The sequence below is a fragment of the Urocitellus parryii genome, chromosome 5 (assembly GCF_045843805.1).
Source record: "Urocitellus parryii isolate mUroPar1 chromosome 5, mUroPar1.hap1, whole genome shotgun sequence".
NCBI classification, from domain to species: Eukaryota; Metazoa; Chordata; class Mammalia; order Rodentia; family Sciuridae; genus Urocitellus; species Urocitellus parryii.
Genome location: NC_135535.1, coordinates 178484476 through 178548710, shown reverse-complemented (window position 1 = coordinate 178548710; position 64235 = coordinate 178484476). Strand labels below are relative to the sequence as shown.

The 64235-nt window shown below is 36.2% G+C and overlaps 1 protein-coding gene and 1 pseudogene across 2 annotated transcripts; both read right to left on the bottom strand.

Moving 5' to 3' along the window:
• Window positions 1–10818: 10818 nt before the first annotated feature.
• Window positions 10819–49812, bottom strand: LOC144254839 (cytochrome P450 2C18). 2 transcript variants are annotated; one of them, XM_077798417.1, is made up of 9 exons: window positions 49635–49812; window positions 48302–48464; window positions 47984–48133; window positions 41791–41951; window positions 39001–39177; window positions 32488–32629; window positions 25482–25690; window positions 13175–13316; window positions 10819–11348 (listed from the first exon to the last, which is right to left on the bottom strand). In XM_077798417.1, exons 1-9 carry the CDS (start codon window positions 49800–49802, stop codon window positions 11167–11169), a joined length of 1494 nt encoding a protein of 497 aa, XP_077654543.1. In that variant the 5' UTR covers window positions 49803–49812; the 3' UTR covers window positions 10819–11166. The 2 variants fall into 2 exon arrangements, with proteins under 2 accessions (XP_077654543.1, XP_077654544.1); XM_077798418.1 differs by having other exon boundaries at window positions 25482–25669.
• Window positions 43599–44389, bottom strand: LOC144254840 (small ribosomal subunit protein uS2 pseudogene; annotated as a pseudogene).
• Window positions 49813–64235: the final 14423 nt, after the last annotated feature.

Below are 64235 nucleotides of genomic sequence, written 5' to 3'. Positions count from 1 at the left end.
AGGATTTATCAGTCATGTTTACAGGGATTCTGACGATTTACAGAGGATTATCACACCTGTCATATCCCTTTTGATTCTCTCAACTTCCTTTGCCTAAGATAAATTATCCTCACTGTGGAGCTGAAGAGTTGGGCCTTGGAGATGCATTGCCTTGGCCAAGGATACAGAGACTGCAGGAGGGAGAGCTGAGGCTGGATCCCACCTTCCTGACTCTTGCACCCTTCCCTCCACACCAGACATTCACTTCCACTGGATTTACTAACATCCACATGTACTTTGATTCAATATTTCATGATTCAGTCTCAGACTTTCAAAATAAACATTAATTTAGTTAATTATTACACTACAAGTTTATTAAAATGACACATCACATTTATTAATCAATTCAACACAGGGCTTAGAGAATCCTTCACGCAGGGCAAAGAGAAACACTAATTTGCTGCCCGACTCTCATAGTTCTAAACTCTAACAGAACCACAATAACTCTATTTAGAGCCATCGTTTCATTCCTTGGGACGGCCCTCTCCACTGAGCCTGCCCTATGGGCTGGGACTTTGAACCTCCAGAACTGTGGAGGGAAAAAACAAAAACCTCTTTTTCATAATAGACTCTGTCAGGTATTTCTTTACAGTGATGAAAAAATAATGTGGAAATAATAGGCATGGTCTTCAGTGGGTTCTGTAACATCTTCAAAGCAATAAACACACCCATTGCACTGATATTGACTCTAAACCAGATTTTCAAATAAAGGAATGAGGAGTATTTAGAGAAATGGCTAATTGCAGAATACAGACAGGAAACTCACAAAGGAGTCTCAGTGACTAAATACTAAATACTAATTTAGTTAACAATTATATAATTAATTTTATTCCATAAAAGTTATTTTTCCCATGATATTGTTATGGACACTTGGATTATTTCCAGTGTAGGGCTATTTTGAATAGTGCTAAAATAAACATTTCTGTTTATGTCCTTTGGATATCCCAATGGAGTGCATTTGTGTTCAATACATATCTATGAGTGGAATTGCTGAATATGCATATACTCACTCTAAGTAATATTGACAGATGATTGAACCAATTTTTAATTACACTCTGAGAGTGCCAGTTGCTACAAGTTATTGACAGTACCTAGAATAATCTGTCTTTATTTCATTTTAACTATTCTGGTAGATTATATCATCGTATTTTATTTAAGTTTTAATTTGAATTTCCATAAAGCTTAATGCTACTGGATGTTCCTTTCATTTATAAAACTCTAGATTATATATATATATATATATATATATATATATATATATATACATACATACACATATATATACACATATATATACATAGAGAGAGATTATATATATATACACACAAAGAGACACACACAATTATATATATAATATAAAATAAATATATAATTTGTATACACATACACAAATATGCCTACAACTGGATTCATTTTTTAATAATCACAACAGTAGAGAAGTTGTTACTATATACAGGGAACTTTTTGCTTGAACCATTTGAAAATAAATTAATAGCTGGGCACAGTGGCACATGTCTGTAATCCCAGCAGCTCAGTAGGCTGAAGCAGAAGGATTGCAACTTCAAAGCCAGCCTCAGCAAAAGTGAGGTCCTATAGAAACTCAGTGAGACTCTGTCTCTAAATAAAATATAAAATAGGGCTGGGGATGTGGCTCAGTGGTCAAGTGCCCCTGAGTTCAATCCCAAGTGTTCAAAAAAAATGGGTAAATTAACACCATGTTCCCAAGGACCAGCAATCCAGAAATATTTTAGTGTATATTTTCTTTTAAAAAAAGGTTTTTCTCCTGTACAATTATACTCAAAGTATTAAAATCAGGAATTAAGTATTGATATATTGGGACTTTCTAATCCTTATTCCTAATGGTGTTTAATCAATCAGTCCCAAAGATATCCATTATATTCCATCAAAAACTTAGTAGAGAATCCAGAATCATGTTATAACTATTTGTGACATCTTTTTAGTAGACTCTATGACACTTCTTCAATCTTTCCTTCACTTACATGACCTTGACACTCTTTAAGAGCATAGACTTCATGTTTATAAAATGCCCCTCAATTTGAATTTATTAATCAGTTTTCTACTAATTAAATTCATCTTAAGTATTTCTGGAAGAAAGGTCACAGTATGACATTTTACTCCCTTCCTAGGTGATAAACAATTGTATCTGTTTCATTAGGAATGTTTATTTGATTAGTAGGTTCAGATATTTCTGGCAGAATTCTCCACTTTACTCCTCTCAATTTTGTTCTTTGGAAGTATGCTGTCTAGGGATTCTTTGAAATTATTTAAATATCCCACATCAAATTTTCAAGTTGGTCATTTCTCTGTATCAATAAGGAATCAATGATTCAATTGTGTCAGTGGGTTATAATCCATTATTATTAGTAGTAGTAGTATTAGTATTATTAGTAGTATTATTATTATCTATTTGGGTGCTCAACTTGTCTCCTAATGACTATATTTTGTGCCTTCTTCCATGTCACCAATAATCCTTAAACAATTCCTTACTTTGGGATGCAGCAACATACCCTAGGCTCATTTGTATGTTCCCTGCCCCTACTTTGCAAGTATTTTCTTTATTTTAAAATCTGATTTGGAGTTAATAACAGTGTATTGGGTGTGTTTATTGCTTATGAAGATGTTACAAGATCCAGCGCTTCTCAGGAAACAGAGGTAGAAAATATGTGCATTGAGAATACAGCAAATCTCTTGTGGAGAGAGAAAATGAAAAGGTGGAATTCTATTCAAAGAAGAAACAAACATTGGCCATTATCAGTAAAGGCAAATCATGGCTTGCTATAAGATTGGAGATCAATATATCTTGTATACAGAGATATGATAAATTGTGGTATAAAAGTGTATTAAGAATTGTAATGCAAATAATAATAATAATAGAGCTCATGTAAAAATAAATAAATAAATAAGATTTGAAAAGTTCAGATGAAAATGACTCCATGAGCTAAGAAATGAAGAGCAAGAGACCCACAGAAAGGGTATCAAAGTTCTAGGAAAAAGTGCTCAAAAGGGTCATTTTCTCATCTCAATGGCAAATTCTGTCCCAGGAACTAAAAGCTCATGATTGCTGGTTGAGAGCTTGAGAGGCTAAAAGAAATTTCATATGAGGACAGAATGTGGCAGACATGAGACAAAGAACTACCCAACTGGTCCAGGGCTTTTTTTTTGTTATTGTTGGAAGGCTTTTAATACCAACTTCATTTTCATTATCTGATATCAACCTTTTATATTTTCTATATCTTCATGGTTCATATGTCTCTGAGAATTTGTCGATATCTTAAAGATATTGTCTAGCTTATTAGAGTATTAATTTTTGAAATAGTTTTTAATGGTCCTCAGGATTTCAGAAGTATCTGTGATGTTATGTATCATTTTTCATCTCTGGTTTCATTAATTTGAGTCTTTGTTTGTTTGTTTGCTTTAAGTTTGGCTAAGAATCTTATCTATCTTTACAAAAAATAACTTTTGCCTAGTGCAGTGGAGTATGCCTATAATCTCAGCAGCTGGGGGGGGTGGGGGCTGAGACAGGAGGATCAGGAGTTCAAAGCCAGACTCAGCAACAGTAGAGCACTAAGCACCTCAGTGAGACCCTGTCTCTAAATAAAATACAAAATAGGGCTAGGGATGTGGCTCAGTGGTTGAGTACCCCTAAGTTCAATGCCAGTCCCCCCCAAAAAAATCTTGTTTCATAGGTGCTCTGTATCTTTTTTATTCTCAATTTCATTAATTTCAATTCTGATCTTAATTATTTCCTTTCTTCTACTGAGTTGGGTATTAGTTTGTACTTTTTCTAGGGGCTTGAAGTATAACATTAAATTATTTATTCAGTATCTTTCTATTTTTTTAATGTAGGAACTCAGTGCTCAGTTTCTCTTAGAACTGCTTTTATACTGTCCCAAAGATTTTCATAATGACTCTATTTTCATTTGTTTCTAAGAATATTTTTATTACTCCCCTTATTTCTTCTATGATCCATTACTCATTCAAAAGTATATTATTAAATTTCCAGGTATTAGTGTGGTTTCTGTTTTTTAATGTTGATTTCTAATTTCACTTGATTATGATCTGACAGGATGCACAGAATTATTTTTTATTTGCTATGATTAGCTTTTATGTACTAAAATATGATGTATTTAGAAAAAGTTCCATGTGCCACTGAAAAGGTGAATTCAGTTGTTGATGGATGAAATATTCTATAGACATCTGATTTGATTAATACTATTTTAATAATATTTTTTAGTTCTGAAGAGTATTAGTTTATATCTGCATGACCTATCTAATGGTGAGAGAAGTGTGCTAAAATCACTCACTATTATTGTATTGCAGTTTTTTTGATTCTTTATATTGAGAAGAGTTTGTTCTATATAATTAGGTACTTTGTAGTTTGGGGCATAAATACTGACAATCATTATATCTTAATGATTATTAACCAATATGAAGTGACTTTTTTTTCTATTTTGATTAATTTTGGTTTGGTGTATACTTTGTCTGATATCAGAGTAGCTACCCCTGTTTGCTTTCATTGTCCATTTGCATGGTATACATTTTTCCATCCTTGACCTTCAGTCTGTAGATGTCTTTACCTGTACAAAGAGTCTCTCATAAACAGCATATGGTTGAGTCATATTTTTAACCAAATCTGCCAATCTATGTCTTTTGGTTGGAGAGTTTATACCATTTATTCCGTGTTATTTTACAGACAGGATTTTTATTTCCTGTCTTTTTATATATTTCCAATTCTTCATTCAGACTTCATTCACCTTTAATTAACTATTCTTCTAGTACAATTTATCCCTTTGCTGGCTTTATTTTTTTTTCAATTCTTCTGCATGAAACAGTTCATTGAGTATGTTTTTTAGTGCAGACTTATGACAAAGGCCAACATCACACTGAATAGAGAGAAATTGAAAACATTTCCTCCAAAAAGAATAACATGACAAAGATGTCCATTCTCACCCCTCCTATTCAACATAGTTCTAGAAACTCTAGCCACAGCAATCAGGCAAAAGAATGAAATTAAAGGGATACAAATAGGAAAAGACAAAGTCAAATTATCTCTGTTCACTCACAACATGATCCTATATTTAGAAGACTCAAGAAACACCACCATAAAACTTTTAGAGCTGATAAACAATTTAGTAAGGCTGCAGATCCATCCATAATAACCTCAAAAAAATAAAATAATACATAGAATTAATCTAACCAAGGAAGTTGTTTTAGTTAGTTTCTTTGCTCCTGTGACCAAAATACATGACAAGAACAATTTTAGGGAGAAAAAGTCTATCCAGGAACTCATGGTTTCAGAAGTCTCAGTCAATAGACACCTGGCTTCATTCCTCTGGGCCTGGGATAAGGCTGAAAATCATGGCAGAAGTATGTGGTGAAGGAAGGTACCAGGAAGCAGAGAGGAAGCTCTACTCAATAAGGACAAAGTATAAACCCCAAAGACAGACTCCAAATGATCCACCTCCTCCATCCAACCCTATTTACCTATGGTTACCATCCAGTTAATCCCTGTCAATTGATTAACACACTGATTAGGTTAAAGCTCTCATAATTCAATCATCTCACCTCTAAATCCTTTTGCATTGACTCACACATGAGCTTTTGAGAGACATATCATATCTAAACCATAACAGAGGTGAAATACCTCTACAAAAAAACTATAGAATATCAAAGAAATAAATTGAAAAAGATACAAGAAGATGGAAAGACCTCTCATGTTATTGGATACAGAATTAATGTCAAAATGGCCATACTATAAAAAGCATTGTACAGATTCAATGTAATCCTTATTAAAATGTCAATGACATTCTTCACAGAACTAGAAAAAAATGTTCTAAAATTCATTTGGAATAATAGAAGACCCAGACCTATAATAGAATAATAGAAGACACAGCAATCCTGAACAAGAAGAGTGATGCTAGAGTCATCACAATACTGGATTTCAAATTATACTACAGATCTATAGTAACAAAAACAGCATGGTATTGGCACCAAAACAGACATGAAGATCAGTGGAATAAAAGACACAGAAACAAACATACATAGATACAGTCATGTGTACACGACAGAGGTGCTAAAAACATACATTGGAGAAAAGTTAGCCTTTTTAGCAAACAGTGCTAGTAAAACTGGATATCCATATGTAGAATAATAAAACTAGACCTCTATCTCTAACCTGCACAAAAAATTGACTTAAAGTGGATCAAAGACCTAGGAATTATACCATAAACTCTGCAAGTGCCAGAAGAAAATATAGCCCCAATACTCCAACGTATTGGCACAGACACTGACATCCTTAACCAGACTTCTAATGCAAAAGAAATAAAACCAAGAATCAATAAGTGGTACAACATCTAATTAAAAAGCTTCTTCAACCAAAGAAATTAAGAGCATGAAGACAGAGCCTACACAATGGGAGATTTTTGCCGGTTGCTCCTCAGATAAGGGATTGCTATCCAGAATATATAAAGAACTTTAAAAACTTAATACCAAAAGGAAAAAAAGCTGAATAGAGACATCTCAAAAAAAAAGAAATACAAATGGCCAATAAATATAGAAAAACTGTTCACAATTTTTAACCATAAGGGAAATGCTAGTCAAAACTACACTGAGCTTTCATGTCACTCCAGTCAGAAGGGCAACAATCAAGAATAAGAACATAAGTAAATGTGGGCAAAGTTGTGGGGAAAAGGTACATTTATACATTGCTGGTGGGAATGTAACTAGTACAACTACTCTGGAAAGCAGTATGGAGATTCTTTATAATAGTACCATTTGACCCATCTATCCCACCACTCAGTATATATCCAAAGGACTTAAAATCAGCGTATACAGTGACATAACCACATCAATGTTTATAGCAGTGCAAGTCACCATTACCAGGTTATGGAATAAGCCAAATATCTGCCAAAAGACAAATGGATTAAGAAAATGTTGTATATGTACACAATGGAGTTTTACTCAGCCATAAAGAAGAATGAAATAATGGCATTTGCTAACAAATGGATGGAAATGGAGAACATCATGATAAGTGAAATAAGCTAGAGTCTTATTTCTAGAAATAAGCTAGATAAAGGCAGGGCAGAGAACACCAGCAAAATAGAAAAGAGATCAGTGGAGTAAAGAAAGGGGGTTGAAGGGAAAGGAAGAAGGATAGGAGAAGGGAGGAACAACAGAATGAAACTGACCAAACTATCCTATGTACACATGAATATACCACAGTTAATTTCACCTTTATGTACATCCATAATGCACCAATTTAAAATATATATAAATATATAGATAGATAGATAGATAGATAACCTATAGAATAGAGGAAACAGATTGGGGGAAGAGAGGGAAAGGGGAAATACTGGAGACTGAATTGGAGCAAATTAAATTCCATGCTTGCATACTTAGGTCAAAATGAAACCCAATATTATGTTTAACTATCATGGACCAATAAATTTAAAAAAAAATAAAACACCCAAATGTGAGTAAGCTATAGCTTCAAATTATGAATAATTGGGCACTTGGCATGGAGCATCTACTCCTGATTCCTGTATGCAGGATGTTCTTCCTAAGACAAAAGGACACTTCACCTCTTTTTTGAGATCCTCCAAAATGTCCTTCATTGGGAAAAACAGATTATTCCCCAATCTGTTTTCCCGGGGCCCAAAGAGTGTATTTTCAAAAAATTTTTTAAATAGGAGAAGGTTTTCTCCTTTTCCCCAGAGTTCAATCTGAGTCCTTGCTCTTTTAGAAACAATATCTACAAAGCACAGGGTCCTGGAGTAGATCCTGAGGATGAAAGCTCTGTGAGGAACCTGGTCTATAGCTGTGGTCCCATTGAGTTCCCCACTTGTTGAGAGCCACAGCCGAAGGGGCCCCAGCAAACTTCCAGCTGCCAGCAAACTTCCAGCTGCCAGCTGATGATTGGCTCACAGCGGCCCCAGCAACTTCTAGCTGCCAACTGATTGGCTCCTCTGCGGTGATGCTCATTGGGCCGTTTCCCTGCCCTTTCAGACCACGGAGCTGCTCATTGGGGGACTTTTTTGGCTCCGCCCACGTGACCCAGCCAATCAGCCTCAAGAGCAGGAGGAGTTGGGGAGGTTGACAGGCTTGTGGGAAGCCGGTGGTGGCAGTTGGGCTCTGAAGGTTTTTCCTAAGGAGCTGTTTTGCTTGGCGTGTGTGGTTCTAAAAATAAAGTTCGTTTGTTTGACAAGTGGCTCCTGAATTGTGCCCAGCCAGACTGCGGCACCCACTTTTCACTGTCAAAGGATTTGCCAAGGTACTGGGTCAGAACTTTGAAACCAGAATAAACCATCTTCTCACACTACTCCCAGTGACTCATTGAGGAGGTAGGAGTTGGAAGGAAATAAGCCCTTTCATTTAAGTTCAATGATGCTGTGGGAAGCTAATCCCTCTGGTCAGGGTGCAGCAGCTTCATCAGTCCCACCTTTCTATGGATAACACATTTCAATTTGGAAAATTAGTTCCAAGAACATAGTCTGTTATAGTTAAAGCTTCATCCCGGGGTTTCATAAACTGACTTCCAGACCACTCACGTATAATCAAATCAAGCCTTTATTGAAGTACTCTGGTAGCTACTGACCAGAACATAAAGCTGTTCCCCTGATCAGTCCCAAACAATTGCAAGGGCGCTCCTTATAAACTTGAAAACCACAAAAGGGACATTTGGGGTTCTAGCCAATGCAAGCAAGCCAGGTTACAGAAGCAGGAGAATGCAGTCAGGTGGAGGGATGCTCAGCCAATCACAATTATCCCAGTCATCCAAGTTACAGAAACAGAGACCCATTACCCTAGCTACAAAAACAATGTTCCATTAGTTAGTTCTGTGTTCTTAAAGGTTTCTATAGCAAAAAGGAAAAGAACATCTTGCCCTGGTCATGACCCTTCTAGTTGGCATGGTTGTTTTACAAAACGGAGTTACAAAACGAAATGGAGTCATTTTGGCTTGACTATCATAGTCCATGGAAATTCCTGGAGAGTCACCTAAACCAACCAAATTTCAGAAGAGATACCCATGAAAAGGAACTACAAAGAGTGAGATCTCTGAGTACAGACTAGCACTTGCTCAGGGAGTGATTTCACCTGTGTTTCCACCCCCACACCCTCAGTGCTGCAGATGCAACCCAGGGCCTTGTGCACACTAGGCAGTCCTTCTCTTGAGTCTTTTGCATCTTGATTACATTATAGTTTTTAGGATAGCTTTATTAAATAAACACAATTTAATATATCTTCATTCTTTCTTATATTTTACTTCATTTTTATTAACACATGCAAATTGCACATGTTAAAGGGCTCATTGTGATATTTTTACACATGAATAGAATGCACTAATGAAATCCAACCTCCCTATATGCACCCTCCCCTGTCTACCCTTCCCAACCTCTACCCACATTCCATTGTACCATCTACATAATATTAAGTAGTAAATGTTTTAGGGTAGTAAATCATTTTTAATTGTGGCAATATAAAATTTACTATTTTTACCCTTGTTATTATACAAGTTAGTGGCATTAAATAGATTCATCTTATTATGCAACCACTATCACTGCCTTCAAAACTCTGTTCATCTTGCAACACTGAACTTTGTATCATTAAACAATAACTCCTCATTCTCAACTTTCCCCTGTCCTTGAAAACCACCCACATAATAACCCATACAGACTTTTCTGTTCTACGCATTTGCCTGTTTCTGACAACTCATATTTACATTCCCAGTATTGGTCCTTCTGTTTCTGGATTATTTCACAAAATAATGTCTTCCAATTTCATCCATGTCATAGTATGTGTCAGAATTTTCTCTCTTCTTAAGCCTGAATAATATTCCATTCACGTGTATACCAAACTTTATCTTTTTCTTCCTCAATGGACATGTGGGATGTTTCTACATTTTAACTATTGTAAATAATTCTGATATGAATATGGAGATATAAATTTCTCTTTGATAACCTGTTCTCATTTCTTTTGGGTTTATTCAGAAGTGGAATGTCCTGATTCCAAGATAATACAATTTTGTGAAGATAATGTCATGATACTTTTTTGTAAGTAGCAAATTTTAATTCATCAAGCCAGCTCACTATTCCCTAGATATGATATTTCCTATGAGCCACCCAGGCAACAGAGTCATTGGAAGTATCAAAACACTCTTTCATGGTCTGGGGTATAATTCAGCTGACAGAGCTCTTGCCTAGCATTAGGGAAGCCCTGAATTTAATTTCTAGCATCACACACACAAAAAAAAAATACAAACAAAACAACAACAAAGTTTCTTCCTCCTCCATTAAGTATTCTGGACCACTGTGGTAAAGAAAAGCAAGAGATACTTCAAGGAAATAATAAATGTCAACAACTTTTTAAGACACCCATATTTGGGTGTGGACTGGTGAAGAGATTTGTGGTATAAACATGGGTTATAAATTTTTTTAATAAACTGCAATTATTTCACATGAGGATGTAACCAGAAGTACAATCATTGGATCACATGATCATTCAATTTTAATTTGTTTAGGAACCACTCACTGTACTCTGTTTCACAGTGGCTGCATCATTTTTCATTCTCCACATATGCACAGGCCTTCCTACTTCTATATATTCTCACCAACACTCCTGTTTCCTTATTCTTGTTCAGTCTCCTTCCCTCCCTCTTGTAACAGCTATATTCTCATGTATGCAAAGTGGTTATCTCAGTGTGGTTTTGACCTATTGTTTTTCATTCTGAATTTTGCACAACAATAAATTTCTGAGAACAGATCCAGCAACAACAGTACTTTTTATTCAGAACATGCAGGGAATTCATGGCTCCGAATTGTCACAGACTAGTTATTGTGCAGTTTTACCATGATAACATGTTAGTAACTGAGTATTAGAACCTGTGGTGGTCGATGCAAGAGTTACAGAGTACAGGGAATAGCAGACTTATTTATGCAGTGATCCAGAAAACACTTCTTAATGAAGGCTGCATGTTCACTGGATCAGGAGGGGATGGGGATGTGAGGCAGAGCTGAGAGGAGGTATCCTTGAGAGTGAGAAGGGGAACGATGCCTCCAAGAAGGAGAAGTGGCAGGTGATGATGGCATAGCAGCAGCCAGTAGCCCTTCTTCAGACAGGAATGAAGCAGAGCTGGTACAAAGGTGGCACACGGCCAAACGCATTGGCAATGGGGGTGGTGTCAATGTCCTTGGGGTCAATCACAGGTTTCAGCTTAAAATTCTGTAAAATGGTGGTCAGGAACAAAAACAGCTCCATGCGGGCCAGGCCCTCTCCCACACACATACGTTTTCCTAAAGATGACAAACACAGAGTTTTCCCTCCTTAAACATTAGGTTCTGAAATGTTTTAAAGAATATGCAGTAACTATACAATGAATGATTATTTATGTATATGGATCAAAGACAGAATGGTTAGAGACAGATGCACAGAAGATTAGTCACAGTCGATACCCACTTGTATCTTATTTTATCAGGCACCCTGTGCTAGACAGGTTTTTGCTCTTATACTTCCTTCATGACCTATGTCCTTGTCATATCCTCTTTACAATGCATGCTTAGAAGGTGGTAGACTCTCACCCTCTATAAGTTTTCTCATAATAGTCATGCTTCCACTGAAGCATGGCTCACTTCAAATCCTATTTTCTCTTATTTTGTTTTATCCAGCTAAATATGAGTGACTTAAAAGAAGGGCTCCATCCTTAACATCTGGATATGGGCAGTGCCAGGCCCAACAGAGACATCAAAATCCATAGTAAAAAAATGAAGGTGATTCCATGTCTAGAGTCTTGGCACACACAATTTAACGATGAGACAGAATTCTAAATGCATGATCATGAGAAGAGGAAGAGGATGGTGCTCTGGAATCACTGCAGACTCTCCTTCCACATTCCCAAGGTTTTGTTCAGCCTTCATTTACCTGGTATGCTCTGACCCCCTAGATCTATAGAAAACATTCTCTCCTGGACTCCATTACTTCTGTAAGGTGCCCTGCCTTCTCTTCTTCCCTTGCTCCTCACCTCCTGTAAGCCAGCTCAACCCTCTTTCCCTTGTATCGCCTTCTATCCTAGCTGGCGACTTGTGCTGGGTTCACAAATCTGACTATTCCAATAACTTAAGAAAACAGCAAAGGAAGCACGGAAACACAAAAAGAAGTACCTTTTCAAAATCTGAGGTGACTCTCTGACCTTAAGGGTCCGTGGAAAGAGTCACTGGAATTCTTTATTCTTACATAGGAGACATACAAGGGGAGATTCCATGGAACATTCTATCCCAAAAAGGGCAAGAGGTAGGATTACAAAGGAAGAGGTGAGTGTAACTCAATCCCACCTGGTAGTGCCTACTCCTGGAGCCACACCTTATTATCTGAGCAGAGGTAAAGCCCAAGATATTGTGGGGCACAATAATTGTTTAGTATCTCTTGTTCAGGACTTAAGGGCGTATATTTCCAGAGTGGCTCCCGACAACCTTGTTAGAATGTTTTTGGATATAAAAAAGCAGAATGAGGGCTGGAATTGTGGCTCAGTGATAGAGCCCTTGCCTAGCATGTGTGAGGCACTGGGTTCGATTCTCAGCTCCACATACAAACAAATAAATAAATAAGTTCATCAACAACTAATAAAAATACTAAAAAAAAAAAAAGCAGAATGAAAGCAACTTCACCCTCTGCCTCCCAGAAACCTGTGTTTCCCTCTCTCACAGCACAGGTTTCAATGATTACAATGATCTGTTTGTTCATCTGCTTCCTAACTCAGGAGTGAGACTCTTAAGAGCCCATTATGTATGCTAGGCTACTTGGCATCTAAGAGTGATACTCTTAGAAGTTTCAGCTGAGTAGATTGTTGATAAAGCCAGAGGCACAATTCAACCAAACTATGCCATAGCTTTATCCATTGGAAAAACTGGGTCAGATATTCCACAAAGTACCACCAAAGGGACCCAGTAGTGAAGATGCATCACTAATAAGGGAAAGTGCAAGGGTATTGGAGTGGAGCTCCAATTTGATAATGTACAATGAGGAAATATACCAGGTCCAAAGGAGGCACCCATGTAAGTTGCATCTGATCCTAAAAAAGTTATTTTGTTCCCTAAAGTTACAACTGGAAATGAATTTTTATTACCTGATGAGAAAGGCATAAAGTAGTTACTTTTCTTAAAGTTGCCACTCTCATCCAGAAAGTGACCAGGGTCGAACACCTCTGGATTAGGGAATTCCTTATTGTCGTGCAGCACGGAAGTCAGTGATGTTATTATTCTTGTTCCCTGGAAACAACATACAGATAAAATTAGTAATAAAGAAGTTGAATGGAGGGCTGGGGTTGTGGCTCAGTGGTAGAGCGCTTGCCTAGCACATGTGAGGCACTGGGTTTGATTCTCAGCACTGCATATAAATAAATAAATAAAATAAAGTTCCATCAACAATTTAAAAAAATTAAGTCAAATGGAAAGAAATAATGGAATTCATCTGATCTATATTTGAGGAAATCCAGGTCCAAGGAAAAGAAGTGACAATTCCAGAAAGACAAATCAAGCAAGAGTTTAAGGCCACAAGCAGTAAAAGCATCCTCTGTGAGCAGTTGTAGGGCTGAGTACTTGGGAATATGGATGCTAGACCTTCTGAATTCTACTTAGCACCAAGCTGGGACCTTGGTGTCTGTCCCCACCTGTTGCTCTATTTCATCAATTCAGTTTTTGCATATCTCACATGTGGTTTACGGTTTACAGTAGAATTTTGGGCTCACTCTTGAAAAGTCAGGAGTATTTAGAATTATTTATTTAAATAAATAAATAATTGTGGATTTTTTAGAGATCTGGTCTGATTTAAAATGACTATTGGTGAGATATTAACAAGTACACTAACACCTATTGAGCACTTATCATTGGAATGTAATATGTTTATTTTGATTTCAAACATGGAGGAACTCTTCACAGATGAATCCTATCTTAAAAACACAGCTGGGGTGAAAATTAGAAAAGTCATCATTTTGCAACAATTCAGGTAGGATCATCAAGTCAGGCACGGATCATCAATTAATGTTAAAACTGTTGGTTGAGGGCTGGGGCTGTGGCTCACTGGTTGAGCACTTGCCTCTCATATGTGAGACACTGGGTTCAGTCCTCAGCACCTCATACATATATACATACATACATACATAAATATATGTGTCCATCTACAACTAAAATAGAATAACATGGATGAATGGATGGGGGAAAATGTGGCATTTATAAACAATGGAATATTACTCAGCACTAAAAAATAATAAAATCACGGCATTTGCAGGGAAAAGGATGGCATTAGAGCAGGTTATGCTAAGTGAAGTTAGCCAATCCCCCCAAAAAAACAAATGTCAAATATCTTCTCTGATATAAGGGGGGTGAATCAAAATGGGGTAGAGAGGAAGAGCATGGGAAGAAAATTACCTCTAGATAGGGAAGAGGAGTGGGAGGGAAAGGGAGGGAGAAGGGGAATTTCAGGGATGGTGGAAGGAGACCCTCATCATTGCACAAAATACATCTATGAAGATGTGAATTTTGTGTCAACATATCTTGTATACAGAGATATAATAAATTGTTGTATAAAAGTGTATTAAGAATTGTAATGCAAAATAATAATAAGAAGAAGAAGAAGAAGAGAAAAAATAAATAATTTTTTAAAAATAGAAATAAAAAATTGTTGGTTGAGTTATTTGTAAACAGGTTATTCATAATGTCTTAAATAAGAAGAACCTTCTGAACTTATTTTTTATTTTTACTTTTAAAATCAGAACCTCAGCAATAAAGAGATCTGGCAGACATCTCCATGTTAAGTATGAATCTTAGTAGCACCAATAATGGGACAAACTGAAATCATGTGCCATCAGCCACAATCTGATGCAGTGGGACATCCATGATATCACCCATATAATGTTCTTTTCCAAAACACAAACCTGGTTTCTAATATCCAAGAAAACAACCACACAAAATCAAGCTGAGGAACATTTTACATGACCATGGATTGAACTCTTCAAAAAGTGTCAGAGTATGCAGCTGCATTGTTAGTGGCACTACAAATTAGTACAACCACTCTGGAAAGCAATGTGGAAATTCCTCAAAAAACTAAGAGTAAATCTACCAATAGACTCATTTTCTCCTTGGCATTTATCCTAAAAAAAAAAAAAAAAACAACCCTAAAATCAGCATAATATAGCAATACATTCACTTCGATGTTTATAGCAACACAATTCACATTAGCCAAATCAGGGAATTAGCCCAGATGCCTGTCAATATATGAATAAATCAAGATGATAATTAAATTCACCATTTCTGTACATTGTGATCAAACTGTAAACATCTTAATAGCAAATATTTGTTTTTAGGGTTTATATTGTTTATATTAGGATCTGTTAACATTGCCCTTAACCTCAAAGGAGAGGTATTAGAACCTTACAAGGGCACTATAAGCCTATAGGGTAAACACCATAATGCCTCAGATCCACAGTGCTAGAAAGGAAGACACATAAGCAACATGAAAGTCAAGGGAAGAAAGTGCCCCAAACAAATCAAGATACCACATTATTAGAATCCATGGCCAACACAGCAGAAAAAATTACAGAGAAGGTGTTCAGGATGTACATAATTAAATGTCCTGTGAATTAAAGGATGATATAAGAGAGCAAATGCAGGCAGCAAAAAATCACTCTGACAAAGAGCTACATAAACAAATACAGAAAACAAAAGATTACTTCAATAAGGAGATAAAGGTTCTTAAAAAAAACAGAAATCCTTGAAATGAAATAATAAACTAAATTAAATTTTCAATTGAAATCATCACCAACAGAGTAGACAACTTGGAAGACAGGACCTCAGACAATGAAGATAAAATATATAATCTTGAAAATAATGTTGACCACACAGTGAAAACAGTAAGAAACCATGAGCAGAACATTCAAGAAATATGGGATAACATAAAAAGACCAAATTTAAGAGTTACTGGGATAGAGGAAGGCACAGAGTTCTAAACCAAAGGAATGAGCAATCTATTCAATGAAATATCAGAAAATTTTCCAAACATGAAGAATGAATTGGAAAATCAAAGTCAAGAGGCTTATAGAACGCCAAATGTACAAAATTACCATAGACCCATACCAAGGCACATTATAAAGAAAATGCCCAACATACAGAATAAGGAGAGAATATTAAAAGCCATGAGAGAAAGGAAACAGAGTACATATAGAGGAAAACCAATTAGATTATATGAAGATTTTTCAACCCAGACCCTGAAAGCTAGAAGATTCTGGAACAACCTGTATCAAGCTCTGAAAGAAAATGGATGCCAACCAAGAATCTTATATCCAGCAAAAATAAGCTTTAGATTTGATGATAAAATGAAAACCTTCCATGATAAACAAAAGTTGAAAGAATTTACAACACGAAAGCCTGCACTACAGAATATCCTCAGCAAAATATTCCATGAAGAGGAATTGAAAAACAAAAATAAATATCAGCAAAAGGAAATATTATACTAAAGGAAAAACTAATCAAAAAAGAAACTAAGTCAAGTTAAATACCTAAAATAAACAAAAATGGCTGGGAATATAAACTATGTCTCAATAATAACCCTGAATGTTAATGGCCTAAACTCACCAATCCAAAGACATAGACTGGCATATTGGATTTAAAAAAAAAAAAAAAGACCCAACAATATGCTGCCTCCAAGAGACTCATCTCATAGGAAAAGACACCCACAGACTGAATGTGAAAGGTTGAAAAAAATCATACTACTCACATGGACTGTGGAAGCAAGCAGGAGTTTCTATCCTCATATCAAATAAAGTAGACTTCAAGCCAAAGTTAATCAAAAGGGGTATAAAAATGGATATTTCATACTGCTTAAGGGAACCATTCATCAACAAAACATAATAAATTCATGTGCCCCAAACAATGGAGCGTCTGTGTTCATCAAACCAACTCTTCTCAAGTTCAAGAGTCAAATAGACAACAACACAATAATTATAGATGACTTTTAACACTCCTCTTTCACCACTGGATAGATCATCCAAACAAAAGCTGAACAAAGAAACTATAAAACTCAATAATACAATCAATAACTTAGACTTAACTGACATATATAGAATAATTCATCCTTCAATGAACAAATACACTTTATTTTCAGTAGCATATGCATCCTTCTTTAAAATAGACCATAAATTAAGCCACAAAGCAACTCTTAACAAAAATTTAAAAAATAGAGATACTACCCTGCAATCTATCAGATCAAAATGGAATGAAATTAGAAATCAATGATAAGATAAAAATAGAAGCTACTCCATCTTCTGGAGACTAAATAATATGCAACTGAATAAACAATGGGTTCCAAAAGACATTAAGGAGGAGATTTAAAAATTCTTAGAGATGAATGAGAATACAAACATATTGAAATCTCTGGGACACTATGAAGGCAGTATTAAGAGTAAAGTTCATTGCATAGAGTTCATTCCTTAAAAGAAGAAAAAGTCAACAAATAAATGACTTACCAGTACATCTCGAAGCCCTAGAAAAAGAAGAACAAATCAACACCAAAAGTGATAGAAGACAGGAAATATTAAAATCAGGGCTAAAATCAATGAAATTGAAACAAAAGAAATAATTGAAAGAATTGACCAAACAAAAAGTTGGTTCTTTGAAAAAACAAATTGACAAACCCTTAGCCATGCTAATAAAGAGAAGGAGAGAGAAAACTGAGAAAACTCAAATTACTAACATACATGATGAAAAAGGAAATTTCACAATCAGGGGTTTCCATCCTCATATCAAATAAAGTAGACTTCAAGCCAAAGACACTACAGAAATCACAACAGACACTACAGAAATACCAGAGATAATTAGAAATTATTTTTGAAAACTTGTACTCCAATAAAATATAAAATATCAAAGGCATTGAAAAATTTCTAGACTCACATGATTTGCCCAAATTGAATCAGGATGATATACACAATTTAAACAGATCAATTTCAATCAATGAAATAAAAGACACCATCAGAAGCCTACCAACCAAGAAAAGCCCAGGACCACATGGATACACAGCTGAGTTCTACAAGACCTTTAAAGAAGAACTAATACCAATACTCTTCCATTTATTTCAGGAAATAGAAAAAGAGGGAGCTCTTCCAAACTCATTCCATGAGGCCAATATCACCCTAATTCCAAAACCAGGCAAAGACACATCAAAGAAAACTTCAGACCAATATCTCTAATGAATAGAAATGCAAAAATTCTCAGTAAAATTCTGGCAAATTGAATAAAAAATACATATCGAAAAGATAGTTGGGGCTGGGGTTGGGGCTCAGTGGTAGAGTGCTCGCCTACTATGCATGAGGCACTGGGTTTGATCCTTAGCACCACATAAATATAAAATAAAGATATTGTGTTGACTTAAAACTTAAAAATAAATATTTAAAAAAAGATAGTACACCACAATCAAGTGGGATTCATCCCAGGGATGCAAGGTTGGTTCAACATACAGAAATCAATAAATGTAATTTATCACATCAATAGACTTAAAGATAAGAATCATATGATCATTTCATAGACACAGAAAAAAAGCATTCAACAAAATACAGCTCTGCTTCATGTTCAAAACACTAGAGAAACTAGGGATAACAGGAACCTATCTCAACATTGTAAAGGCTATCTATGCTAAGCCCTGGGTTAACATCATTCTAAATGGAGAAAAATTGAAAGCATTCCCTCAAAAAACTGGAACAAGACAGGGATGCCCTCTTTCACCACTTCTATTTAACCTAGTTCTTGAAACACTGGCCAGACTGATTAGACAGATGAAATAAATTAATGGGATACAGATAGGAAAAAACTCAAATTGTCACTATTTGCAGGTGTTATGATTCTATACATATAAGACCCAAAAAGTTCCACCAGAAAACTTCTAGAACCAGTAAATGAATTCAGCAAAGTAGCAGAATACAAAACCAACAGCCATAAATGAAAGGCACTTCTGTATATCAGTGACAAGTTCTCTGAAAGGAAAACTACCCCATTTACAATAGCTTCAAAAAAATAAAAAACTTGGGAATCAACCTAATGAAAGAAGTGAAAGACCTCTACAATGAAAACTACAGAATGCTAAAGAAAGAAATTAAAGAAGACCTTAGAAGATGGAAAGATCTCCCTTGTTCTTGGATAGGCAGAATTAATATTGTCTAAATGACCATACTACCAAAAGCATTATACAGATTTAATGCAATTCCAATCAAAATTTCAATGATATTCCTCATAGAAATAGAAAAAAAACAGTGATGAAATTCATCTAGAAAAATGAGAGACCCAGAATAGCTAAAGCAGAATGAAGAAGAATGAAGAAGAAGGCATCACTATACCAGACCTTAAACTATATTTTAGAGCAAAAGTAACAAAAACAGCATGTATTGGCACAAAAATAGATTGGTAGACCAATGGTACAGAATAAAGGACACAGAGACTAACCCACATAATTACACTTATGTTATATTAGACAAAGGTGCCAAAAACATACATTGGAGAAAGATAGCCTCTTCAACAAATGGTGCTGGGAAAACTGGAAATCCATATGCAACAAAATGAAATTAAATCCCTATCTCTCACTATGAACAAACTCAACTCAAAGTGAATCAAGGACATAGGAATTAAACCAGAGACCCTGCATCTATCTAATAGAAGAAAAAGTAGGCCCCAATATCCATCATGTCATATTAAGCCCCTACTTCCTTAATAAGACTCCTACAGTGCAAGAATTAAAATCAAGAATTAATAAATGGGATGGATTCAAACTAAAAAGCTTCTTCTCAACAAAAGAAACAATCAGATGACTAGAGAGCCTACAGCTTGGGAGCAAATTTTTACTACTTACACATCAGATAGAGTGCTAATCTCTAGGGTATATAAAAAACTCAAAAAGTTAAATTCGAAAAAAAAAACCAAATAACCCAATCAATAAATGGGCCAAGGAACTGAACAGACACTTCTCAGAAGGTGATACACAATCAATCAACAAATATATGAAAAAAATGTTCAACATCTCTAGCAATTAGAGAAATGCAAAGTAAAACTACTCTATGATTTTATCTCACTCCAGTCAGAATGACTGCTAATAAGAATATAAACAACAATAAGTGTTGGCGAGAATGTCGGGAAAAGGCACACTATATTGTGGGACTGCAAAATGGTGCATTTTGTTGGTGGGACTGCAAAATGGTGCAGCCAATATGGAAAGCAGTATTGAGATTCCCTGGAAAACTGGGAATAGAACCACCTTTTTTAAAAGTATTTATTTTTTAGTTGTAATTGAACAAAATACTTTTATTTCACTTATTTATTTTTATGTGGTGCTGAGGATCGAACCTAGGGTCTCACACATGCAAGGCGAGCATTCTACCACTGAGCCATAACCCCAATTCTAGAGCCACCTTTTGACCCAGCTATCCCACTCCTTGGTCTACACCCAAAAGACTTAAAAACAGCATATTACAGGGACCCAGCCACAATAATTTTTATAGCAGCACAGTTCACAAGAGCTAAACTGTGGAACCAACCTAGATGCCCTTCAGTAGATGAATGGATAAAGAAACTGTGGTACATATATACAAAGGAATTTTACTCAGCAATAAAAGAGAATAAAATCATTGCATTTGCAGGTAAAAAGATGGAGCTGGAGAAGATAATGCTAAGTGAAGTTAGCCAATCCCCCTCAAAAAAATGCCAAATGTTTTCTCTGATATAAGGAGGCTGATTCATAGTGGGGTTGGAAGAGAGAGCATGAGAGGATTAGACAAACTGTAGATAGAGCAAAGAGGTGGGAGGGGAAGGGAGGGAGCACGGGGGTAGAAGACAATGGAATGAGATGGACATCATTACCCTAAATACATGTGTGAAGATACAAATGGTGTGAATATACTTTATATACAACCAGAAATATAAAAAAGTTTGTTCTATATGTGTAATATGAATTGTAATGCATTCTGCTGTCATATATAACAAATTAGAATAAAAAATTGGAAAAAAAAGAAAAATGGGATTTCTTCCCCAAAATATTAAATAAAATCTCCACCAAGCTTTTTTCTTTTTCTTTTCTCTCTCTCTCTCTCTCTCTCTCTCTCTCTCTCTCTCTCTCTCTCTCTCTCTCTCTCTCCTCTCTCTCTCCTCCCCCGCCCTCTCTTTTTTTTTTGTATTGGGGATTGAACCCAGGGGCACTTAACCACTGAGCCACATCCCCAGCCCTTTTTTAATATCTTATTTAGAGACAGAGTCTCACTAAGTTACTTAAGACCTTGCTAAGTTCCTGAGGCTAGCTTTGAACTCAAAATCCTCCAGCCTCAGCCTTTTGAGCCACTGGGATTACAGGTGTGCACCACTGTACCCAGCTCCACTGAGCTTTTTGAAGAGCTTATAAACTGATTCTAAATATATGGAAGAACAAAAAGCCAAGGACAATCAAGAATATTTTGAATAATGTGAGACTTGCTTTTCCAGTTATCAAGACTTACTACGAAGCTACTATGATTAAGATATTGCTACTGAGATACATTTTGAATCAAAATGAAGATCAAAAAAAAAAGACTCCCACATCTATAAAAACAATGAAAAACAGCTGGGATCAAAAAAAGGAAGAGGATTTAATAAATGGGTACAGACTTTTAGCACAGTTGGTTTATTATTAAAAAATTAAAATAAAATTTGAAAATTTTTAAAAAATTAAAGTTGAAAAAAGAAAACTACTTTCACATACTTGTCTAAATTTACTCTTATACATTTTCAAAAAATAATTTGTGATAAATGTTACTTAAAAATACAAAATGAGATGGGCTGGGGATGTGGCTCAAGCACTAATGCGCTCGCCTGGCATGCACGGGGCACTGGGTTCGATCCTCAGCACCACATAAAATAAAATAAAGATGTTGTGTCCACTGAAAACTGAAAAATAAATATTTAAAAATTCTCTCTTCTCTCTCTCTCTCTCTCTCTCTCTCTCTCTCTCTCTCTCTCCTCTTTCTTTCTTAAAAAAATACAAAATGAGGTATATTTTCAGCAAATGATGCTGAGACAAGTGGATATTTATAAAAAGAAATGAAGAACATCATTACTTCACAGCACAAAAAAAATCTTTTAAAGATACATAGACCTAAATGTAATAGTTAAAACTATAAAACTTAAAGAAAATGGCAAAGAGTAAGTATGTAAAAGGAAGGGAGTGTGGGAAAGAGACAATGCTAGGGAATGATATTGGCTAAAATTTATTGTTCTATTGTAGGCATGTAGGAAGACATAGCAATGAGTCCCACCATTATGTACAACTATGAAAATTATGTAGGACTCTGTGCTGGCAAATAATATTTTAGATGGGATACAAAAGCATAAATCATAAAAGAAGTTATTGATGAATTGTACTCCATCGAATTATATAACTTCTACTCTTTGAAGACATTCTTTTTTTTTTAAATTATTTTTTAGTTGTATTTGGACACAATGCTTTTATTTTATTTATTTATTTTTATGTGGTGCTGAGGATCGAACCCAGGGCATCACACATGCTAGATGAGTGCTCTACTGCTGAGCCACAATCCCAGCCCCTGAAGACATTCTTAAGAAAGAAAGAAAAAATTTTTTAAAAAAGTCACACAGACTCAGAATAAACATTTGCAAAACTTATCTACCATAATGAGTTTTAATTTAAAAAAAAAACTTAAAAATAGCAATATAAACAACCCAATAAAAAATAGGCATATAATTTAAACAGACACATTAACAAAGAAGATATATGAATGGCCAATCAATATATGAGAAGAAGCCAACATTATTTATGAAGAAAATAGAAGGGAAAACAAAAATGTGGTACCACTGCAGTGGCCAAAATACAAAAAGACTAACAACGACAAGGGGTTTGGGATACCTGGAAGGGAGATTTAAAACAGCACAGCCACATCACAATACCATTTGGTGGTTTGGCCTAAAGTAACCACGTAAGCAAAAAATCCCATTCCTAGGTATTCTCCAGTAGAAAGGAAAACATGTCCACATAAGAACCTGCATGCAAATGTGCATAGCACCTGTAGTCAAGTAGTTAAAAACTGGAAATACACAAAATGTCCATCAATTAGTGAACTTCAAACCAATAACCAATGTTTGATACTCCTTATGGAATCCCATTCATAATAAAAAGGAGCAAACTTAAGATACAGCAATAAGAGCCAGACTGTAATCCCAGCAGTTTAGGAGATTGAGGCAGGAGGATCACAAATTCATATTCTGAATATTAATCCCTTATTGAACAAATAGTTTTAAAATACTTTCTCAACTGTTCATTTCCTCACTCTGTTAATCATTTCCTTGGCTAAAGAGAAGCTTTTTAGTTTGACATAATTCCACTATCAAAACTTCTTTTGTGAAAGGTTCATATAGTTTAGAAATCAGTCCAGTTTTTTAATACACATAATTCACCTAAAAATAGGTGCATATATATAAATGCACATGTATGCTATATAATATATCATATATGTATACGATTTTGTATGTTGATTTTTATCCTGCAACTTTTCTGAATTTGTCAGACCTAACTGGAGAGTTTCAGATTTTTCTCTGTATAAAATCATATCTGCAAACAGAGGATAATTTGACCTCTTATTTTCTTTTTATTTGGATGCCTTTCTTTTGCTGACTTGCTCTCAGCTATGTTGACTAAGAATAGCAAAAGCAGGCATCCTGATCTTATGGGACATGATTTCAGCTCTTCCCCATTCAATGTGATGTTGTTGTGGTTCTATCATATTTAGCCTCTATTATGCTGATGTACATTCATTCTTTATCTAATTTGTTGAAGGCTTTTGATCATAAGGGGATGTTGAATTTTATCAAAGGCTTTTCTGTACCTATTGAGAAAATCATATGGGTTTTTTGTCCTTCATTTTGTTGATATGATGTATTACATTTATTGATTATATATTGAACCATCCTTACATTCCTGGAAAACACCCTACATGATCAGAAAGGTTAGCTAATGGCTACAGTCAATTTTTCGTATTATATTCTGCAAGAAGGGAAGAATTCATCTGCTGAGTGGAGGAGAGACAAGTACTTTATGAACAAATAAACCTCATCTAAGATTCTGCATTTGTTCAAATGTAATAATTAACACCAAAACAAAACTTATTTGTCACTGTAAAGCAAATGAACACAAAAAAGTACAGATAATGGAGTAAAAGCAATTGAATATACCACAGCAGGGAATATTACATACCTTATTTTGCAAAGCCATCACTATCCTGATGCCAAAAATATGAAAAAGAAAATTTGAGAAAAAAAAATATTGGAGACTAATGATAAATATAAATACAAACACTCTGAGCAAAATGTAGCAATTCAAACTGAACTGTGGGTGGGTGTATGAATTTTTTAAATACATACAAACACAAACACCTATATAGTTATTCTATATGCAGAGGGAGACCAAATATATGGCAATATTGACAGATATAGAGAATATAATTGATCAAATTGTACATGCATTTTGATTAAAAAGAAGACATAAAAGTAAAAGAATAGGGCAAATAAAACAAATATTAAGCCAGATCACAGAATCCTATACACAAAAATTATAAATCAATCTACAAATTGTTAGCAATGATAAGTGAATTTAGCAAGGTTTCTAGATGTAAAGTCCTCACATGTAAATTTTATCTCCATATACCAGAAACAAAGAAATAAAGAAGGTATTTTTAAAAGTATACAAGTCATATTAACATCAAAAATATCATTTATTTTGGGACAAAGGAAGATAGGAAAGCCACTGCATTGAAAACAAAACAATATTGAGAAAATTAAAGAAAGCCTAAATGAATTGGGAGCATAATTATATGCATGAACTGAAAGATTCAACACAGCAAAACATGCTTTCCAAACATATTTATAGATTTAATGTCACTAATAAATAAGCAAACACGTTTTGGGAAATCGACAAACTCATACTTTTTTTTTTCTTAGAGAGAGAGAGAGAATCTTTTTTTTTCTTTTCTTTCTTCTTTTTCTTTTTTTTTTTTTTGTAGATGGACACAACACAATGCCTTTATTTTTATGTGGTGCTGAGAATCAAACCTGGGTCCCACCCTTGCTAGGCGAGCGCTCTATCGCTGAGCCACAATCCCAGCCCAACAAACTCATACTTTTGATACATATTTTAAAATGTGAACACCTAAGTGCAGCCAAAAAATTAACAGAAAAAGTTTGTAAGACACAAATCAAGACTTGTTATATAACTTTATAAACCCAAACTGAAAACAGCAGATTAATTAGCTGCCACACATGAGTTTTGCACTTACCTCATCTAGTGTTGATAAAGGATCAGAAACATACACTAAAATTGGGAACTTTAAGAGGATTGAAGCACAGTGTAAGAGACAAGCTCACCTTGGGGATGAAGTAGTTTCTAAATTTAACATCACAAGTCACTGCATGCGGCAGACTGGTGGGGATGAGATCAATGTATCTCTGGATCTCGTGTAATACAGCCTCTGTGTAGGGCATGCGGCTCCTGTCCTGCATGCAAGGGCTGCGGTGTCTGCCAATCACTTGGTCAATCTCTTCTTGGACTTTAGCTGATAAGACAAAATTAAGAACTGAAGGAAAAGGAGAAAATGGCATATTTGTCATAACATTTCAGGACTACAGGAAGCATAATGGTGTGCCAACAGTATTATAAAGCCATAATTATATCTAGATTTGCTTTTACAGATACACACAACTCTCTTCCAAAGTAGGCATTAAGACAAATCTGTAAACACATTCACAATAGCATATAAGATAGCAATAAAAATAGAAATGATTAAAAAAACTTGAATTATATAAATATTTAGCACATTATGAACTGAAGAAATTACTGTCCTTGTAGGAAAAAAAACACAAAATAAGAATTAATTTCATGGGCTAGGGCTGTAGCTCTGTGGCAGATTGCTTGCCTAGCATGAGTGAGGTACTGGGTTCAAATCTTAGCACCATATAAGAATTTTCTTAAATGAATTAATAAATAAAAAATAAAATAATAAAAAAGAATTAACTTCATATCAAATTAATACAATAAATACAAACATTCTGAGCAAAATGCATCAAATTAAACTGATTCCCTTCCCACCTCTAGTATCACCTTGTCCATCCTGAAGTGGCTACTCCCTCGATCTGGGGCCCAGCACATTCTCATCTTTGTATATGAGTTATCCTGATTTTGGAGCCTATTACTTTAGTTTACTTGATTTCAGATATTTGGATAAAGTATAAACTCTAGTATCTTTGTGAGAAAATAAAAACATATAAAGACATAAAAAGGGACTTTAAGAATGTTAAATGTGAGGATAAATGGAGAGCACATGTAGAGTTTTTTTTTACTAGCATATTTTTCTTTTTTTTTTTTCTTGTTGGGTATTTTTTTTTATTGGTTGTTCAAAACATTACAAAGCTCTTGACATATGTTTCATACATTAGATTGAAGTGGGTTATGAACTCCCATTTTTACCCCAAATACAGATTGCAGAATCACATCTGTTACACATCCACATTTTTACATAATGCCCTATTAGTAACTGTTGTATTCTGCTACCTTTCCTATCCTCTACTATCCCCCCTCCCCTCCCCTCCCATCTTCTCTCTCTACCCCATCTACTGTATTTCATTTCTCTCCTTGTTTATTTGCCCGTTCCCCTCGCAACCTCTTATGCGTGATTTTATATAACAATGAGGGTCTCCCTCCTTTACCATGCAATTTCCCTTTTCTCTCCCTTTCCCTCCCACCTAGTGTATCTGTTTAATGTTGATTTTCTTCCTGCTCTTCCTCCCTGTTCTGTTCTTGGTTGTTCTCATTATATCAAAGAAGACATTTGGTATTTGTTTTTTAGGGATTGGCTTGCTTCACTAAGCATAATCTGCTCTAGTGCCATCCATTTCCCTGCAAAATCCATGATTTGTCATTTTTTAGTGCTGTGTAATATTCCATGGTGTATAAATGCCACATTTTTTTTATCCATTCATCTATTGAAGGGCATCTGGGTTGGTTCCACAGTCTAGCAATTGTGAATTGACTAGCATATTTTTCTGATTTTTATTAATCTATTAATTTGTTCTAATTTATTATACATGACAGCAGAATGCATTAGAGTTCATAGTACTCAAAACTTTCAAAATTATATAAATAAATGGAAATTAAATAATTTACTATAAACAACCAATGGGTCAAGGGTGAAATCAAAGGGAAATAAAATTTCTTTAAACAAATTAAATATTTATAGCAACCAATACCTACAATAATCAAGCAGAAAGAAATAGAAGGGATGCTGGACACAAGATGCACACCTGTAATCCCAGCAACTCTAGAGAATGAAGCAGGAGATCATAAGTTCAAAGCCAGCTTCAGTAACTTAACAAGACCCTGTCTCAAAAATAAAAAATAAAATGGAGTGGGGATGTAGCTCAGTAGTAAAGTGCCTCTGGGTTCAAATCCCACAATAATAATAATAATAATAATAATAATGGTATATCAATAGAGTAGAGCATGCAAGTCAGGAAAAGAGGGAGAAAAGGAAAGGAAAGACACTGGGGGGATAATATTGATCAAATTACATTGTGTGCACACACACATATGGCATGATGAAACTCACTATTATGTATAATTATTATGAACCAATAAATTATTTTTAAATCAGAAAAATCTCAAATAAACAGCCTACTATTGCATCTCAAGGAACTAAAAAAAACAAGAACAAACAAAATTAGGAAAAGGAAAGAAAGAATAAAGATCAGAGCAGAAATAAATAGAGACTAAAAAAATGACAAGGATCAATGAAACAAAAAGCTAATTCTTCAAAAAGAAAAAGTTGAAAAACTCTGAGATAGTCTAACAAAAAGAGAACAAAGACATGAATAAATAAAAACAAAGATGAAAAGGGAGACATTACAACTGACTCGACAGATATATAAAAAAATCATTAGAGACTATTATTAATAACTATCCACAACAAATTTGGCAAACTAAAAAAAAACAATTGGACAAATTTCTGGACATATACATCTTACCAACATTGAATCTTGAAGAAATAGAAAACCTAAGCAGACCAATAAAAAGTATCCAGATTGAATCCACAATTAAAAAGTTCCCCATCAAAGAGAAACCCAGGATCAGATTATTTCACTGCTAATTCTACCAAACACTTAAAGATGTTCAATAATTCTTAATTTGTTCCCAAACATTGAAGAGGAGAGAATTTCTCCAAGCATCTTTTACAAGGCTAGCATTACCCTAATACCAAAATCAGATAAGGGTACATAAAAAAAAATACACGTTTAAAAGATTACTCACCATGATCAAGTGGGATTCAGAGAAGCAAATATGATTCAGTATTTGCAAATCAATAATATGAAACAAAATATCAGCACAACAAAGAACTAAAACCATTTGATCATCTCAATTATACTGCATGACACTGAATGAGGAAAAAGCTAAATGTTTCTAAGATCTGGATACCTACTTATCACTTTTCAACATAGTACTAAAAGTCCTAGCCAGATTATTCAAGCAAGAGAAAGAAAAAAATGTCCTCCAAGTTGGAAAAGGGAATTCTAATTTTCTAATTATCACTGTTTGCAGATAACATGATCTCACACATAGAAAATCCAAAGATTCTACACACCAAAAAAAAACGAAAGTTAGAAAAAAAATGAATTAAACAAGGTTGTAGAATATAAAACACAAAAATCAGTAGTGCTGCTATATGCCAATAGTAAATTATCCGAAATAAAAAGCAAGACAGAAATCCCACTTATAATAGCTTCAAAAAATTAAACAAAATATCTAGGAATAAATTTAACCGAAAAGGTAAAAGATCATACAATGAAAACTATAAGACATTGATGAAAATAATTGAAAAGGACACACAAAAAATTGGAAAGAGGGGGAATAGTAGAGGATAGGAAAGGCAGCAGAATACAACAGACACTAGTATGGCAGTATGTAAAAACGTGGATGTGTAACCGATGTGATTCTGCAATCTGTATACGGGGTAAAAATGGGAGTTCATAACCCACTTGAATCAAATGTATGAAATATGATATGTCAAGAGCTTTGTAATGTTTTGAACAACTAATTTAAAAAATTAGAAAGACATTCTGTGTTCATGGATTAGAAGAATCAATATTTTTTAAATGTCATAGTACCTAAAGCAATCTACAGGTTTAGTGCAGTCTCTATGAAAACACCCAGTGGTGTTCTTCATAGAAACTAGAAAGAAAAAAAAAAAACAAGCCTAAAATTTGAATGAAAACACACATACACACAAACACCCTAAATAACCAAAGTCATCTTTTGGGGGAGGGAGAGGGTACTGGAGTTTAAACTCAGGGGCACTCAACCAGCAAGCCACATCCTCAGCCCCATTTTGTGTTTTATTTAGAGACAGGGTTTCACTGAGTTGCTTCAAGCCTCACTTTTGCTGAAGCTGGTGTTGAACTCACAATCCCTGCCTCAGCCTCCTCCTTGTTGCTGAGGCTGGCTTTGAACTCACAATCCTCCTTATCAGCCTCCCAAACTTCTGGGATTACAGGCATGCACCACCACACCCAGCACCTTGTGCCAAAGTCAGCTTAAGCAAAAACAGGAAGCATTACACTGCCCGAATTCAAAATATGCTACATGATTGAAGGAACCAAACAGTGTGGTATTGGCATGAAAACAGACACAGAGACCAATAGAATGGAATAAACATCTTAGAAGTAAACTCATTCCTCTACAGTCAACTGATTTTTCACAAAAGTAATAAAAACAATCATTGGGAAAAAGGCAGTCTTCTCAATAAATACAAATTGGGTATCCACATGCCACAGACTGAAACTAGACCTGTGTCTCTCAATGTTTACAAAATTCAACTCAAAATGGATTAAAGACTTAAATATAAGACCTGAAACTATTAAATTAGTGGAAGAAAATATAAGGGAAATGTTTTAGAACATCAGAATTGGCAAGGATTTTTTGGACAAGACCACAAAGGAACAGAAAACAAAAGCAAAAATAGACAAATGAGATGATATCAAAATAAAAACTTCTGCACAGCAAAGAAAATAGTCATCAGACTAAAAGAAGACTGGAGAGTAAATTTTTTCATCAGTTTGTAAATCTGAAGCTATCCTTTGTCTATGAGTACACAAGCTGACAGCTGTTTGTGCGAATTTTAATGCCATTCTGATTCTTAATCTTTATATAATTACTTGATTTATCTCTAGAAGTATTGGTAATTTCTCCCTTAAGTGTAGTGTTCTGAAATTCCATGGGTGGATATTTTCATTACATTCCTTTTTCTGGACATTCAGTGAACATTTTCTTTATAGTTAGCAAAAAAAAAAATAGAGAGGTCTTTCCACTGGCACTACTCATTCTCTGGAGTTTATATCTGGCTGCTGAATTTCAGAAGCATAATGGAGACAGAGCTAAGGACCTTGGAATTTGAGTGAATTCTTCCTTAACCCTTCTTTTCAGCCTGCACCTCATTCTTTCTCTGCCTTTTTCTGTGTCGCTGCGTGCTGAACCTCTTAAGATTCCATTTCCTTTAGAGAGTTAGCCTCCCTTTGCTCCAGGGGGGGAAATAAAATCACTGATAAAGAAAGATGAGGAAGGAGCCAGGGGAAGAGCCTCCTGTTTCCTGCTTCATTCTCCCTCTACTTTCTTTGCCACTTGGCTCTTCCAAATACTGAGCTGTATGGGGAATTGCAGGGACAAAATTAGCCTGCATACGCGATGAATCTTCTTGTGAATTAAGGTTATAACTGCAGTGTCCTACCAAAACATTGTCACTTGCCATCTGCTCTTTGTGTCTCTAAAGTTTGCTAAAGACTTGTTAGCTGTTTCCTGTACTTCTCTAATTTCAATAGGAGTAATTTTCATTTGTAATTAATTTGTCATCATCTATCCCAGAAAAATGTAAAGGGTGTGGCTAATCTACTATGCAGAACCAGAGTCTTTTAAAGGCAAATCATTTTTTTAAATGGTAAGTATTTTTTAAAGAAAAAAAGTATTGATCCAAGAAAAATTCTTATCTTGACAGATATATTTTTTCTGCACTCAGAATCCTAGAATAATAAAATTCCTTGGGCACATCTTCTCCCTCAATAGGAAATACCTTTCTTATAAATCTAACCTTTTAAAATAATCCCAAGGCTATAAATATTCTCAGGCTGTCTCATCACATTTCTAGAATATCTACTGTGCTTAAATAAATTTCTGTCTTCCCTGCACCAGCATTAGAATACTTTGTTTTCAGAATAAGGAAAGCTCTTTAAGAATATACTACTATGGTTTTGATAGGGTTTCAGTGGTTCTCCTGAAGTGTCATGTGCTAGAAGCTTGGTCCCCAATGTAGCAATGAGACAAACTGAAACCTTTAAGAGCTGGGGCCTAAAGGGAGGTAATTAGGACATAGGAGTTCTACCCTAAGAAGGTGTTAAGTGGCCTCACAGAGTAAATTACCTTCCAAGAGAATGGGTTGTTATAAGAAAGTCTACTTCTTACCCTGAATCTCCCTTCTGCATGGGCCACTTATCACCCTCATATGTGTTCACACAACTCTAATGCCATCCACCAGGAGACCCTCACTAGAGCTGAGCAGATGTCAATGTCATGGTCTCAAACCTCCAGAATGGCAACTAATAAACCTCTTTTCTCTATAAAGTACTCAGTTTCAGGTATTTTGTTATAGACAAAAAAAATATGGGCTAAGACACCATTGAAAGCAGTCTGTTGCCAGGCATGGTGCTGCATGTTCATGAATCTAGCAGCTTGGGAGTCTAAGGGAGGAATATGACAGCTTTGAAGCCAGCCTCAGCAACTAAGCAAGGCTATGATCAACCTAATGAGACCCTGTCTCAAAATGCCCCTGTGTTCAATTCCTGGTACCAAAAATTTAAAAAAAAAAGGGGGGGTGGTCTGTTACTCAGAAAAACAATACATAAGCTTAGTCCAGTCCATTATGCTTGTACTAGATGCTTTACCCAGAGTACTTTCTTTCCACAGATTACTTTCTCACTAACACCTCAAGCTCTATGCCTTTGCTTCTGCTCACCTATTTTGAAAAATTATCTTTTTTTCTTTTTTAATATTTATTTTTAATTGTAATTGAACACAATACCCTCATTTTATTTGTTTATTTTTATGGTGCTGAGGATTGAACCCAGAGCCTCACACGTGCTAGATGAGCACTTTACCACTGAGCCACAACTCCAGCCCCAATTATCTTATTTTTATACCTTCATTATATTTGCACAAATTATAGCTAGTGGCACAGAAATTTTAATACTGGAGCTTCTCAGAGACCCATGATGGAAGACACTCTCAGTGTCTTCACATCTTTCTGAAATTCACCCTGCTCACTGTATGTGGTCATACCTGTGATATCTGTATGCTTCAGCAGGAGCAAAAGTCCATATCTCATAGTGGTACTTGTTGTCTCCGTTCCCGCTCCAAACACATCAGTTACAGTGGTTAACAAGTTTTCAATGGTAAATTCAGTTTGTTGATTGTCCTTTTCCTGGGAATTACATGATTATTTCATTATTTGACAACTTTCCAGCATATTTATTATAGTGAAACCAAATAACTCAGGTTGTTCTAAAGAAGAGAAAACTTCAACAATACAGAATTTAGTATTAAAATTGTAATAATCACATAGTGTAGCAGTGAATATAGCACCACAAAGGAAGAGGAGGAGAAGGTAGCTCATGTACAAAATGTAGTAATGAAAAATGACAAGCACCTGAGTCCATAATGCTTCAGGGCTAGTGCACTAGTTCTAGAGTAATCAACATGAGACTCCTTATATGTGAAATAAATACACTATTTTGTGAAGCCATTGTTAAACTGGGTTTTCTCCTGTTTATATACACACACAATTTTAATTAATAGAAATGTTTATGTTAGAGCCAAATCTTGAAAAAAAAATGTTATAAGCCAGAAAAAAAAAAAAGAGTTTGCAATTCTGCAATGTGGCAGAATAAAAGGCTCCTGACTCTCCCTTTACACATGCATGCACTAAGTAAACATCTATTTCTATATCAACTACCTGTGAGATAAACTCAGAATCAAGTGAAGTGAAAATTTCTACATCTAACAAGTAGGAAAAACTCTTGTATACTTATGCCTAATCCCACTCCAAACACTGTACCACAGAATCTGGGATGAAATCCCCAACACCCAGAGGAGCGGCAGGTTTGGACCACAATCATAACACCCTAATTCAAAGGTTCCTCCCAGTTTACTCAAAATTTACTAACTCTAGGAGTGGAAGAATTAGGCATATAGGAGCCTCTCTAGACCACAGGGGGGTGGGGAAGTGGTTTTATATAGGAGCACAAGCATTCCCAGGGGATTTATACCCAATAATTGAGGCAGATAGGGCATAAAAGTCAAAGTTCCTATCTGGAAGAGATGTGCCAGCATACCCTGCCAACTGCTGCCACTCACAGCTGAGCTTCTAATTAGTCTGCATCAGGGAGCTAACCAACCCAACAAGTAGATTTCTGACAGCCTGAGAAGAGCTTGGTACTTCCTTAGTCTTCCCTCATGATGCCTCCTCTCCCCATAATAAAAACAAGTCGACCCATTTGCACTGGAAGGGGCTTGTCTATGCACTGAGCATCACAATTTCTATAGCTTTCACCTAAGGGACCACTTCCTTAATCAACTAGCTCTGGTTGTGTCCTTAAATCACAGAAAACAAAGAGAAGAATATACAGTAAGCCCACTTCCAGCAACTATCTGCCCAGGATCAGAGAGAATGATTGGAATTTGAGTGCAGGCATTTGTGGATCCTCCCCCTAGATTAGTAGAGAGAGAGAGTTAAATATAAACACCTGATCCCAATTTCACGATGAGGAGATTGCATTAATAAATAAGACCCAAGGGGCTGGGGTTGTAGCTCAGTGGTGGAGCACTGGCTTCAATCCTCAGCACCACATTTTTTAAAATAAATAAATAAATAAAACAAAGATATTAAAAAGAACAAAAAAAACTAACAACATTTCTGAAAAAAAAAAAAGACCCAACTACATGATACATAGATAAGACTCTACTTCACCTTCAAGAACACTCCGGCTGAAAGTGAAGGGATTGAAAAAGACATTCAATAAAATGAAAACCAAAAGACAGCAGGGATAACTACATCTACACCAGACAAAACACTGGGTCAAACACTAAAAAGAGACAAAGAAGGTCATTATGAAGTGATAAATTGACTAATTCATCAAGAAGATATGACAATTATAAATATATATGCATCCAACATTGGAGCATGTAAACATTTAAACTAAACATTAAGAGATCTGAGGGAATGCATAGATTACAACACCAAAATAGGAGTATCTCACTTTTAACAACAGATAGATAATACAGACAAAAATTCAGTATAAATATATTGGACTACACTTTAGACCAAATGGACTTAATAGACATAAAAAGCATTCTATCCAACAGTGGTATGCTCAACCTACTCAAGTGCACATGGAACATTCTCCCAGGTAGATCATGGATTAGGCCACAAAACTAGTCTTAACAAAATTAAAAAGACTGAAACTTTATCAAATTATCTCTTCAGACCACAAAGGTATGAATCTAAATATCAATAATGAGAGGAATCAAGGCTAGAAATCACAAATGCATGGAAATTAGACAAGATATACCAGAACAACTATTGAGTTAAAGAAAAATTATTAGGAAAACTAAAATATATCCTGCAATAACTGATAATGGAAACAATATATCATGACTTATGGGACACACCAAAAGCAGTTCTAAGGGGAAGTTGGAGGAGGAGGAGAAAATTGATAATAACATGAAGCAATCTGAATACTGACCTCAGAGTGTGTCTTTAACAAACACCACCCAATTTAACATTCCTACCCAGTGCTCCAGATCAGCATTAATTTAATAAGGGTCCTATAATTCTGAAGTGACCTGTGGCATGCTTAATATTATGTAATCAACCCAACTAAAATAGATACTCCTCAACAGAAATACTTGGTAAGCAAACGTAATCAATCATCCCTATTGGTAACATCAACTTCACACAGTTTCTAAGATTGTCAACTCAAAATTACAGTAAGGTTAGGAAAGAGTACAACACTTATAAACCAATACTAATATTCGCATCAGTTCAAATGAATTTCAAGAATCTGTGGTTATGTACAAATTACACTACTAGAATAGTAATTGAAATCAGCTAGCTTACATAAAACCTTGTGGAAAAAATTAAAGAAAACCTAATTAAATGGAAAGATATCTCATGTATATCTACTAAAATCCTTAGTATTGTTAAGATGACATTACTCCTCAAATTGGTCTAAATATTTAAAGGGATCTATATCAAAATCTCTGGAAGCTTCTTTGCAGAGTTGATAAGATTATCCTAAATTTTTTATGGAACTTCACATGACCTAAATGCTTAAGAGCCAAAACAAAATTAGAAAAGAACAGAACTGGAGTCATAACAGTTCCTGATTTCAAAATTAAAAACTCCATTAATTAAAGTTATGTGATACTAGCAGAAAGAAAGATACATAGATCAATGGAATAGAATTAAAAGCACAAAAATAAACCCTCATATATAGTCAATTGATTTTCAACAAATGTTATAAGATCATTTAATGTGGAAATAATACCTTCAACAAAAGATGTTGGGATGACTGGATATCCACATGCAAAAGAATGAAGCTGGAACCATACCTCACACAATGAAAATTTAACTAAAAGTGAATCATATACATGAAGGTAATAGTTAAAATCATAAAACCCTTAAAAGAAACCTTAGAGTAAACCTTCATGACTTTGGTTAAGGTAATTGTTTCTTAGTTATGACCCAAAAGTTACAAGCAATCAAAATGGAATTGCACACAAAAAGAAAACTTTTCTATTTCAAAAGACATTTTAAAGAAATTGAAAATGTGACACACAAAATGGGAGAAAATATCTTCAATCCTTATATCAGTATAAGGAACTTGTATCTAGTATACATAGGCCCAAGGCAACTTAACAGGACCCTGTCTCAAAATAAAAAATAAAAATAAAAGAGATAGGGATGTGGCTCAGTGGTAAAGCACCTCTGGGCTCAATTCCTGGTACCAAACACCAACACACACATATAATCACACACACACACAACACATATAGTGAAAGAACACTTCACACCCTCTAGGATGGCTGGAATAAAAAAGATAGACACCTTGGTGAGAAGGCAGTAAAACTGGAGCAATCAAACACTGCAGAGAGATTTTTAAATGGTGGAGCCAATTTCATGCCTATGTCTTCTTCTAGGTTTTCATATTTTAAGCTCTTACATTAAAATGCTAAACATAGAGATGCAATATCAGCGAGCAATTCCACTGTGATGTGGAATCCCTAGAAAAATGAAAACATGTATAACCAATACCTTATACACAAAGATTCCTAGTATTATTCATAATAGACAAAGAATGGAAACAATTCAAATGTCCATCAACCAATGAATGAAAACATTAAATGTAATATATCAAGACACTGAAATATTTTTATGCCATATAAAGGGATGAGGTACTGATACATGCTACATCAATGAAACTTGAAAGGTTTATGACAAAAGTGAACAAAGCCAGTCACAAAAGACCATACACCATGTAGTTCCATTCATATGAAATGTACAGAAGAACAAATCTATAAAGACAGAAAGTAGACCACTATTGCCTAAAGCTGAAGGCTTGGGTGAAATGAAGGAGACTAGGGTTTGTCTTCTAGGTGATGAACATGTTCTGAAACTGATTCTAGTTGAGGTTCCATAACTCTCTGAAAATAGTAAGAGTATTAATCTATACTTAAAATCTATACAGAGATAGTATGTAAATAATAGCTAATAAAAGTATCAACAAAAAATAAAATAACCTATATTTTTAATACTATACTGAGCTCCAAGGAACAACACAGTTTTAAATACAGTATTGAGGCAACAGCCTTTGGTGACTGAAGTACAAGAGACCTTGGAGTTCACTGTAATCTGAGTTTAAATGGTGAGGCTTAATAGCATTAAGAAAATCCCTCTCAATGTGTATCAAATATAAAGAACTCATGTAGGTCCATGTTTTTGGTAAAATGTCCATACTTTCAATGAGATTTTCAAATTAATTAGACCCTGCATGATGATCATGCCCTAGAAATAGACAAGACAGAGAGTCAAAGTGATTTGCTTCTTCTCTTCACCATTTTCTTGGAACTATTCCCTCTTCTTCACTTCATCTACAACAGGCCAAACTCAAATTCAAACACAATTCCCTAGACAATTTTAGAAAAGTCACCCTTTGATTCCTTGCCACCTTAGCCCACAGCCCACTGACTTACTTTTTTCAAAGTGTTACAAAGTTGTGGAGTCAAATAATAGTGGACACAAAGGATAGATTTATTCTCTAAAGTTGGTTCTTTCCAGATTCTTGTACATTTGTCCTCTTCCAGTAAATAGAACTTTGTACCTATACAAGTGTGCTTATGTACTTCTCAGTTTCCAAACTGACCCTACCACCATTCAAGTTCTTTTCCTACTTGGTTAAACTTATCAAATGGCATAACTGTCTTGATACTGAAATTTCCCACACAGTTCCTATTATTTGGTGCCCATCTACTCCACTAAAATAAAAATCTATAAATCTCTGAGAATATTACAAGGTGGAGAACTTGAATTTCAGAATCTGCATTTCTATAATCCAGACATTTATTAATCCAAAGTGTAAAGAGATGAAAAAATCTCATAGATAATCTATAAGCTCAACTGTCACCATATAGACCATTCTACAGAGCTCCCAGGATAATTTTCCTTGCATAACATTGTTATTCTGGCCCACACATACCTGACCAAATAAAAACTCTTCATGCCAACAATCAGGTTTGCAGAGTATTTAACAAATATCTTCTCCTCATTATCTGTTCAGATTCATTTCCAGTAGCATTCAATTAAGGCTTCTCTCGTCCATCTCTGCCACCACACACATCTGAATTTCTCACTACATCACTATCCATCTAAAATGCTGTTCCATGTTTCTCACTGCAAATACTTAAAGATCTATATTAAACCTCTGGAAATGTAGGAAGTCCAACATTATGGTTTGGATATGTGGTATCCCCAAAAAGATCATATGGGAGAAAATGCAAGGACATTCAGAGGTGAAATGATTAGGTGATGAGAAGTGTAACCTAATCAAAGACTTAATCCACTAATGTGGATTAACTAAGTGGTAACTGTAGGCAGGTAGGATGTGGCTAGAAAAGGTCACTGGGGGTGTGTCTTTGGGGTTTATATTTTGTCCCTAGTGAGTGGAATTCTCTCTGCTTTCTGATGGTCCTATGCTGAGCTGCTTTTCCCTCCACATTCTTCCCATGATGTTCTGCCTCACCTTAGACCCAGAGAAATGGAGTCGACTGTCTATGAACTGAGACCTCTAAAACCATGAGTCCCAAATAAACTTTTTCTCCTTTGAAATTGTTCTTGTCAGGTCTTTTGGTCACAGTGATGAAAAAGTTGGCTAAAAAAATCCCACCTAGGTTAAACCCTTCCTTTTTATTCTCCCGTATGATGTGTGATGTATCTGTGTCAACTTTTATTTTATGGCTTGATATTTTGTATTTTCTATAGGTTTGAATTTGCATCTTACCTGAGGTGAATAGTCTCTCTTTACTCAAAGAGATGATTAGAACTTAAAAACAGTGCCTATGTACTATAAATGTTAAACAATTCCATTTTAAATCTTCCACGATGCTTAGTCCAGATCCATGTATGTACACAATAGGTACTTAAGTGCTTATCAAGTATTACTTGCCTGCCCAGTTACATCCCCAATAAGTAAAAGATATTATCAATGAACCACAAAATGCAAGCAAATAACATTCTACCTCTTTCATTTTGATCAGGAAGCAATCAATGAAGTCCCGAGGATTGTTGACATCCAAAGATTCTTGGTGCTCTTTTATTTTCTCCAAAACATAACTTTTTACATAATCAAAATTTTTTATAATTGTGTTATGACTCCCTGGGAGATAATCCATGAGAGCAGGAAAAATATTGTAGACCTTAAAAATTAAATGACATTTATTAAGTTAAAACCATGTAATGAAGACATAGGCAAATATAATAATCCAATTTAAGCCCTGGTTAAAAACTGGAGTGAACAAAAACTGGTCTCCAACTTGAGCAGCATGTAATTGCACGTATGAAGGAGTCCTTCACGCTGACAGGAAGATGGGAATAAATTCACCACATCATCAAATATGAGAAGAATGTCCCATCCTGATACATTTTTTACAGCATTAGGGCATCTTTATGTCACTTCTCTCACTTGCAACCTTGAAACACAGAATGCCATGAATTTCTCTGATTCACATGTAATACATGAGCAGAGAGGTTAAGGGCATTTGGACAACCTGATACAGAGCACACAGCCACTCCCTGCTATTTCTTCCACCAGCAATCAGCCTCAGGAACAGAATTACAATTTTGTAACTGGGAGGGGTGCAAAGATACCATGAAATCCAGCACTGCATTTTATAGACAAGCACTTGTACACAAGAATGGTTAAATGACTCCTATAAAATCATGCTATTATCTTTTATCTTTTAGGCAGAGTTTAGGGCACAGCAGCTCAACACCGGGTAATAGTGTGATGTTTGCTTATGGTTCATTCACACCAAAAACCAATCATTCTGGGATCTTGACCCTGGTCACTTTCTCAACTAGGATCCCAGCTGAAGCCTCAAACACACTCACTACTCAGAGGATCCTGGCAGCAGCTGTGTCCCAAACATTCTCCATCCTTGATATTCTAAATTACAATATTGCTGCCAAGTAATGTCATGAAGAGCTCCTTAGTGTTGACTGGCAGACCAGCCTGTGGGTCATGGAAACTTTTCAACAAGAGCCTGGACGTCCACTGTGTGCCTGGGCATGCTTTGGGGCAGTCACCAAAGTGTTGCCTAGAAACAGAGATTTGGTGGGAAAACCACTAGCCACTGGATTTGAATTCTACCCAAAGATTCAGGCATTTGTTGTCTTTGTAAAAATGAAGGGCTGTCTACCTTTTTGAGAGTTTCATACCATGATACTAAGATCTGGATAGGACTGTGGTGTCTAAACATTTACTTCACAGTAGGCATCACCAAAAAAATTTCTATATCTTGGAAAAGCTGCAGAATCAACTTTATCAGAACTATGGAAGACAGTCAGATGTTTACAAAGGGTAAAGCAAATGGGAAAAAAAAAGACCTAAAATCTCAGAGAGCTTTGTGGCATTGCTTCTGCTCTTCCCACCTCCCTCCCTGGCTTGGCAGTGGCCTTAAAGTCGGCATCCCTGTTCCCAGTGAGGGACCCTGGTTCTTGGTTCCAGAGGAACAGAGATTATGTTTCTCTGTTGTAACCTATCGAGGACTACCTGAAAGTCAGAAGTAAAGTCTTTGTATCTACTTCATCTGAGTCAGAACTCACTGGGGCAGAAAAGCAATGGCAATATCAAAAACCTCATAATGCCCCGCCTGGAAAAAAATTTATTTTATAATGCCACTAAGCAACCCTGAGTCAGCCAGGGCAAAAGAGTACAGTGAAGGCACAACAGCCTAGGAAGGAAAGTTAGGGAAAGGATGTCTTTGAAAAATTAGGACATTTGAGAGCACTCACACATTCTGATAAATTCAAACAAATTATAAACAGGCCCACGGCAAGACACAAGCTAAGAAAAGACTAAGTTTTTAACCTCGGCTGACCTCTAGCCTGCTTAAGAGCAAGTGCAGGCTATTACAAGGAATGCCCAGCATAGAGCCAATCTGGAGGGAGTTCCTCCCTCTCTCCCTTTATTTCTTTCCTTTTTCTTTCTTCACTTCTTTTCATCCTCTCCCCTCACTCCCTCCCTCTCCCCCCCCTCTCTCTCTCTCTCTCTGTCTCTCCCCTCCTCTTTCTATTTTCCCCTTACTCCCCTTATCTATCTCTAACTCTCGTCTTCCTCCTTCTCCTCCTTTCTCTCTCTTCTTCTCCTTCTCCTCCTCACAGCCAAGGAATCTCAAAACTAGCCTACCATGATGGTGCAAGCCTATAACCCTAACCCTAAGCCTAACCCTACCATGATCAAAACTAGCCTACCATGATGGTGCAAGCCTATAACCCTAACCCTAACCCTAACCCTAACCCTACCATGATCAAAACTAGCCTACCATGATGGTGCAAGCCTATAACGTCAGCTCATCAGGGGACTAAGGCAGAGAATTCTAATTTAGTAAGACCCCATCACAAAACAAAAAATTTGTCAAGATCCAAGGAAGTAGCTCAGTGGTAGACCACTTGGCATAAAGCTCTGGATTCAATTTCCAGGATCAAAAACTAGCTGAACTCAAGAATTAGAGACTTCAGAGATAACACATGACAAAGAACAGATTTTTTAAAAAATATTTAGAAAGTCACTAAATATAACAGTCTATAGAACACAAAAAGTAAATAACAACAACAAAAAAGAAAAGAAAAACAACAGCGGCAAAAAAAAAAATTTTTAACCCTAAAGAGAAAGGGAAGTGTGATTTCCAGGATTACCAAATCAGAGTATACAAAATATTCAGTTCTCAAACATTCACTTCATAGCTCAGTTCTGGAATTGTGGACTGGTCAGAGAAAAGAGCATACATGGTTTCTCAAAAAGATCTCACCTGGATCCATGGGGAGCTAACAAGTCTGAGGTTTTCATTGAATTTTTCCATCAAGTTAAGAAAATTCTGATCTTTATAATCAAAACGTTTCTGGAAAATAATGGAGCAGATCACATTACAAGGAGCACATCCCAGTATAAAAGTGGGATCACAGGGTGAGCCTAAAGAATTGGAAACATGAAAAATCATCAATATGCATGTATATACATTCAACACTTCATCTTTCATTACAGGTAAAGATAAGTTTAGAAAATCTAAGTATCTACCTAGAAATTCCCTATCAGCAAAAACTTTAGCATACTTAAAATCAACACATCTCTTTCCTCTAAATCTGAATGTATCTTTCTGTCCTAGCTTATTTCATAATACTTACCCAATATTCTGTAGGCATCACCACCTCTGTTTACATGATTCTAACCCAAAATGACAATTTTCTTTTTGGTACTGGGGATTGAACCCAGGGGTGCTAAGCCACATCCTTAGCCCTTTTTATTTTTTATTTTGAGACAGGTTTTGCTAAGTTGCTTAGAGCCTTGTTAAATTGCTGAGGCTGGCCTCAAACTTGTGATCCTCCTGCCTCAGCATCCCAAGTCACTGGGATTACAGGCATACATCATAGCCCCTGGTGGCTAACAATTACTTTGGAAGGCAAAAGAAAATGCAAATAGGTCACTTTTTTAAAGACCTAATAATTCAACTTATCAGCATAAATCACATCTCTCTAGAAAGCTTATAGACAGTTATATAGAAAGGAAGAAAATAGCAACCTGGAAACATTTTTTTAACTGATGTTTATTTTCTATGATTTTATTTCCATTTTGTTTAACTATCTTCAACTCAACAATTAGAGAAATGTAAATTAAAACTACACTGAGAGGCTGGGTTTGTGACTCATGGTAGAGTGCTTGCCTAGGACCTGTCAGGCACTGGATTCGATCCTCAGCACCACATAAAAATAAATAAATAAAATAAAGGTATTATTTTTTTAAAAAAAAAGCTACACTGAGATTTCATCTTACTCCAACCAGAATGGCAATTACCAAGAATATAAGTAACAATAAATGTTGGCAAGGCTGTGGGGAAAAGGATACACTCATACATTATTGGTGAGACTGCAAATTGGTGCAACTTCTCTGTAAAGCAGTACAGAGATTTCTCAAAAACTAGGAATGGAACCACCATTTGACCCAGTTATCCCACTCCTTAAAATTATCATACTGCAGTGATGCAGCCACATCATTGTTTATAGCAGCCCAATTCACTATTGGTAAGTTATGGAGCCAACCTCAGTGCCCTTCAACAGATGAATGGATAAAGAAATTGTGGAGTAAAAACATAATGGAGTATTACTTGACCAGTGAGAAGAATGACCTAGTGACATTTGCCTGCAAATGGATGGGTATGGAGACTATCATACTAAGTAAAATAAATCAAACCCAAAAAACCAAAGGTTAAATGTTCTCTGATGTGTAGAAGCTAACCCACAATAGCAGCTGGAGATAGAAGTTCAGTAGATTAGATAAAGGGGAATGAAGGGAAGGACGGGGATAAGAAAAGAAAGACAGTGGACTGAATCTGGCATAACTTTCCTATATACATATATGAATGCACCAGAGTGAATCTCACCATCGTGTACATCCACAGACTGGGATCCTAATCAGAATAAGACATATTCCATGCTTGTATAATCATATCAAAATGGGCTCTACTATTTTGTAGAACTAAATAATAATAATAATAATAATATTTTTTAAAAAGATGAACAGCTCAAGATCACTCAGTGGTCTGAGCAGAGGAAGCTCAGACCTTCAGTGACTGCTCCAAACTTCAATAGGGAACTACTGAAGAGGCACAGAGGGCACCTGTACCTTTTGGATCATCCTGCACCTCAGACTGAGTAGCAGTGAACTCAAGAGCCAGTGCAGTTCATTCACCCTGAAATTCCTCTTTGGTCATAGCATTTTGAGCAGTGCCTACTCTTTCTTTTCCATCTCCTTGGGATCTCTATGGAAGTAGAGATCGGGTATAACTGCCCCTGGGTATTCACAGGAGATGGTGCTGTACATACACAGACCCTCCCAGGCCAGCATTCACCACATCAGACCCATAGAGTAAGCTCCCCTGTTGTTGCATAGAGTGGTGATGTCCACGCAGAGCAGAGGAGAATCTGTGTTGCACAGAGCAATGGCAGGCAGATTGACATAATATGCCTCAGACAGACTGGTGGTCAGCCCTAGGATCAGTAACCACCAGAAGACACACTTCCTGGAATGCAGCCTAGAACTGGTTAGTGACATTCCAGGAGTAAAGCAAGCAGCAATAGGAGTGGCTCTGGGGGTAGTGGCAATTTTCAGCACAGCCCACTGGACTGTATTCCTGGAGGAAGTGACACTGATGTCAGCAGGATTTTCAGTGGTAATGGCACAAGCTGCCAGTAGAAGCTCTTCAGATTTATGATGGAGATGTCATCACTTTTCCTTTTGTAGGTATATTGTTCTATCTAGAAAGAAAGGTTGGTGCCACCAAAGTGGGTTCCTACAGTAAGGAGTTTGAAGATATCCTTCTCCTTCATTTGCAGGACATTAAGGGCTCCGGACATTCTGACAGTTTCCCTTTAAGTTATAACAGGAATCAACAACACCACCACCATATGGACTCCTCCTTGAGCAGCACGGATATAATGAATAATTTAAGGAACTGTATTTAGAAGCAGGAGAGGGTAAGACTAAAGAGAGAACAACAATAAGAAATGCAGGAATTAGATAGTACAAATGCAAAAAAGCAAAAGCATCCATGTTATATGAAAAGAAAAACTAATGAAAATGAGCACAGATTATAAAATGGATTTTGCTCACCTAAAATAAAAGTGAAATAAGAAAAGTTCATTTTAAATTAAATCACAGGGTAAACACAAAAGGTTAAATTGATAGAGTCATTTTATTTCTTTATTTCAATATTGAACGGAAAAAAAAAATGTCCTGTCCTAGGAAATAGTGTCAACCCTCACCACAGCCCAGATTTAATTTACTTGGGCAAAGCCTGCCCTCTTGTGGAATTCATGAGTTATCACTGTATGTTATACATTGTTTAAATTTCACAATCATTTAGGTCAATTCCATCATTTTATAGAAAAAGAAAAAGCAGATAAAACCTTTCCTTTCTTTTGGACATTTAAATGATATTGTTGTAATTAAATCAAAATTTAAATTTGAAAAGCCCACAAGTTTAGATTATAGATGTAATCAAGAGTGAATTCAAAGTGTTGTACAGACTATTTACACCTGTCAAAAGATGAACTCAACAGAGATGTCCACAGGGATGAATGGATAAAGCAATTGTGACATATATGCATGAGAGAATTTTATTCATACACCAGACTATTCACACCTGTCAAAAGATGAACTCAACAGAGATGTCCACAGGGATGAATGGATAAAGCAATTGTGACATATATGCATGAGAGAATTTTATTCATACACAAAAAAATTAAATTCTGTCATTTGCAGATGAAATTGGAAAACATTAAGTGTTAAGTGACATAAGCCAGGCACCAAAAGACAAACACTACACGTTCTCACTCATGCATGGAAGCTAAAAAAGGTGATCTCATAGAATACGAAAGTAGATTTGTGGTTACTAGAGGATAAGAAGGGTAGGGAGGAAGGAGAACAGAGAAAGGTTGGATAATGGATGCCAAAATATAGTTGAATAGGAGAAATAAATTCCAGTGTTCTACAGCACAGTAGGATAACTGTAGTTTGTATCAATTCATATATATTTTACAAAGCACTAGAAGAAAGGAATTCAAACTGCCCCAACAAAAAACTGATAAATGTTTATAGGGATAGAAAAGCTAATTACCTTAATTTGATCATTAAAAACTACATACATAGGAATAGGAATGTGGCTCAAGCAGTAACGCGCTCACCTGGCATGCGCAGGTTGCTGGGTGCGATCCTCAGCATCACATAAAAATAAAATAAAATAAATAAATAAAGATGTTTTATCCACTAAAAACTGAAATAAATATTAAAAAATTGTCTCTCTCTCTCTCTCTAAAAAAACCCAAACTACATACATGTGTCAAGTTACCACATGGCACCCCAAAATATGTACAAAATATGTACAATTATTATGTGTCAATTTTTTAAGATGTGAAGAATAATGGGAATTCAACAATAGAAGCATCTTTAGTAGATAACCGTTCTTATGCTAGGTTCCTTGTCAGCTGAGACAAAAGGGCACTAAAATTTTATTCCAGCCTGCAAGACGGGGGATAATTTACAATTGTCAATTTGAGATTTCTGGTGGTGGGGGGAGAGTGTGACTCACAGTGAAAATCTGATTTTCAATCTTACCTTTTACCTCCTTGAGAAGAGATAATTAAATATCAGAGTAATTTAAAATTCAAGCTGAAATCAGATTTATTGTGACAAGCATTTCATAGATAAGTAGAATGGACAATGGAAAGCAAATAATTACCATAAAAAATCCAATTGTTATAAAATTCACCCAGGATTTTGTTTTTATTCAGATATGGTGAGGTCAACAGATGAGGCTGCCCCTGAAAAGATGGCTTGGTACTATTACCAAGGGAAGGAAGCCGCCACACCACAATGGAGCAGGCAGCACAAGAAGAAGCAACACTGGGGCTGGGGATGTGGCTCAAGCCTTAGCGCGCTCCCCTGGCATGCGTGCAGTCCAGGTTTGATCCTCAGTACCACATACAAACAAAGATGTTGTGTCCGCCGAGAACTAAAAAATAAATATTAAAAAAATTCTCTCTCTTTCTCTCTCACTCTTTCTTTAAAAAAAAAAAGAAGAAGAAGCATCACAGTTGGACAGGAGGCAGAAGGGGCAAGGGAAAGCAGGGGACCTTTATTTATTGGGGTTTGCATGGGAAGGAATGAGTGAGGCAGAATAGGTGTGCTGAGTATTCTTAGATTGATAGTTTGAATACTCTCAATGTGCTCTGGGCAATGGGGATAGTCACTAACTGTCCCATAACTGTCCCTGGGGTGATTTATGGCTCTTAAAAATATTGGCTTGGTGTAAAAATATTTGATACAGTAGGTAGTCGGGGGTATGGGTTATGGATAGGTTGTTTTGTACACCAAAAGCTTGTGATAGGAAAGCTATTTGCTATCTCTGGGAATTAACTACCCGTGGCAGAGATATTCCAAGATGTCAAACCGTCATAAAACACAGAAAACAAAAAAAGTGATTACTACACAAATAAAAATAGAAAATAACACAAGGAAAGTAAAAACAGAATCCTCTTACAATTAGGAAATTGGGATAAAGAGTTAATAATGAGAGTTGAAATTCAGTTCAACAAATCCATTTTATAACACAGTATTTTTGTAATTTGAAGGATTATACTAGAGTATAAATTTTCTTAAAATATATAAAATAATGCAGTAAGTTGTGAGAAAGAGTAAATAACTCAAACTGATAGTTTTTAAATAGTTATTGTTCACAAGGAAATCACAATAAACAAAGACGCATTAAAGATGCCAAGGGAGTCAAAACCACAGATCAGCACAATTACTGGTGAAGACTGTAGGCACAGGCCTCGAAAGAACCTTCCAGACATGTCAGTCCGTGAAGCTGATTGTACGCATGCAGACCAATTAACCGAAAGTACATGTGCGTTATTTCATGCTCCACAAAAGTAGCAGATTACTACAATCAGGGCTACTTGACAAGTGTTTACCAGTGAAATGTTTTAAAATACTTAACCCACAATTACACTATAGGAAAAACATTATTCTTTCACAATTTGAAAAATAAGACTCAAACTTTCTTGGTGACATGATTCAAAACGAAGTTTGACACAAAACAGCATTAAATGACCACACTTTAGGGGCTGGAAATATATCTCAGTTGGTAGAGTGCTTGCTTTGCAGGACCAGGCTCTGGGTTCAATACCCAGCACCACCCAAAAATAAATAAATAAATAAATAAACAAAATGACCAGACTTTATGCACCGTGTGTACAAACACAACAAGCACAGATACACAGAAGTTCCCTTGGCTCTCTGCGTCACACCATCCCTCCTGCACATGAAGACTAACAACCACTACTCTTAATGAAAGATTTGGCTGCCCCTAAAGTATTTCCAGGGATGTTGTTAGAGAAGAGAGCAGTCTGATATGGTCAATAATTACAGAACAAAGAATTACCACCCACCATTTGTTTTCCTCAACTCCTCCACAAGGCAGCAGGCTTCCTCCTGAACGCGGTCCTCAATGCTCCTCTTTCCCATCCCAAAATTCCGCAGGGTCATGAGGGAGAAGCGACGAAGCTCCTTCCATCTCTTTCCATTGCTGAAGAGGATTCCTACCAGAATGGGAAGCAAAAACTAGAAGGGAAATCCCAGGCAAGGAAGAGAAAACTGACATGTAGCAGCTACATGGGTGGCCAAAATCTGCCTGGGGATCAATTCAAGCCTCATACCAGGACTACTGCCCAACACATGCATGCACACTCAAGCACAGACACACTTACCAAGGTCTTTATTAACTTTTTCAGACAGTGGTAAACTGCCTCTTCCAGCAAACTCCTCTCCTAGATCAACCAGGGCTTCCTTCACTGCATCATATCCATGCAATACCACAGAAGGCTTCAGGCCCAAATACAGAGTGAACACAGGGCCATACACTTTTGAGAACTGGAAGATGGAAAGTAGATGCAAAGAGCAACAAAAGAAATCAGTATTTGGTCTATATATTGTTCAAGATTCAGACCAATATTATCAAACTGTTGACACTTTTGTCAAACACAACTTCAAATATTACTGGATTTCATATATAATTAAGATGGTGATTATTATAGCTTCTACATAAACAATGACTCCCATTTGCCAGGGAACTGCCAGGGAAATTACGAGGCAGACTGTCAAATATGAATCAACATTTTGAGGTAGCTTTATTTATTCTGTCATATAGATAAAGAGACTGAGGTTCAAAAATTCAAATCCATTTCAGTTTCCCATAGCTAATAAATAGACAACCCAAACTTGAACCCTTGCTTAGTTGATCTCTTCTACCTAAGGCAATTTCACAGTCCTCAATGTCCACATTTGGACCAATACCCAGCTGCTATAGGACACAGCTTCAGCATCACCTGCTAAGCCCTTCCCCTGAGGATCTGACTCATCAGCCCTGTGACAAATACCAGAAATCTCCATTTTTAAACATCTCCTCAGATGATTCTAATGCACAGACCATTTTGAAATCCACCAACATTATTAACTCAGAAAGAGAGTGGACACAGCACAGAAATGTCAGGATGTGCAGCATCCCATGGAAGGACAATTCTTTCCATGCTATACATTCACATGTCACAGGACCAAAATATCCTGATATTACTCAACTATCCCTCACTAATTATTTATTTCATTCACATTTACTTACTGTAGACCCACAGTATTTCCTTGACATCACATATAATTTGCTTCTCTGGAGAAGTTGAACTATTATAACTAATCTAAACAAAATACACAACATGTACAGCAGATGACTTCTCGCATAAAATCTTTAATCTCAAAACAGCCAATACCACTTACCTTCAGACAAAAGAAAAATCACAGCAAAAGATGTGAAACCAAGAAAGTAACAGAACTTTATGATTTTGAGTCCACCTTAGAACTTAAATAGTACCCTCCTAGGAAAACACATATCATTCCACTATTTCTGACAGTGACAAACCAAAAATAATAACTCACAGAGATTATATGCTTTACAATAAAATAATCTGCCTCCAACAATCAATTTTATTAAGAGTAGGAAATAATAATTCATTCTTTACAAGCCACCAAAGGATCATAAAGCATACTTACTTTGGTTAAAGATTTGCTAATGTCCTTGACGTCCATCTGCAGAATATTTCCAATAATTGGGAGAGGAGTGGGACCAGGTGGGAGCTTCCCCCTCCCAGAGCTCTGTCTCCATACTGAGAGGAGAAGTAGACAGGAGAGACCAAGGACCAGGGCCACGACTAGATCCATTGCAACCTTCTCTTCGTACCACAGACAACAGCAAGCTTGCAATGCAAAGCTTTTATAACACTCCCTGCTAATTCAATATGTGAATCACTGCACTGTTTGATGCAGTGACCAATCACCTACATGCAATTTGATCTCCTTCTGAATGGACTCTGGCCAACTGAAAAACATGAAAATAGTGTGTTCTTACTCTTACTCTCCTTTCCACAGCCCCACCCTGAAGATTCTGGTGTAACTAGTCTGGAGTGAGGCCTTGGTATTGTTTTGGGGGGTTTTTTTGGTTTTTTTTTTTAACACCCCAAGCAGCTCCAGTGAGCTGTCAGAATTGAGAACAAATGAAGTAAAGTATCTGATCAAAAAAATTGTTCATTCTGGATTCTTAGACTGATGGCCATTTGGGAGTTTATGACATTGTTTTAGCCATGTGTTTTAGACCTTATACAAAAAATAATATTTCTCCAGTAATGCCTCTCAAACACTCAGATATTTTCCTTGAAAAAGAAAGTCTTGTGAAATATTTTAGGGTACTGTGCTAACATGTCTAACATGAAGCCTCTAACATAATACACATCTTGAATAACCAGCACTCAGCAAGTAGCTAAGTAAATAAACACACTTTTCCTTTCTTTTTTTTTCCCTCCCCACCACCCACCTCCCTTCCCAGCCAGCAATATGCATACACCCACCATTAAACACCCTGTAAAGCACTTGAAGACAGAGATTATAAATTAATTATTTTTCAAATGAGGAAAAAAGACTCTGAGAGAATAAGAAGAAGACCGGTAGGTGCCACAAAGCTCAAAGGTGGTGGAACTGGGTTTGGAACGAGCTCTTCTGATGCCCTAGGTTTGAAGCACTATGGCCTCGCCACAGCTGCCTAGAGAACAGTTTCTGGAAAAAATAATAATAATAATACTTTTATTGTGAATGTCCAACACGCTGGCAGTTCACAAAATGGCAAGGCCAAATCCTTAGAGACCAAGTAAAAATAGAAGTCAAAATTAGAGTTTCTCCCTTTTCGTTATTGCAGAAGTGAAATTTTGCACAGCTAACTAAGGGTGCAAAGTCCAGGGCTCCTGTACCTCCCTTTCTCCCAAGGGGCCGCGCTGCCCCGGGCAACGGAAGGGTGACAAGAGTAATGCCTAACTGTTCTTTCTGCCCTTTTCAATGTGACTTTTCCTGTCTTTATGCCATACTCAGGTGCTGTGGTCCCTCACCTGCTTTCCTTAGCCCTGGTGAAGTCATTTCACCTGTGGATAGTTTTCAAATTGGTGTTTCTCTCGAGGAAGATGCTCAGTGGCAGAAGAGTCTATTCCAGTCTTTCTCTGGCCTCTCCCGGAGAAAGCAGGTTTCTCCGAGTGGAGAGGGCTTAAGAAACCATGCCCCAGTCGCCTCCTGCCACAGCTCCTGCTTCCGTTCTTTTCTGTCCTGACATTGTCAGGAATGAAGGAATAAAGTAACGCGCGGCAAGCAAGGGAGATGATAGACAGAACATCAGGCAGGTGCTTTGGTGAGGGATGGGACCACCGTACAGAAGGGTCACAATACGCACACCTGAATCCGAGGTGACGTTTAGTGGTCATGAGGCTCCAAATATCACTGGAATGATAAGCATCCCTAGATCACTAATGGCGATGCTTTGCAAAGACGTATTTTGCAAAGACATTGATTATTGCAGTTGTTTCTTTTTTCTTTTTTTCTTTTTTTTTTTTTTTAGTTGTATATGAGGATGGAACCCAGAGCCTCACGCATTCGAGGCAAGTGCATTACCACTGAGCTACAGCCCCAGCCCCCAGTTGTTTCTATTTTCAATTTTACTTTTAATGTATATACTTGCCGAGTGGGTGGCACACACCTGTAATTCCAGCGGCTGGGGACACTGAGACAGGAGGATTCCAAATTCTAAAGCCAACTTCAGCAACTTAGAAAGACCTTGTCTCAAATTTTTTAAATAAAATAAAAAGGAGCTGGGGATGTGGCTCAGTGGTTAAGTGTCCCTGGGTTTAACCCTTGGTATCAAAAATAAAACAAAATAATGTGTATACTTAAAGTGTACATGATGTTTTGATATACCTAGTGAAATCATTACTAGTAATCCATCAATTGTCATACTTATCTTTTCTTTTGGAGTAAAATTACCTAAAATCCATCATTACAGCAAATTTCCTGTACACAATAAAGAATTATTATCTCTAGTCCTTATGTTGGGTCTTGATCTCTGTACTTATTCATCCTATCTAATTGCAAATTGTACAATTTGACCTACTTCTCCCTGTTTCCTCCTCCACACACTCCCACCCCTGACAACAACCATTCTACTCTCAGCTTCTATTTATTTAAATCGGTTTTTTAATATGACATAAAAGTGAGCTCATACAGTATATTTCTTTTTTAGTTGTAGATGGAAAGCATGCCTTTATTTTTTTTTTATTTTTATGTGGTGCTGAGATCGAACCCACTGCCTTACACGTGCTAGGTAAGTGCTCAACCACCCAGCCCCATACAGTATGTTTCTTTGTCTGCTTATTTCACTTAGCATAAGTCCTCCAGATTCATTCCTGTTGCCCAAGTGACAGTATCTTCTTTTGTAAGGCTAAGTAATATTACATTGTGTACATATACAATTTCTTTATCCATTCATCTGTTGATGGATGCAAGCTTTTTTCATGCATTATTTCTACTGTAAAAATTATGTGAAATTAATGTAGTTATTTCAAATTGAAGTAGAAAAAAATAAGTTTTGTTAAGACCCCAAATACACAATGTTTTATCAGTCATGTTTACAGGTTCTCTGGGAATTCACAGAGAATTTTCACACCCATAATATCTCTTTAGAGTCTCTTAATTTCCTTTCCCTAAAGTAAAATTATTCCCATTGTAGGACTGAGGAAGTTGGGCCTTGGAGATGCAGTCCCTTGGTCAAGAACATACAGATGGCAGGTAGGGTAGAGTAGAGGCTGGAACCCAAGTCCCCTGAATCTTGGACTTTTCATTCCACACAAAACACCTCAGTTGGGCTGATCAACATTTACTGATTGTGTGACATGATTCAATATTTCGTAATTCAGTCTAATCAGTGACTTGAAAATGAAGATAAATTTAGTTAATCATTACAGTACCAGTTAACTAAAATGACCCTCTCTGGAGGTCACAGAAGTTTAATTTTATAACCTTTAGAATCTGAATTGTCATACTACCAAAAGTGCTATACAGATTTAATACATTTCCTATTAAATTCCAACCAGATTCTTCATACAAATAGAAAAAATAGGGGTTGTAGTTCAATGGTAGAGAACTTGCCCAGCATGTGTGAGGCACTGGGTTCAATTCTCTGCACCACATATATATAAATAAAAGAAAGGTCGTTGACAAGTAAAAAAAAAAAAAAAAAAAAAAAAACTTTAAAAAATAGACTGATATGAAAAGAAAGAAAGAATAAACATCATGAAATTAATTTGGAAAACTAAGAGACTCAAAGTAGCCAAAGCAATCCTTAGCAAGAAAACTAAAGCAGGAGGCATCACAATACCAGACCTTAAATTATATTACAGAGCTATAGTAACAAAAACAGCATGGTATTAACACTAAACCAGACACATAGACTAATGGTACAGAGTAGAAGACACAGAGATAAACCCACATAAATACAGTTATGTCATACTAGCCAAAGATGCAAATAACACTCATTGGAGAAAAAAATAGCCTCTCAGCAAATGGTGCTGGTAAAACTGGAAATCCATATGAAGCAAAATGAAATTAAACTCCTTTCTCTCACACTGCACAGCTCAACTCAAAGTGGATCAAGGAGTTAGGCATTAGAACAGAGATCCTGTGCCTAATAGAAGAAAAAGTAGGCCCAAATCTACATCATGTTGGCTTAGGAACTGACTTCCTTAACAAGACTCCTAAAGTGCAAGAAGTAAAATGAAGAATCAATGAATGGGATAGAATCAAACTAAAAGCTTCTTCTCAGCAAAGAAAACAATCAAGAACACGAAGAGAGAGCCTACAGAAGGGGGTGCCACCTGCACCTCAGACATAGCATTTATATATAGATAGATAGATAGATAGATATAAAAAGCTGAAAAAACTTCACACCAAAACAACAAATAACCCAATCAATAAATAGGCTAAGGAACTGATCAGAGACTTCACAGAAGAAGAAATACAATCAATCAACAAATATATGAAAAAATGTTCAACATCTCTAGCAATTAGAGAAATGCAAATTAAAACTACCCTGAGATTTTCAGCCAGGATGTCATTATTAAGAATACAAGCAACAATAAATATTGATGAGGATGTGGGGAAAAAGGTACACTCATACAATTTTGTTTGTTTGGTGCTGGGGATTGATGGGCTACATCACCATCCCTTTGCATTTTTTAATTTTGAAACAGGTTCTCTCTAAGTTGCTAAGGCTGGCCTTGAACTTACAGTCCACCTGCCTCAGGCTCTCAAGTAACTGGAATCACAGACAGGCATGTGCCACTATGCCCGGCCTTACTATTTTTTTATTAAAATGAAACAGCTATATTGTGAGCTACTGAGCAGTCATCTGATTTTTCCTGGTTCTGTAATTTGCTGGTTATTTCTCCTAGTGATAGGTGTGCCATAAATGTTATAGCTGAAATACGTATTAAGATACCTAAGCACCATAAATGATTTTTGCACTTTTTAAGCATTAAAAAATCCTAATGCTGGGCCTGGGGTTGTGACTCAGTGGTAAAGTGCTTTCCTAGCATGTGTGAGGCACTGGGTTTGATTCTCAGCACCACATATAAAGAAATAAAATTAAGGTCCATTGACATTTTTAAAAAATATATTCTAAAAAATCCAAATGCAAAATATGTAAAAGTTAGGATTCCTGCCATCTTACAATTTGTACTTTGAGACTAGATAGAATACAAACACATACACATGCTCAAATGATAAGCAGCATGCTGTCAAATTTAAGTGAGTCATCACAAATAGATGTAACAAATCTGACTAGGCTGATTAGAACCTACAAGTGATTCATCAAAGAAATCATCTGAGGCAATGTGGACATTATATAAGGGACTGAGATGCTACAGTGAAGATTAGCCTGAGAAATTGTTGAGTTAGGCATCCAGAGGAATGATGAACACAAAGAGATTGACTGTATCCACATGAATGGGCATGGAAGGTGCATAGAGTAGTGCATGTATTTCATGAGAGGCAACTGGAGGTTGCATTTGAATCCTAGATGACAATTATGGATTACTACACTCTTGTGAGAGTAGTAAAAGAATAGGATCATGAGCAGCAGTAAGGAAATAATAAATCTTGCACCCAGTGCTGCAGGGGAAAAAAAAACTAGCCAATGAACTCTTGAAGGCTGCTGATGCTCCTTTACATTCTCCAAAATTAGGCAATATTTAATAGGGGGCAATATTTTTAAGTAACTTATGAAGGTTTCCTAGCTGACAAATAAAAAAAAATAAAGTCTTGTAGAACTGAAAAAAAAAAAATGATAGAATAATCCAATCATTTACTCAGCAACATTGATTGGCATCTACTTTGTGCCAGGCACTTTGCCAAGCACAGAAGAAAAAAAGATAAAAATACAGAGCCCTGCTACTAAAAAACATGTAATCATGCATGGAATAATACTGCATTTTGAGCATACTTAGAACTTTAAAGTAAGAGATTAGAAAGATTACCAGAGGTAATATTCATTTTCTATTCTTACACTTCATTTTACCACTTGAAAAGCATTTCAATACCATTATCCAGTTCATTTTTTCACCATGAGCCTCAAGAAAATCCAGACACATATCACTGCAATTCCTCCTTTTTAACTGAGGAAATGACTGTTTGAAAGACAGTCTACTCACCTAAGATTCCAATTAATAAAAGTACCAGCACTAGGCCTCAGTGTGTCTCTGGGAAGACTCCAAAGATGAAAATCTGGAAGTGACCTAAAGAGTAAATTGATCCAATTCTTTTAATTTTGTAATGAAGAAACTGTAGACCAGAAAGGTTAACAAACACTCCCAAAAGCAGGTTCAGTTATCATTACTTGGGCAAAGTTTACAAGACAGATTGCCCTTGGGTAATTAAGTGAACTGTCTGTGATTTCTATCACACTAAATCATTATAACATGAAGATCTCTACTACATTGCTGTGTCCTCCTATTCAGATTATTCTTTCCTGGCCTCATCTGGTATCCAGACTACCTCAGACTTAGAATTATGTTTCAGTTGGAAATAAGGACCTTATTTTGGAGCTAGCTAATTCAAAAAAGTTTTCCTAGTATCACTAATAGTAGATTAGTAATTACAAATATATCATTTAATAGGTAGTAGCTTTCTTTGTCTTAAGTAAATTGACATGAAAATTTCAAAGTATGCATGACAATATCAAAATTCAGTATTAAGCTGTGTACTGTTCTAAAAATGGTTTTACATGGCAATATATCAGAGGAGCAAACAAAGGCATGATTTCTCCATTATTTAATATACTTTACTTTTAACAAAAAAAAGCATATTGAATAACATGAACTCTTGCATGGATTTACCTTTACAAATGATCTTGTCAATTTATATTAAAAGACTTAGCATAAGTACAGTGCTTGGAACCGTGCACATAGTAGCATTACACATAGTAGTACTAAACATACATGAAAATTATCATTAGACTATCACTACAGTGGTTTTTTCTTGTTGTCTCCAAGCTAACCTCTGACAAAAAAAAATTTTCTGAAGTAAAACACCACACAATATGCTGGGGGGAAACAAAACTAAACCAAAAAAAGTAGAATATAATAATATGTAATTCAAAACTCTGCTTCATATCTCCCTGCAAAGGCTTTAAGCTTTTAAAGCTGGATAGAAACATACTGGAGGCAAACAGATTCTCCCCATGTATGTGTTCTTTTTTGCTTCCTGTGGATCACAAGGGCCAGGGATCCCTGAAAGAAGGGCTTTTTCCTCCCATTACTAACAGAACCAGGGACACCCATTACTGGGATGAAGCCCTCTCCACAAAGTGGACAATACCAGAAAAAGCAGAGTAACAAATAGCAAGAGGGACCAGAGGGTCAATCCCCACTTCTCCACTCTCTTCCCAACAGTTCCCAGCCAGGCTTCCCACAGAATCAACAGGAAATGTTCAGAATTTACCAAGCTAGAAAGGCATGTATAACATGGTTTTTATGAAAAGAACACAAAGAGAATTTCAGCTTAGAGAAAGCATGTAGTCCTGCATACATGTTCACATAGAAAATGGGGAAGGAATTTGCCCCAACATTTTAACAGTAGTCACTGGGTGAAAAAAAATATAAATGAATTTTTCTCTTCTTTCAAGTATCCAATATTTTACACTTTCTACAAAGAACATGTATTAGTTTAGAAACGAAGACAACAGCAAAGAGTTGTTATTTGGAGAGAGTTAGATTCTACAGAGCTCAGTGGCAGCTGCTGTGGAATCAGAGACAGGAAGATCATAAGTTAGAGGACGGCCTCTGCAGCTTAGCAAGACCCTCAGCAGCTTAACAGGACTCTGTCTCAAAAAAGAAAAAGACTAGGGATATAGTACAGTGGTAAAGTGCCCCTGGATTCATCCTCAGTACCAAAGAAAGAATTTTATCAAGATTAATATTTTAACTATAATACAAAGCATGAAGCCCAGCTATGCCTTGAAAGGGTAGGTATAAATACAAGGTTAGTCTAGATCAGAATATGAGAAAAAAACTTATTTCAGGTAATTGAAACACCTTTCTTACTAGAAAGAGCCAAAAAATACAATATAGATATCTCACTTCTGATATAATCTTTGAATAAATCATCATCAGAAATACTGGGTTTGTTGCGAGTCTGCCTCTTTTAAAGAAACATTTCAAATAAAATTGATTTAAAATAAGCTTACTGGACATACGTATTATGTCCTTACCGAAGAAAGTAATTTAATCATATGAGGACTTCTTGCAGTCCTGATATAAAAAAGTTCTAAAGTTTAAAGAATTTTCTTATATCTGGAAAACCTCTCTGAAAATCTGATTGTACCCAGTTGTTCATTCTTGTGTTTATTCACTAAATATTTATTGAGAAATTACTGCACAACAAGGTCTGGATTAGGAATTAAAGACAATGTCCAGAAAAAAATTGCCCTTAGGGATATTATTCTCTAGCCAAGGATATAAAAGATTTACTTGAAGATTTAGTAAAATAGTAAAATGTGATTCAAAACTCTGCTTCATATCTCCCTGCAAAGGCTTTAAGCTTTCTTTAAAGCTAGCTAGAAACACAGTGGAGGCAAACAGATTCTCCCCATGTATGTGTTCTTTTTAAAATATTTTAGTATAAAATATTGACTATCCTTAAAAAAGGTACAGAGATCTATATAAATCTGAAAAGAATGAAAATACTTTATATTGTTAGAATCAAAAGATTAATAGATTAAAAGAACTAATAAAATAAAATAAAAGATTAATGGAAAAGGTGGTATTTTGATTAAGCATTGAAGTAAGAATGGAATTAACAAAATAATATCACAATGCTTCCAAAGACTATTTCAACTATTTCCAACTGGTTTTATATTTTCTTGGGGTTTTGTTATTATTGTTTATTTGTTTTTAAAGCAGTACTGGGGATTGAACCCAGGGCTTCACATATGCCAAGTAAGCACTTTACCCTGAACTACCCTCAGTCCCTTCTTTATTTTTTATTTTGAGATAGGATCTCACTATTGTCCAGGCTGACCCGAAACCTGTGATCCTCCTGCCTTAGCCTTCTGAGTAGCTGGGATTACAAGCATGACCCCCCATATCCAGCTTATTTACAGGCATTTGAATCACAATAAAGTATGATTAGAAATAAAGCTGAAGGGCAGGGATTGTGGCTCCCTGGCAGAGTGCTTGCTTTGCCCATGAGAGACACTGGGTTTAATCCTCAGTACCACATAAAAATAAATAAAATAAAGATATTGTGTCCATCTATAACTAAAGATTGTTTTAAAAAATAAAAAATAAAGCTGGAAGGTAGTTTGCACAAATATTTTAACCCTTTATGCATCCACAATTTTTGCCGTGTAACTTTGTAGTAGCCTCCCATTGTGATTCTCTAATTGCTCCTGCAGCTTCCTTTGGCCCTTAGGAAATTAGCTGTGAATGCAAGCAGAGGCTTGGAAAGTGCTTTCCCAATTACCCTTGTCCTCTTGTATCTTTGCCACTGTTTCTAGAAGGATGCATCAGGGCTAGCTCTTTGGTGCCAGAGGGATAAGAAAATCTCAGCAGGTTCCTCAACCTAATTGAGAATTAGAGCATCTGAGCACCAGCTGACCACAGATGTGTAGTGAGTCCAGCCAAGGCAGTGAACCAACCAGGCAAACCCTGTCAAGAGCAGCTGACTCCCAACTAATCAGCTATGAGAAAAAACTATTTCAGGTAATTGAAATATGAGAAATAATATGAGAAATAATAAATACTGAGTTTGATAAATAATATGAGAAATAATAAATACTGAGTTTTGAGGATTGTTTTTGTACTAGTACATTCCAATAATTGCCATTGCAGGCCATTTTTCTTATTTTAATCCTGTTTCAACTTACTGGGCAATAAAATGTCTTTTACTATTCTGATTTACAAAGTATGTCTTTGAGTTCAAGATAATTGACTAAATTGTTTTTCTTCTTCCTCCCCAAATCTTCTTTAAATGGTAAAATAAATATAAAAATTTATCTGTAGCAGCATTGAAAATTCAGGAGACAAATAATAACAGACCAAAAATCTGAGTATTTTCTAGAATAACAAATATAAAGAAACAGATTTCCAAAAATAAAACTAAACTAAGGGCAGGGGTTGTGGCTCAGTGGTAGAGTGCTTGCCTAGTTTGTGTGAGGCACTGGGTTTAATCCCCAGCACCACATAAAATAAACAAAATTAAGGTATTGTGCTCATCTACAACCAAAAAAAAAATATTTAAAAAAATAAGCTAAGAATTGCTAATCATCAGACATGAAAAAAGAGACTTCTTAAAACTTTTCATAAGTCAGGCACAGTGGTGCACACCTGTAATCCCAGTAATACAGAAGGCTGAAGCAGGAAGACTGCAAGCTCAAATCCAGCCTCTGCAATTAGTGACATCCTAAGCAACTCAGTGAGACCTCATCTCAAAATAAAAATAAAAATAAATGGCTGGGGATGTGGCTAAGTGGTTAAGTGCCCCCCCTGGGTTCAGTCACTGGTTCAAAAAATAAACTAAAAAGAGGTTTCAAAGAAGAATCCTCAAGCTCTAAAAATTAGAAGTGAGGGTAGGAAATACTGTTTTCAGTTTTTCAAAATAACTAATAAACCAAAGAGGCATGTTGAGGGTGGCATATTCTAGTTTCTTATACTCATATTTTGGGGTGGTATACCTGAGTCCCAATAATGACTAGACCCAGAATATTAAAATATTATATTACTCATGTCATTATAAATGACCCATAGTATTGAAAATATTGGATTACTCATTACATTATAAAATAATTATTTTATAAAGCAAAATTTTATTTCCCAGAATACACAAATAGGGAACCAATAAGATTACCTAACCTTTCTACCGGAATTTTTTTTAAGTTTTAGAAGGACCCAGTGAATTACAAATGATTGGACAATCCTCAAAACACTTGTAGTGGTTACTGTTTCTGGCTCATCCAACATCTTCTCCTACCTTGTTTTTCCTTTCTAATAGAGTAATGCCAATGTAATTCAGTTTATACATCTATTTTCCCAGGCAATTAAATGCCTTGGTGGAAACTGATCCAAGCCCTAGATCCAGGGAGTGGCAAAGCATAATTTTTGCATATATTACCATTGAGTTTCTCAAAACTTCCCATCAGATTTCCCTCATGAATCCTTTGCTAATCTTGTATCAAATTCCTGAATCAAAAAGTTTCTTTGCTCCCAGGAGAACACCACAAGATAGTCTCATGACTGTGTATGATACCTAAAAATGTTTCAGACATTCTGCTACCTGTCTGGGGATCATGCTGCTCCTAAGGAAGACCAAGATGAGAGCTAGAAAACATGTATGACATCAATGAACCAAAGAGTAAAACAACTCTGAAGCATGCTCAAATGTCAATTTCCTAAAATATGAAATAATGAATGACTTTACTTTTAAAACCTGCATAAAGTGGGGTTTATTTTACTTGCAATCAAAACCATTTTAATTGATAAAAGCAATGTATTAGAGGACTGGGGTTGTGGCTCAGCAGTAGAGTGCTTGCCTAGCACAAGCAAGGACCTCGGTTTGATCCTGAGCACCACATAAGAATAAAATAAAGGTATTGTGTCCAACTACAACTAAAAAATAAATATTAAAAATAAAGAAAATGCAGTTGATTCAAGGGAGTGAAAGGAAAAACTAAACCACATGAAAATACAAGGTATAAAAAAGTCATGTGCAGAGAAATCTGTCAGTCTTCTGGTTAAAACTGACATACTAGTGTTTATGAAAGATGTAGCCAAACAAAATGACAGAAAATTCTATGAAGAATTATATAAATCCACAATTATAGTATCTCCTTCAAAAATAGCAGTTCATAATGAACAAAGGACAAATGATAAAAAAATTTGAACAGTAAAAAGTTTGAACTTCTATGTGAATATATGAATAATTGTAAAGGTTCACCTGTGGAGGAAAACCTGTGGAGGAGGCACACAAAGAACAGACACAGACACAAAGGGAAGGTACAGAAAGACAGAAGGATGGTAGACAAAAGGATGCCTACCCCTCTCTGTCGTCATCTTTAATAACTCAAAAAGTTACAAATTATCCACCACCAATTGTTACTGCTGTTTACCAGTGACGAGTCCTTGCTTCCCAAAATGCTGAAGTATAGCACCAGAGAAGCATGCCCAGGCAATGTAGAATGGAAAGTGGAAGGCTTTATTAAAGGACAGCAGAAAAGACTTCCTCCCAGAGAAAGAAGGGGACCCAAAAGGTGGAATCCATGGAAAGGAGAGGTCTTCTCTTTTTTATATCTAAGGTCTTCTTTTAGTCCTCCCACATTCCTGTCCTTTGTTTCCTCTATCCTGCAGTGATAGAATTCAGGTGAGAAGGCCAAAAGGTGGGAGGTAGGTAGACTGATGGGGTGGGGAGGAGTAATCTGGGCAAGAAGGGCCTGGAGTGGTTTGATTAGCATCTCCCTGTTTGCTGGGAGCTACTTCATTAACAGTTCTTCAGGATGGGTTCTGGGCCTTGAGGACATTAACATTTCAAAATCCCCAGGGGTTGTTCTGGTTTCCTAAACTCCATTCTCCATATGGTCTCCATTTTCTTTATGTACTTGATATTAGACCTGATTTACCTGAATACACTAACTACCTATCTTTAAATATGGCGTCATTTCCCCCTCTAATTTTAGGTACTCCTTATTGCTGTAAAGAAAGGGTATGATGACCACCCTGGCTTCTTCGAGCTGGAAGGGGGTGGTATGGAGCAAGCAGTTTGGAGTTCCTTTTTTCAAAATAAGGTCTATTGAGTGGTCCAAGATAGAAGTCTGATTGAGAAGTAACAGGCTGGAGGGTCATTTGAGTGATGGGTGGTCTATAAGAGAAATAAGAAGTTATTAGTACTGGAATGAGATTAATGCAACAATAAATGCCACAGCATAGGAATACGCCAACAATATGATGACAACGACAGAGACTAACAATGTTTTCCATCAGGAGGTACCAGAGAACCAGGAGCTAAGAAATTGTTCCCATGACAAGGTTGGCGAGGAAATGGCTTCTATAAGAGCATGTAAATCTTTAAGGATATTAATCATATTGCCAGAATTGTCAGGGATGTAAACACAACATTCAGTTTTAATAATGGCACAAGTACCACCTTGAGCTGCAGTGAGGACATCTAAAGCCATTTGGTTTTATAAGATGGCCTTCCTCATAAGTGTTACTTCAGTGTTAAGGAAAGAGATGCTTTCCTCAACCTCATGGAGGGCAGTTTGAGTGTAATTGTTTAAAATTTCCATGTGCCACATTACATCTCCTAAACCAGTTGGTGGAATAAACAGTGAAGCTAGATGATCATACCAACAAAACACAGTTCATCCCTATCTATGTTTAAGATTGGGGATGTTTGCTGGCTATTCTATATTTGAGGTCCACTTCCCCTGCATCCAGAGGTACCTAACAGTACATCACCTTATCCAGCCTTGGGGAAGCCAGGGCCATAAGTTAGTTCCACATATCCATTGAGTCCCATTGGGTGCTGGCCAAATAATTTTAAGTCTAGAGAGCCAATCTGTTCCAAACCAATCATTGGCTTGTAAAACCATAATTTGTTGGCATAGTGGTTCTGGAGTCCATCCTAATTTTCGAGTAGCATTAGGCCATTTGTCATAGGTGTGGTTTCATTGTTCCCAACAGATTGGGGCTTCCTGGTTTAAATGCCCAATAGTGAGAGTGAGCCATAAATCTCCATCCCAAATCTGATAGTAACCATCCTTATAACTGTGACATGTTGACGGTGTTGATGATGGAAGGCAAGAATTAGATGAGCCTATACGGGATTTAACAGTGGTAGAAATCTGAAGATTGGTCTATTCTAAAATGAAAATCTTTCCATGAGCTGGTTGTGATAAAGTTTCACTTATAAGCCATAAATTAACACTAGAACGAGAGACATTTTGTAAAGACAGTCTTTCTTTTGTTCTAATATTAAGGATTGTAAATTTGTTCAGTTATTTCCTTATAAGGGGGATTCCCACCAAGGCAGTCCAGTGTGTTGGAAAGGGGTAGTAGTCCACATATCCAGCAATTAATTATCTTTCTGTAACCTAGTGGCATATTGTTGGGCCCAAATTAGAAAAGAGTTAGTTTCAGTGGATCTGTTTATAGTAATAAAGAAAGAGAGAAGAAAAAGTTTACATATCACCATTGTCTCTGTGGAAGAGATATTTTAGGTCCTCTACTAGAGTGCAGGAGTATCACTCCTCAGGTCCTTGGGAAGAAGAAGTCTCTTTGGGTATCGATTTAGGATAGCAGACTTTAATCCGAGAGTAATGGATCTAGTTCTCCTGTCCCAGCACTTTTATTGCAGAAGGGGTGGATAAGATTACAGAAAAAAAGTCCTTTCCAAATAGGGTCTAAGTTTGGGGAGTTTGAAGGAATGGTCTTCATCATAACTAGATCTCCAGGCTCATATAGAGGTGGAGAAGTAACTGGCTCAGATATGGGATATTTACAAATTTCAGCTTGAAATTTGGCCAACATTGTGATATGAGCCACTAGATCTGCAGTTTCCTGGTATTTAAGGCTATCATTTCTTAGGAATGGTCTCCCATATAAGAGCTCAAATGGGCTGAGCCCTAATGTTTTGGGGGGTGTTTCTTAGTAGGGCCAAAGAAGCACCTTAGGCCGTTGGTAGTGGGTTTCTTGAGTGAGTTTCTTAGATGTCTTTTTTAAATGTCATTAGTTTTTTCTA

Bases quoted from the DNA above. Each gene is read 5' to 3' on its own strand.
- LOC144254839 (XM_077798417.1), bottom strand. From the start codon at position 49,802: ATGGATCTAGTCGTGGCCCTGGTCCTTGGTCTCTCCTGTCTACTTCTC. The intron at 25,691-32,487 runs GTATGACCACAT...CTTTTCCTTCAG, and splicing joins GAAGCATACAGATATCACAG to TTCTTAATTTTGTCTTATCA. The intron at 11,349-13,174 runs GTAATAAAAATT...TGTCATCTTTAG, and splicing joins CTTTATGCCTTTCTCATCAG to GAAAACGTATGTGTGTGGGA.